This window comes from Eleutherodactylus coqui, chromosome 7 (genome assembly GCF_035609145.1).
Source record: "Eleutherodactylus coqui strain aEleCoq1 chromosome 7, aEleCoq1.hap1, whole genome shotgun sequence".
In the NCBI taxonomy this organism is placed as follows: Eukaryota; Metazoa; Chordata; class Amphibia; order Anura; family Eleutherodactylidae; genus Eleutherodactylus; species Eleutherodactylus coqui.
The window spans coordinates 202,849,129-202,921,217 of NC_089843.1; the positions used below are offsets into that span (position 1 = coordinate 202,849,129).

A 72,089-nucleotide genomic window follows, 5' to 3' on the forward strand; every position below is an offset into this window, starting at 1 on the left:
CCCCAGTCTGACTGGGGCATGCAGTGTGGGCCGAAGCCCACCTGCATTAAACATGACATTACTACCTCAGCTGTGTTGGGCAATGCAATGGGATATATTTATGTACCGACGGTGGGTTCCAGGGAGCCACCCATGCTGTGGGTCCACAGGGAGTTGTAAATGCATCTGTTTCCACTTCTAAAGAACCCCAGTCTGACTGGGGCATGCAGTGTGGGCCGAAGCCCACCTGCATTAAGCTCGACATTACATCAGCTGTGATGGGCACTGCAATGGGATATTTTTATGTACTGCCGGTGGGTTCCAGGGAGCCACCCATGCTGTGGGTGCACACAGAATTCCCATTGCGGAGTTGTACCTGCCTGTGACTATATATAAAAAAACGCGGTCTGACTGGGGCGTGCAGACACCTTGACAGAATGAATAGTGTGTGGCACATAGGTTCCCCATTGCTATGCCCACGTGTGCAGCTCCAGATGGAGGTGGCACAGGATTGGATTTCTCATTACTTCTGTACAGCATTGTGGGCTATCGCCCCGCCCCTTTTAAAGAGGGTCGCTGCCTAGCCGTGCCAACCCTCTGCAGTGTGTGCCTGCTTTTCCTGTGGCAGACGCACTTTTAAATAGACATGAGGGTGGCGTGGCATGAGGGCAGCTGAAGGCTGGGCAGGGCAGTTTGGTGTGCGCTGTGGACACTGGGTCGTGGGGGGGGGGGATTTGGCAGCATGTAACCCAGGAGAAGTGGCAGCGGAGTGTCATGCAGGCAGTGATTGTGCTTTGCTGGAGGTAGTGTGATGCTTAGCTAAGGTATCCATTGCTAATGAGGGCTTTTCAGATGTTAAAGTTGTTGGGGGGGGGGCACTCTTGCTGCTATTGTGGCTTAATAGTGGGACCTGGGAACTTGAGATGCAGCCCAACATGTAGCCCCTCGCCTGCCCTATCCGTTTCTGTGTCGTTCCCATCACTTTCTTGAATTGCCCCGATTTTCAAAAATGAAAACCTTAGCGAGCATCGGCGATATACAAAAATGCTCGAGTCGCCCATTGACTTCAATGGGGTTCGTTACTCGAAACGAACCCTCGAGCATCGCGAAAACTTCGTCTCGAGTAACGAGCACCCGAGCATTTTGGTGCTCGCTCATCTCTAGTCCCAACTCGATTATTTAATTCTATGGGCAAAAGAATTAGCGTCCAAATTTTACGTACGGAATCTGATTTTCTCACTTTCCTGTGTCATAGAAATTGGAAATTTGGCACGAGCATTAATTATGTCATAAATAGGAAAAGCTAATGGGTCCCAACTTCATTATTCAATTCTATGCGCAAAACAATTAGCGTTCAAATTTTACATGTGGAAAGTAATTTTCTCACTTTCCGGTGTCATAGAAACAGGAAATTTGGCACGAGCATTGATTATGTCATAAATAGGAAAAGCTAATGGGTCCCAACTCGATTATTCAATTCTATGCGCAAAAGAATTAGCGTCCAAATTTTACGTACATAATCTAAATCTCTCACTTCCCAATGTCATAGAAACATGAAATTTGGCACAAGCATTGATTGTGTCATAAATATGAAAAGTTAATGGGATTATTCAATTCTAAGCGCAAAAGAATTAGCGTCCAAATTTTATGCATGTAATCTAATTCTCTCACTTCCTGATGTCATTTTATATAAAGGAAACGTCGCATGGTTGCCTCCACGTGGTGTTTCCTGGGTAACGCAAAGAACTATGCAAAATGGTGAACATATGTTTTTCCTCAGTATCTCTAAAGTAACCACGACTTCATAAGATTTTCCGTGTGAATACCAGATAAACACCAGTACCAAATTAACTCGGGCGAAGCCGGGTATATCAGCTAGTGCATATATAAAGACAAAATCCCTCACTGACTCACTCACTGACTCGCCAAAAGTTCTCCAACTTCCCGGTGTCGTAGAAACATGAATTTTGGCACAAGCATAGATTACCTTTAAAATAGGAAAGGTAATTGAGTCCCAACTCGATTATTCAATTCTATGCGTAAAAGAATTAGCGTCTAAATATTACGTACGGAATCTAATTCCCTCACTTCCCAGTGTCATAGAAACTCGAAATTTGGCAGGAGCATTGGTTATAAATAGGAAAAGATAATGGGTCCCAACTCGATTATTCAATTCTAGCGCAAAAGAATTGGCGTTGAAATTTTACGTGCGGAATGTAATTTTTTCACTTTCCGGTGTCATAGAAAAACGGGAAATTTGGCACGAGCATTGATTATGTCATAATTAGGAAAAGCTAATGGGTCCCAAATCCATTATTCAATTCTATGTGCAAAAGAATTAGCGTCCAAATTTTACGTACATAATCTTAATCTCTCACTTCCCAATGTGACAGAAACATGAAATTTGGCACGAGCATTGATTAGGTCATAAATAGAAAAAGGTCATTGGTCCCAACTCGATTATTCAATTCTAGCGCAAAAGAATTGGCGTCAAAATTTTATGTGCGGAATGTAATTTTTTCACTTTCCGGTGTCATAGAAACGTGAAATTTGGCATGAGCCTTGATTATGTCATAAATAGGAAAAGTTCATAGGTCCCAACTCGATTATTCAATTCTAGCGCAAAAGAATTGGCGTTGAAAATTTACGTGCGGAATGTAATTTATTCACTTTCCTGTGTCATAGAAACGGGAAATTTGGCACGAGCATTGATTATTTCATAAATAGGAAAAGTTAAAGGGTCCCAACTCGATTATTCAATTCTATGCGCAAAAGAATTAGCGTCAAATTTTACGTACGGAATCTAATTTTCTCACTTTCCGGTGTCATAGAAACGGGAAGTTTGGCACGAGCATTGATTTATGTCATAGATGGGAAAAGCTAATGGGTCCCAACTCAATTCAATTCTATGCACAAAAGAATTAGCGTCCAAACTTTACGTATGGAATCTAATTTTCTCACTTTCCGGTGTCATAGAAACGTGAAATTTGGCACGAGCATTGATTAGGTCATAAAAAGAAAAAGATCATAGGTCCCAACTCGATTATTTAATTCTAGCGCAAAAGAATTGGCGTCGAAATTTTACGTGCGGAATGTAATTTTTTCACTTTCCGGTGTCATAGAAACGGGAAATTTGGCACGAGCATTGATTATGTCATAAATAGGAAAAGCTAACTGGTCCCAACTCCATTATTCCATTCTATGCGCAAAAGAATTAGCGTCCAAATTTTACGTACATAATCTAATTTTTTCACTATCCGGTGTCATGAAAACGGGAAATTTGGCACGAGCATTGATTATGTCATAAATAGGAAAAGTTCATAGGCACCAACTCGATTATTCGCAAAAGAATTGGCGTTGACCATTTACGTGCAAAATCTAATTTTTTCACTTTCTGGTGTCATAGAAGCGAGAAATTTGGCACGAGCATTAATTATGTCATAAATATGAAAAGTTAATGGGTCCATACTCGATTATTCAATTCTATGTGAAAAAGAATTAGCGTCCAAATTTTACGTATGGAATCTAATTTTCTCACTTTCCGGTGTCATAGTAACGTGAAATTTGGCACGAGCTTTGATTATGTCATAAATATGAAAAGCTAATGGGTCCCAACTCCATTATTCAATTCTATGCGCAAAAGAATTAGCGTCCAAATTTTATGCGCGGAATGTAATTTTCTCACTTTCTGGTGTCATAGAAATGTGAAATTTGGCACAAGCATTGCTTATGTCATAAATAGGAAAAGCTAATGGGTCCCAACTCCATTATTCAATTCTATGCGCTAAAGAATTAGCGTCCAAATTTTACGTACATAATCTAAATCTCTCACTTCCCAATGTGATAGAAACATGAAATTTGGCACGAGCATTGATTGTGTCATAAATAGGAAAAGCTAATGGGTCCCAACTCCATTATTCAATTCTATGCGCAAAAGAATTAGTGTCAAATTTTACGTACGGAATCTAATTTTCTCACTTTCCGGTGTCATACAAACGGGAAATTTGGCACGAGCATTGATTATGTCATAAATAGGAAAAGCTAATGGGTCCCAACTCCATTATTCAATTCTATGCGCAAAAGAATTAGTGTCCAAATTTTACATGCAGAATCTAATTTTCTCCCTACCTGTGTCATAGAAACGTGAAATTTGGCACGGGCATTGATTGTGTCATAAATTGGAAAAGTTCATGGGTCCCAACTCGATTATTTAATTCTAAGCGCAAAACAATTAGCGTCCACATTTTACGTACGAAATCTAATTCTCTCACTCCTTGGTGTAATAGAAACTTGAAATTTGGCACGGGCATTGATTGTGTCATAAATATGAAAAGCTAATGGGTCACAATTCGATTATTCAATTCTAGCGCAAAAGAATTAGCTTCGAAATTTTAAGCACATAATCTAAATCTCTCACTTCCCAATATCATAGAAACATGAAATTTGCCATAAGCATTGAATATGTCATAAATAGGGAAAGTTAATGGGTCCCAACTCAATTATTCAATTCTAAGTGCAAAAGAATTAGCGTCCAAATTTTACATATGGAATCTAATTCTCTCACTTCCTGATGTAATTTTATATAAAGGAAACGTTGCATGGTTACCTCTCTGCGGTGTTTCCTGGGTAACGCAGAGAACTATGCAAAATGGTGAACATATGTTTTCCGTGTGAACACCAGATAAGCACCAGTACTAAACTAACTCGGGCGAAGCCGGGTATATCAGCTAGTATATATATATATATATATATATATATATATATATATATATATATATATATATATATATATATATATAATATGATATTTGCCTATAAATTCTAGCTGCTGTATTACTCAAAAGAAAATATCTTATTGTGGGAAGTTTCACACACTTTTATGAGCCTGTTGTATACTTGTGATTGCTCAATTAAACTTTGTAACAGTGTGCTGTGTGAATTTTTATATGGTGGCTACGATAATAACAATTGAAGATGGTACAGAGAATAGGAAGGGCTTCAGTGATTTAGGAGAATGATGGTAATTCATAGGCTGGGACCTTCACTACTCCAGGGATAGAGTGGGTTGATGAATTGTACCTAAGGGTATTGTTACAATCGTGTGGGCAAACTAAGCATGGGGCCCACATGATCGTGCCCAAAAAGGGAATGGATGCACACACACAGGTAGCACTAGGCTCACACGGGTTTCAAGCAACTGACCCTGTGCTACATGCGAGGATGGCATGACCCTACCTAAGCGGGGGATTCACCCCAATAAAGGGCGGCCCAGCTGTCTTCGGATCTAGCTGATCCTAGGAGCCACGCACCAGTACAGGCCATATTCACATGCCACATGACAAAGACTGAACAACAGGACACAGAGCCAGAATACACAGCATGCAGCAGCTACTATGCAAACACTAGTAACAGAAGATAAGCTGATTATAAATACCAGGTATAAGTTGACATTTTGTAAAAAACATGGAAGCTAGCAGGCCAACTTCACGGCTCCTGGTTATACCGCTAGTTCCTCACTAACCAGGAGTCTAGAAGAACCGGACACAGTTCATACAGCGCGCTGCAACAGGAACAAGACAAAGCACAGATCACACAGCCAGCTGCAACAGGAACAAGACAGAGCACAGATCACACAGCCAGCTGCAACAGGAACACTACAGAGCACAGATCACACAGCCGCAACAGGAACAGGACAGAGCACATATCACACAGCCAGCCGCAACAGGAACAGGACAGAGCACAGATCACACAGCCAGCTGCAACAGGAACAGGACAGAGTACAGAATACCTGCTTACAGGCACAGGCTAATAGCAGACTACAACATATAGTAGAAACCACACAGACTCCACCCAGAACTCACATGCACACAGATGAAACTCACAGCAAGTCCATGTGTCCTCATACAGGGGAGATAGACAGTCAGCCACACAAGCTGACATAGGGAACGGTGTCAGGAATCCACCGTCTGACACAGAGTAAGACATAAGATGTTTGGAGGCTGCACCTGTAAAGGGGGAAGGAAAAGGGAGCTGCATGTGCTGCAGACCAGGACTATAGGTGCCAAACCGTCTAGGGGAAGCTCAGAGACACAACCAGACCTACTTGTAAACACAGTTCAGAGTGGGAACAAATTATATATACCTGATAACAAGTTACAGAACACAGAAATAACATGACTGCTCACCCTGGAACCCAGCCAGAGACTAGCCAGATGCTGGGTTTATATGTGAGCACAGGCCCAGGGGATTGGCTAGCAGGAAGTACCACACCAGCCAGGTCAATCAATTAACCCTGTAAGGGCTGTGCTGCTAGGAAGCTTATAACTACAGATCCCAGCAGCACACGTAACAGGTATGGCTACTTACATTTCTACAAGAAGGAGGTGGGTTGAGGAGATATGATAAGTTGGTGGGTTACCTGTCACTTTACCAGAAGTAGGCACTTTGACAAGATATGTTCAAGCTGTACTAATCTTTATTATCAGGGGGTCATATTTTTTCAAGATTACTTCCTTTTTACCAGCAAATCAGTTTTTCTATTCATTTCATATTTAAACATGATAATAAAACATTTTGGGAAAAACACACAACCTAAAAGTCCAATGCTGGACATCATCACTGCAAATATCTCCACCACTACCATGTACTTCCCTCTGGTGCTAAGATAAGCTGGGATCATGGAGATCCAGACACTGCAGAACAGCAGCATGCTGAAGGTGATGTACTTGGCTTCATTAAAACTGTCCGGTAATGTCCTCACCATGAAAGCCAGAACAAAGCTCACCGCTGCCAGGAGCCCCATATAACCCAACATGGAGTAGAAGCAAACATCTGAGCCTTCATGACACTGAATGATGATCTTTCCAGGATAAGACTGAGTGTCAAAGTCCTGGAATGGAGGAGAAATAGACAACCAGATAACACAGATGACAACTTGTATAGATGAACACAACAGCACTATGGTATAGGGCAGCTTCACATTCAGCCATTTTCTCCAGGGGCTTCCAGGCTTTGTAGACTTAAAAGCTACACAGACCATAACAGTCTTGGCGAGAAGTGAAGAGACAGCTACTGAGAAAAAAATCCCAAAACTGGTTTCCCGGAATCTACAAGTTATGTCAGTGGGACAACCAAGAAACAAGAAGATGGAGAGGAAGCTGAGAATGATGGAGACCAGGAGGAGATAACTCAGGTTCCGGTTATTAGCTTTAACAATAGGAGTGTCCCGGTGGGAAATAAATATTCTCAATATGAAGCCGGTCACAAGACATCCAAAGACTGAGACACCGGAAAATATAGAAGCCATTGTATCATTCTGGTAGGAGATGAATTCCAGGACTTTGGGTAGGCATTCGTCTCTCTTCTCATTTGGCCATTCATCACTTTGGCATTCAATACAGCTCTCAGCATCTGTAGGAATATTTCATAATATATAAAATGTTATTTATGTTTATTAGAGATGAGCGAACGTACTCGTCCGAGCTTGATATTCGTGCGAATATTAGGGTGTTCGGGATGCTCGTTACTCTCGTAACTCGTTCCGGTTACTTTCAGTTTCCTCTCTGAGACGTTAGCGCACTTTTCTGGCCAATTGAAAGACAGGGAAGGCATTACAACTTCCCCCTGTGACGTTCAAGCCCTATACCACCCCCCTGCTGTGAGTGGCTGGGGCGATCAGATGTCACCCGAGTATAAAAGTCGGCCCCTCCCGCGGCTCGCCTCAGATGTCTTGTGAGTTAGCTGAGGGACAGTGGTATCGTGTTGGAGCTGCTGTAGGGAGAGTGTTAGGAGTTAGTGTAGGTTTCAAGAACCCCAACGGTCCTTCTCAGGGCCACATCTATCCGTGTGCAGTACTGTGGAGGGTGCTGTTAGCAGTGTTGCACAAATTTTTTTTTTTTCAAAATCGGCAGTCTGCAGAGCATTGCGCCTTGCATTAATAGTACAGGGACAGAAGTGGTGGTTAGGCAGGGAGAGTGTTAGGAGTGAGTGTAGGCTTCAAGAACCCCAACGGTCCTTCTTAGGGCCACATCTATCCGTGTGCAGTACTGTGCAGGCTGCTGTCAGCAGTGTTGCATTTTTTTTCTTTTCAAAATCGGCTGTCTGCAGAGCATTGCGCCTTGCAGTAATACTACAGGGAGAGAATTGTGTAGGCAGGGCCAGAAGACATATCTTATCTGATTGAATATAGTCAGTGGGCCCTCCGTTTCCCAAAAAGGGAAACATTCAATTTGTCCTGCAGGCTTGTGCCAATTTATTTGCTGCCTGGGAAAAGTAACCGCTGTGCTGCACTTCATATAACTGCATTTCTGTGCAACACATATCTTATCTGATTGAATATAGTCAGTGGGCCCTCCGTTTTCCAAAAAGGGAAACATTCAATTTGTCCTGCAGGCTTGCGCCAATTTATTTCCTGCCTGGGAAAAGTCTCCGCTGTGCTGCACTTCATATAACTGCATTTCTGTGCAACACATATCTTATCTGATTGAATATAGTCAGTGGGCCCTTCGTTTCCCAAAAAGGGAAACATTCAATTTGTCCTGCAGGCTTGTGCCAATTTATTTCCTGCCTGGGAAAAGTCTCCGCTGTGCTGCACTTCATATAACTGCATTTCTGTGCAACACATATCTTATCTGATTGAATATAGTCAGTGGGCCCTCCGTTTCCCAAAAAGGGAAACATTCAATTTGTCCTGCAGGCTTGCGCCAATTTATTTCCTGCCTGGGAAAAGTCTCCGCTGTGCTGCACTTCATATAACTGCATTTCTGTGCAACACATATCTTATCTGATTGAATATAGTCAGTGGGCCCTCCGTTTCCCAAAAAGGGAAACATTCTATTTGTCCTGCAGGCTTGCGCCAATTTATTTCCTGCCTGGGAAAAGTCTCCGCTGTGCTGCACTTCATATAACTGCATTTCTGTGCAACACATATCTTATCTGATTGAATATAGTCAGTGGGCCTTTTCTTTTTAAAAAAAGGGAAACATTCTATGTGCCCTGCCTCTGTCAGTCCTCAGCGTTCTGTGTACGTGTGTGGTGGGTGGAGATAGTAAACAAATCATACGCAGCCAGCTACGTTTAACAGCAGGCTTGCGCCAATTTATTTCCTGCCTGGGAAATCAAATCACTGGTAATACACCATGCTGAGGGGTAGGGGTAGGCCTATAGGACGTGGACGCGGGCGAGGACGCGGAGGCCCAAGTCAGGGTGTGGGCACAGGCCGAGCCAGTGCGGTGGCCAGGAGTAGAGGCAGGGCCAGACCGAATAATCCACCAACTGTTTCCCAAAGCGCCCCCTCGCGCCATGCCACCCTGCACAGGTCAAGGTGCTCTACGGTGTGGCAGTTTTTCACAGAGATGCCTGACGACCGACGAACAGTGGTGTGCAACCTTTGTCGCGCCAAGATCAGCTGGGGAGGCACCACCAACAGCATGCGCAGGCATATGATGGCCAAGCACCCCACAAGGTGGGACGATGCCCGTTCACCGCCTCCGGTTTCCACCACTGCCTCTCCCCCTGTGCCCCAACCTGCCACTGAGATCCAACCCCCCTCTGAGGACACAGGCACTACCGTCTCCTGGCCTGCACCCACACCCTCACCTCCGCTGTCCTCGGCCCCATCCAGCAATGTCTCTCAGCGTAGCGTCCAGACGTCGCTAGCGCCACAGTTTGAGCGCAAGCGCAAGTACGACCCCACGCACCCGCACGCTCAAGCGTTAAACGTGCACATTGCCAAATTGATCAGCCTAGAGATGCTGCCGTATAGGCTTGTGGAAACGGAGGCTTTCAAAAGCATGATGGCGGCGGCGGCCCCGCGCTACTCGGTTCCCAGTCGCCACTACTTTTCCCGATGTGCCGTCCCAGGCCTGCACGACCACGTCTCCCGCAACATTGTACGCGCCCTCACCAACGCGGTAACTGCCAAGGTCCACTTAACAACAGACACGTGGACAAGCACAGACGGGCAGGGCCACTATATCTCCCTGACGGCACATTGGGTAAATTTAGTGGAGGCTGGGACAGAGTCAGAGCCTGGGACCGCTCACGTCCTACCCACCCCCCGAATTGCGTGCCCCAGCTCGGTGGTGGTATCTGCGGGGGTGTATGCTTCCTCCACTAAACCACCCTCCTCCTCCTACGCAACCTCTGTCTCGCAATCAAGATGTGTCAGCAGCACGTCGCCAGCAGTCGGTGTCACGCGGCGTGGCAGCACAGCGGTGGGCAAGCGTCAGCAGGCCGTGCTGAAACTACTCAGCTTAGGAGGGAAGAGGCACACGGCCCACGAACTGCTGCAGGGTCCGACAGAGCAGACCGACCGCTGGCTTGCGCCGCTGAGCCTCCAACCGGGCATGGTCGTGTGTGACAACGGCCGTAACCTAGTGGCGGCTCTGCAGCTCGGCAGCCTCACGCACGTGCCATGCTTGGCCCATGTGTTTAATTTGGTGGTCCAGCGCTTTCTGAAAAGCTACCCCCACTTGTCATACCTGCTCGGAAAGGTGCGCCGGATCTGCGCACATTTCCGCAAATCACACACGCACGCTGCCACCCTGCGGACCCTGCAACATCGGTTTAATCTGCCAGTGCACCGACTGCTGTGTGACGTGCCCACACAGTGGAACTCTACGCTCCACATGTTGGCCAGACTCTATGAGCAGCGTAGAGCTATAGTGAAATACCAACTCCAACTTGCGCGGCGCAGTGGGAGTCAGCCTCCTCAATTATTTACAGAAGAGTGGGCCTGGTTGGCAGCCATCTGCCAGGTCCTTTGAAAATTTGAGGAGTCTACCCAGGTGGTGAGCGGCGATGCTGCAATCATTAGCGTCACCATTCCTCTGCTATGCATCTTGAGAAGTTCCCTGCAAAGCATAAAGGCAGATGCTTTGCGCTCGGAAACAGAGCCGGGGGAAGACAGTATGTCGCTGGATAGTCAGAGCACCCTCCTGTCTATATCTCAGCGCGTTCAGGAGGAGGAGGAGGAGCATGAGGAGGATGAGGAGGAGGGGGAAGAGACAGCTTGGCCCACTGCTGACGGTGCCCATGCTGCTTGCCTGTCATCCTTTCAGCGTGTATGGCCTGAGGAGGAGGAAGAGGAGGAGGATCCTGAAAGTGATCTTCCTAGTGAAGACAGCCATGTGTTGCGTACAGGTACCCTGGCACACATGGCTGACTTCATGTTAGGATGCCTTTCTCGTGACCCTCGCGTTACACGCATTCTGGCCACTACGGATTACTGGGTGTACACACTGCTCGATCCACGGTATAAGGAGAGCCTTTGCACTCTTATTCCCGAAGAGGAAAGGGGTTCGAGAATGATGCTATACCACAGGGCGCTGGTGGACAAACTGATGGTAAACTTCCCATCCGACAGCGCTAGTGGTAGAAGGCGCAGTTCCGAGGGCCAGGTAGCAGGGGAGGCGCAGAGATCAGGCAGCATGTACAGCGCAGGCAGGGGAACATTCTCCAAGGCCTTTGCCAGCTTTATGGCTCCCCAGCAAGACTGTGTCACCGCTCCCCAGTCAAAGCTGAGTCGGCGGGAGCACTGTAAAAGGATGGTGAGGGAGTACGTAGCCGATCGCACGACCGTCCTCCGTGACGCCTCTGCCACCTACAACTACTGGGTGTCGAAGCTGGACACGTGGCCTGAACTCGCGCTGTATGCCCTGGAGGTGCTTGCTTGTCCTGTGGCTAGCGTCTTGTCAGAGAGTGTGTTTAGTGTGGCTGGGGGAATCATCACGGATAAGCGTACCCACCTGTCAACCGACAGTGCCGACAGGCTTACACTCATCAAGATGAACAAAGCCTGGATTTCCCCAGACTTCTCTTCTCCACCAGCGGACAGCAGCGATACCTAAGCAATACCCGCGGATAGAAGCATCGTTCTCTCTCACCATCCAAAACAGGGACATTTCTGCTTCATCAATCTGTGTATAATATTCCTCCTCCTCCTCCTCCTGAAAACTCACGTAATCACGCCGAACGGGCAATTTTTCTTAGGGCCACAAGGCTCACTCATATAATTTTTCTAAACAATTTTTATACGTTTCAATGCTCTTAAAAGCGTTGAAACTTTAACTTGAACCAATTTTTCGTTAAACTGGGCTGCCTCCAGGCCTACTTACCACTTAAGCCACATTAACCAAAGCGATTAATGGGTTTCACCTGCCCTCTTGGTTGGCCATGGCCAATTTTTTGGATGTACATTAGTACTGTTGATACAGCAATTTTTGTGGGCCCTCGTCTACAGTGTAATCAAATGAATTTTTAGCCCACCTGCATTACAGCTGACGTTACATCCGCTGTGTTGGGCAATGCAATGGGATATATTTATGTACCGCCGGTGGCTTCCTGGCACCCACCCATGCTGTGGGTCCACAGAGAATTATAAATGCATCTGAAACCACATCTAAAGAACCCCAGTCAGACTGGGGCATGCAGTGTGGGCCGAAGCCCACCTGCATTAAGCACGACATTACTACCTCAGCTGTGTTGGGCAATGCAATGGGATATATTTATGTACCGCCGGTTGCTTCCTGGCACCCACCCAGGCAGTGGGTCCACAGGGAATTATAAATGCATCTGTTTCCACTTCTAAAGAACCCCAGTCTGACTGGGGCATGCAGTGTGAGCCGAAGCCCACCTGTATTAAGCACGACATTACTACCTCAGCTGTGTTGGGCAATGCAATGGGATATTTTTATGTACCGCCGGTGGGTTCCAGGGAGCCACCCATGCTGTGGGTCCACAGGGAATTATAAATGCATCTGTTTTCACTTCTAAAGAACCCCAGTCTGACTGGGGCATGCAGTGTGGGCTGAAGCCCACCTGCATTAAGCACGACATTACTACCTCAGCTGTGCTGGGCAATGCAATGGGATATTTTTATGTACCGACGGTGGGTTCCAGGGAGCCACCCATGCTGTGGGTCCACAGGGAATTATAAATGCATCTGTTTCCACTTCTAAAGAACCCCAGTCTGACTGGGGCATGCAGTGTGGGCCGAGGCCCACCTGCATTAAGCACGACATTACTACCTCAGCTGTGTTGGGCAATGAAATGGGATATTTTTATGTACCGCCGGTGGGTTCCATGGAGCCACCCATGCTGTGGGTGCACAGGGAGTTGTAAATGCATCTGTTTCCACTTCTAAAGAACCCCAGTCTGACTGGGGCATGCAGTGTGGGCCGAAGCCCACCTGCATTAAGCACGACATTACTACCTCAGCTGTGTTGGGCAATGCAATGGGATATTTTTATGTACCGCCGGTGGGTTCCAGGGAGCCACTCATGCTGTGGGTGCACAGGGAGTTGTAAATGCATCTGTTTCCACTTCTAAAGAACCCCAGTCTGACTGGGGCATGCAGTGTGGGCCGAAGCCCACCTGCATTAAGCACGACATTACTACCTCAGCTGTGTTGGGCAATGCAATATTTTTATGTAACACCGGTGGCTTCCTGGCACCCACCCATACTGTCGGTCCACAGGGAGTTGTAAATGCATCTGTTTCCACTTCTAAAGAACCCCAGTCTGACTGGGGCATGCAGTGTGGGCCGAAGCCCACCTGCATTAAGCACGACATTACTACCTCAGCTGTGTTGGGCAATGCAATGGGATACATTTATGTACAGCCGGTGGGTTCCAGGGAGCCACCCATGCCGTGGGTGCACACGGAATTCCCATTGCGGAGTTGTACCTGCCTGTGACTATTTATAAAAAAACGCGGTCTGACTGGGGCGTGCAGACACCTTGACAGAATGAATAGTGTGTGGCACATAGGTTCCCCATTGCTATGCCCACGTGTGCAGCTCCAGATGGAGGTGGCACAGGATTGGATTTCTCATTGCTTCTGTACAGCATTGTGGGCTATCGCCCCGCCCCTTTTAAAGAGGGTCGCTGCCTAGCCGTGCCAACCCTCTGCAGTGTGTGCCTGCGGTTCCTTCTCATGGCAGACGCACTTATAAATAGACATGAGTGTGGCGTGGCATGAGGGCAGCTGAAGGCTGCGCAGGGACAATTTGGTGTGCACTGTGGACATTGGGTCGTGCGGGGGGGTTGGGCAGCATGTAACCCAGGAGAAGTGGCAGCGGAGTGTCATGCAGGCAGTGATTGTGCTTTGTTGGAGGTAGTGTGGTGCTTAGCTAAGGTATCCATTGCTAATGAGGGCTTTTCAGAAGTAAAAGTTGTTGGGAGGGGGGGGGGGGCACTCTTGCCGCTATTGTGGCTTAATAGTTTGACCTGTGAACTTGAGATGCAGCCCAATATGTAGCCTCTCGCCTGCCCTATCCATTTCTGTGTCGCTCCCACCACTTTCTTGAATTGCCCAGATTTTCACAAATGAAAACCTTAGCGAGCATCGGTGATATACAAAAATGCTCGGGTCGCCTATTGACTTCAATGGGGTTCGTTATTCGAAACGAACCCTCGAGCATCGCGAAAAGTTCGTCTCGAGTAACGAGCACCCGAGCATTTTGGTGCTCGCTCATCTCTAATCATTATGTATGACTAACCAATTGCAAAACTGCCATAAGCACATAGGGAGATAGATAGATAGATAGATAGATAGATAGATAGATAGATAGATAGATAGATAGATAGATAGATAGATAGATAGATAGACAATTAAAAAAACTACAGTTCTAACATTATAATTATCCATGTACAATGATCCTTGCCCTCCCTTCATACTGCATATTGTTTTATTGTTTAGCACAGAATGTCGGTTGGAAACGAATGTTTGACATTTACAATCTCTTTAACCAGACGATCCATTATTCTTGGGAAGCTGTTGGAACAGCCTCCGGAGGAGGAGGAGGATCAAGAACCAGAGCACGAGCAAGAGCAACAACACTGCAGGCAGGAAATGCTGGATCACAGGATGCTGGACGGGAAGAGCAGAGCCCTGTGTTGGACAAGCCACCTCAGCGGGGTTCCTTGCATTGTGGATCCAGGGTTCCCCCTTAGGCTCCCCCGGCAGGTCCGCCCAATCCTCCTCCATCCAGAATTCAGGTAGAGATGGAAGTGTTGCAGTACCTGGGAATGCAGACGGATGAGGATGGGGCTGACCGTTTCTGCCGGGGGCTACCCCCTCACTGTCGACAGGTCCCCCCAATGCTGCAGGGGACAGTGAGAAGGTCCCTTGAGGCCGTCCTTGAGGCAAACTTGCAGCCGGAACCAGCACATGAAGTGTTCTGGATGCTGGACCTGTGGTGCCTCAATGGCAGGGGAAGGCACCACCAGAGGTGGGTCTATGAACGCTGGCTCCGTGATGCAATGGATCAAAGGACTGATTTTTCTCCTGACCTATATGCAGAGGAGTCAGAGGAGGATGCGTATACACCACCACCCTTTGTTTCCAGTCCCTCAGAATATGCCTCTCCGTGGCCTGTAGGTCAGGGTCCTGGCTCTTTGAGTGAGGAGAGTGATACACACACACTCCTCTCTAAAGAGTCACCCACTGAGGCAGCACCTCCAACAGAGGACTCTGCTCTCCCTGCACCTCCTGTGTCAACCCCCTGGCCCTCCCTGGTTCCGGGCCCTTGAGAGATTGTGCCCCTGCCAGGCTTACCCCAAGAGCCCTGTAAAAGCAGGCAGCCAGGGCAAGGCAGGGACTCTGCCGTGCATAAGGCAGAATCTGCATTTGCTGGCCCCAATATTGTGGGCAATTTAGAAGGCGGCCCAGAACCAAGAGATGCTGTTCAGGCATCTCTGCAGTCTCCACCACCCCGAGTGCCACTCAAGGAATGTATGGTTGAGGCAGAAGGAGATAATAATCCTGAGAAGGCTAGTCCCAGGAGGTGTTGGGGCAGGGCAGCCCTCCTAATAGAAGGCCATGGTCTCGGCCACGGAAAAGTGGTCATTCCCGAGGCCCATCCAAGCCTCTAGCAACAAGCAATGAGCCGTCAGGAAAAGTGATGGACATGGGCTTTTACTTTCATTTTGGTTTTCTGGTAAATTTTGCACTAGAACTAAACAAATTTGGTTTCGTTATTAAATATATGGCCAATAAAGGCATTTTGTGTTGATTACATTTTATGTTGGATTATAAAAAGACTTGGTAACACAAAACATTGTTGTGGAAGACTTATTATTGGGTACAAATACAATTCTGTTTTCAAAAATTGATATTGGGCCATTATCCTATTTCAATTTGCCATGTAATTGTATAAAGGAAGGGCATTTTTGAAATGATGGGTCTTTAATAGAGATGAGCGAGCACACTCGTCCCAGCTTGATGCTCGTTCGAGTATTAGGGTGTTCGAGATGCTCGTTACTCGAAGCGAGCACCACGCGACACTCGACTCCATTACATTTCCTTCCCTGAGAAATTTGCGCGCTTTTCTGGCCAATAGAAAGACAGAGAAGGCATTACAACTTCCTCCTGTGATGTTCCAGCCCTATCCCTCCCCCCTGCAGTGAGTGGCTGGTGAGATCAAGTGACCCCCGAGTATTTAAATCTGCCCCGCCCGTGGCTCGCCACAGACACACACACAAAGATAGATGAGGGACAGTGCTGCTGCTGCTGTTGCTGGTTTAGGGAGAGTGTTAGCGTCTACAAGAACCCCAACGGTCCTTCTTAGGGCCACAGCTCACCTAGTGCACTACTGTTGTGGGTGCTGGGAGCAGTTTAGCCATTTTTTTTTTTTGCTATATCGAGCGTGCAGCCCCATTACAGCTATAGCGTTCTCAGGCTGCAGTCTGTACTAAGTAGTATAGGGGAAGTATTGGTGAGGCAGGGACAGTGGTAGTGTAGAATCCTGTCTAACTGTGCATTTAACTCCGTGGTTGCTGAGAGTTGTAGTACCTCAGGTCTCAGTTCACGCTTCCGTGTCATTTTTTGCTGGGGGCAGTTAGCGTTACGTAAGCGCTCTCTGCATCCATGTGCACGTTTAAAAAGCACTAATATTTTTCTCCGCTCTGTGTTACCAGTCAGCTGCCGGCGCAGTGTACGGTGCCAGACAGCCATAGAGGGAGAGTCCAATACACGCTCCATTGCCTGCATTGCATTGGAAAATAAAAATTTTAAAAAAGGGATCCTTTTGTACGTCTGCTAGTAACCCAGTGCGCATAACTGCGTGGCCTGTGGGACTGGAGGTGAATGTCAACTGCATAGTGCACAGCTAGTACTGCTTGCATCCTTCCTTATAATTTATCTCTGGCTTCATTTAGTGTTATATTACCGCTGGCAGCCAGCAACTGCGTGGCAATAATTCACAAACATTTTTACACCGCTCTGTCTCAGCTCGATTCTTAATCCAGCATGCTGAGGGGTAGGGGTAGGGGCAGAGGACGTGGACGCGGTCGCAGTCGAGGACGCAGAGTCCCAAGTGAGGGTGTGGGCATAGGTCGAGTTTCTGGTCCAGGTGAATCGCAGCCGGCTGCTGCGGGAGTAGGAGAGAGGACAGGTTTTTTTTAGAGACACATCCATCTGCGAGAGGCCGTGGTTACCCACGCACAAGAAACCATCGAGGAGACGTGGGGGGCGCAAGCATCGCCGCAACAGAAGAGAGGAGCAGAAGAATCCCAACAGGCTCGAACTCTCGCATACGGAAATAGGAGGTGAGATTACATCAGACGCTGTTTCTGACAAATCCCTTGTAATCAACATTTCATCTAAGACTCTTACTACTACTGAGATAGAACTGCTATCTAAAGGTTTAACCTTTTGCCCGAATAACAAACCTGACTGGTTTAATATCGAATTAGACTGTAAACGTTTTCTCCGTCTGCTTAACTTGAAATGCTTCTTTTCAGATTCTAGTAATACCCGCGGACGGGAGACTGGCGGCTCCGAGTTGGATGGTTGTTTTTCTTCAAAAGGGTTGAGTTTACGACCTAAGAGCACATTTAACCCACCATCCAAGGATGCAGCCGTCAGTACCTTTGGCAAGTTGGTCCATAACGATATTGTAAAACTGAAGAAAGGCAATAGAAGCAATAGAGTGTATAATCTAACAAGGGAAGAGAATAAAGCACTACAAACATTAAGTTTATGAGTCACTCACCACCAACCCCACCCATCAATATCACATGCAGTTAAAATTGGATGTTGATGAAGCGGTCCTAAATGGAGTCATTGATAGAAAATTAGCTAATTTTCTGTGCCCAAAATATCCAATCCTACCCATCTTATATACCCTGCCAAAAGTGCACAAATGTCTAAATGACCCACCAGGTTGTCCTATCATCTCTGGCCGGGGCTTACTGTTCTCCAACGTATCCATGTTTCTGGACAAGGTTTTGAAACCATTTGTGGAGAACAGCAAGTCATATATCCGTGATACTACGTCATTTTTACATAACATTCAGGATGTCGAAATCAGTGGCGATTGCATTCTGGGCTCGTTCGATGTGGTCTCCCTATACACTATCATAGATCACCAACATGGCTTGGAAGCAGTAAAATGGCATCTTACTAAGTACCAATTAACTAATAACCAATTAAATTTCACGTTAAGCCTGTTGGAAGACGTGCTTTGTAAAAACGTTTTTGCATATGACGGCAGTCTCTATAGGCAGCAACGGGGGACGGCCATGGAGTCTAATATGGCCCCCAATTATACCAACCTGTTTCTCGCCCATGTGGAAGAATTGTTCATCTATAACTCCTCAGCCTGGACCTTTGTCCAGGCTTGGTGGAGGTATATTGATGACATATTCTTTATTTGGAGGGGCTTGGAGGACGATTTGAAATCTTTTCATGCCGAACTAAATGCACTGTTGTCCTCACTTAAATTTACCATGACACATTCACGTGAGGAGATACAATTTCTAGATGTCAAAGTATTGAGGCAGAATAATACACTAATTACTGACATCTACCGAAAACGGACAGACAAAAACAATGTCTTACAATATTCCAGTTTCTATCCTCCAGGCACTATAAGGTCCCTTCCATGGAGCCAAATGCTCCGTGTAAGGAGAATCACAAACGATGAATTTTTTGAAACCAGACTTGAGGAGATGGCGGCCAGATTTCTGAATCGGGGATACCCTTGCGAGCTGGTACAGGAATATAAAGATAGAGTAAGAGATAAATCGAGAGGGGATTTATTATCCATTAAGGAATCTAAGAGGGGTTGTTGCCGTATGCCTTTTGTCACTACCTTCTCCATGGTAAGTCCATCTATCATAAAAACATTCTGAGAAGACACTGGCATCTCCTGAGGATTAGTCATCCTACTATTCAGGAGTTCCAGGCGCCTCCCCTCATGTCATACCGAAGAGGACCTAACATACGAGACAAAGTAGTCTGTACTAACAGAGTTATTTCTCACAATACATCTGATGTTCAGAATGCCCGTAGTCGGGGGTGTTTCCCCTGTATGGGCTGCGCCTCATGTGGGAATATGATTAAAGGAGATGTGTTCACACATCCCAGAACGGGACGAAGATATCGTATTAAGGGTTCTTTTTCGTGTCGTTTAACGCATGTAATCTACATCATTGTGTGCCCGTGTGGGCTGATTTACGTTGGGGAGACAACGATGGAGATACGCCAGCGTATCTCCAAACATAAAAGCACTGTCCGCACAAAAAACAAGGATGCTCCGGTATCGAAACATTTTGAAGAAGCTGGACATAATGTGAGTCAGCTCCGCTATCGGATCATAGACGAAGTTCGTGATTCCCCTAGGTGGGGTGATCGAGAGGGGAAGTTAAAACTCCTCGAACTTAAATGGATCTACGAATTAAACTCCTTGTCGCCTGAGGGCCTGAATTTGGAATTCAATATGACACCGTATATATAAGACCTGATCAATTCCCCACTGATATCTTGTCCAGTCTAGCTCATTTGTTTCCATCCGTTATTTTTTGATAACCATTAGAGATGAGCGAGCACCAAAATGCTCGGGTGCTCGTTATTCGGGACGAACTTTTCGCGATGCTCGAGGGTTCGTTTCGAGTAACGAACCCCATTGAAGTCAATGGGCGACCCGAGCATTTTTGTATTTCGCCGATGCTCGCTAAGGTTTCCTTGTGTGAAAATCTGGGCAATTCAAGAAAGTGATGGGCTACATGTTGGGCTGCATCTCAAGTTCACAGGTCCCACTATTAAGCCACAATAGCGGCAAGAGTGGGGACCCCCCCTCCCAAAAACTTTTACTTCTGAAAAGCCCTCATTAGCATGGCATACCTTAGCTAAGCACCACACTACCTCCAACAAAGCACAATCACTGCCTGCATGACACTCCACTGCCACTTCTCCTGGGTTACATGCTGCCCAACCGCCCCCCCTCCCCCCCACAGCGCACACCAAAGTGTCCCTGCGCAGCCTTCAGCTGCCCTAATGCCTCACCACCCTCATGTCTATTTAGAAGTGCGTCTGCCATGAGGAGGAACCGCAGGCACACACTGCAGAGGTTGGCACGGCTAGGCAGCGACCCTCTTTAAAAGTGGCGGGGCGATAGCCCACAATGCTGTACAGAAGCAATGAGAAATAGAATCCTGTGCCACCGCCATCAGGAGCTGCACACGTGGGCATAGCAATGGGGAACCTATGTGTCACACACTATTCATTCTGTCAAGGTGTCTCTGCATGCCCCAGTCAGACTGGTAATATGTACCTTAACAGTAACCGCGTTGGTGGTAATGTGGTGGTGACTGCGGACCTAGTAGCGCGGTTTTATTTTGTTGGTTTTCGGAATGTGGCCAGGATTAAGTGGGCCGTGGCGGGGGGGGGGGGATGGGGGGGGTCTCTCTTGTAGTGTCGGTAAAGGTGAAATTCTTGGACTGCCACCAGACGAACCAATGCAAAGGCATTTGCCAAGAATGTTTGTTTTCCCTGTTGGAGGAGGAGGGGGATGTTTTTGAGGCACTACGTGTCCTCTACACGTGTCCGTGGTTATATGCAACTTTACAGTAACCGCGTTGGTGGAAAATGGCCTCGCCGCCATCATGTCTTTGGGAAGCCTCTGTTTCCACACCCCAAAGACATACCATTAGCAGCGGTATAGGCAGAGCCCAGAATTTGTAACATTTCAGCCGTAGCATTTAGGACAGGCCCCACTAACATATCACTAGCAGCATTATAGCGGGAGCGCAGTCTTCGTTCCATGTCAGCAATAGTAGCACTCAAGACAGGCCCCACTAACATATCACTAGCAGCATTATAGCGGGAGCGCAGTCTTCGTTCCATGTCAGCAATAGTAGCACTCAAGACAGGCCCCACTAACATATCACTAGCAGCATTATAGCGGGAGCGCAGTCTTCGTTCCATGTCAGCAATAGTAGCACTCAAGACAGGCCCCAGTAACAATTCCGAAGCAGCAGTATAGTGGGAGCGCAGTCTTCGTTCCATTTCAGTAGCTGCAGTATAGCCAAGGCCCAAGTTACATTTATGTAGCTAAAGTGTAGGCCAACCCCACACACACTTCTGTACCATGAGTGCAGGTGAAGAACATACAAATTGCTATGATTACGCTGTAGGTGAGGGCCCCAAAAAATTGGTGTACCAACAGTACTAATGTACCTCAGAAAAATTGGCCATGCCCAACCAAGATGGCAGGTGAAACCCATTAATCGCTTTGGTTAATGTGGCTTAAGTGGTAACTAGGCCTGGAGGCAGCCCAGTTTAACGAAAAATTGGTTCAAGTTAAAGTTTCAACGCTTTTAAGAGCATTGAAACATATAAAAATTGTTTCGAAAAATTAGATGAGTGAGCCTTGTGGCCCTAAGAAAAATTGCCCGTTCAGCGTGATTACCTGAGGTTTCAGGAGGAGGAGCAGGAGGAGGAGGAGGAATATTAGACACAGATTGATGAAGCAGAAATGTCCCCGTTTTGGATGGTGAGAGAGAACGTAGCTTCCATCCGCGGGTGCAGCCTACGTATTGCTTAGGTATCGCTGCTGTCCGCTGGTGGAGAAGAAAAGTCTGGGGAAATCCAGGCTTTGTTCATCTTGATGAGTGTTAGCCTGTCGGCACTGTAGGTTGACAGGCGGGTACGCTTATCTGTGATGATTCCCCCAGCCGCACTAAACACCCTCTCCGACAAGACGCTAGCCGCAGGACAAGCAAGCACCTTCAGGGCATACAGCGCTAGTTCAGGCCACGTGTCCAGCTTCGACACCCAGTAGTTGTAGGGGGCAGAGGCGTCACCGAGGATGGTCGTGCGATCGGCTACGTACTCCCTCACCATCCTTTTACAGTGCTCCCGCCGACTCAGCCTTGACTGGGGAGCGGTGACACAGTCTTGCTGGGGAGCCATAAAGCTGGCCAGGCCATTAAAGACTGTTGCACTGTCTGGGCTGTACATGCTGCTCGATCTCCGCGCCTCCCCTGCTACCTGGCCCTCGGAACTGCGCCTTCTGCCACTAGCGCTGTCGGATGGGAATTTTACCATCAGCTTGTCCGCCAGGGTCCTGTGGTATAGCAACACTCTCGAACCCCTTTCCTCTTCGGGAATGAGACTGGTAAGGTTCTCCTTATACCGTGGGTCGAGCAGTGTGTACACCCAGTAATCCGTAGTGGCCAGAATGCGTTGAATGCGAGGGTCACGAGAAAGGCATCCTAACATGAAGTCAGCCATGTGTGCCAGGGTACCTGTACGCAACACATGGCTGTCCGCACTAGGAAGATCACTTTCAGGATCCTCCTCCTCCTCCTCAGGCCATACACGCTGAAATGATGACAGGCAAGCAGCATGGGTACCGTCAGCAGTGGGCCAAGCTGTCTCTTCCCCCTCCTCCTCATCCTCCTCCTCCTCCTCCTGAACGCGCTGAAATATAGACAGGAGGGTGCTCTGACTATCCAGCGACATACTGTCTTCCCCCGGCTCTGTTTCCGAGCGCAAAGTGGCTGCCTTTATGGTTTGCAGGGAACTTCTCAAGATGCATAGCAGAGGAATGGTGACGCTAATGATTGCAGCATCGCCGCTCACCACCTGGGTAGACTGATCAAAGTTTCGAAGGACCTGGCAGATGTCTGCCAACCAGGCCCACTCTTCTGAAAAGAATTGAGGAGGCTGACTCCCACTGCGCCGCCATGTTGGAGTTGGTATTCCACTATAGCTCTACGCTGCTCATAGAGCCTAGCCAACATGTGGAGCGTAGAGTTCCACCGTGTGGGCACGTCGCACAGCAGTCGGTGCACTGGCAGATTAAACCGATGTTGCAGGGTGCGCAGGGTGGCAGCGTCCGTGTGGGACTTGCAGAAATGTGCGCAGAGCCGGCGCACCTTTACGAGCAGGTCTGACAAGCGTGGGTAGCTTTTCAGAAAGCGCTGAACCACCAAATTAAAGACGTGGGCCAGGCATGGCACGTGCGTGAGGCTGCCGAGCTGCAGAGCCGTCACCAGGTTACGGCCGTTGTCACACACGACCATGCCCGGTTGGAGGCTCAGCGGCGCAAGCCAACGGTCCGTCTGCTCTGTCAGACCCTGCAGCAATTCGTGGGCCGTGTGCCTCCTATCTCCTAAGCTGAGTAGTTTCAGCACGGCCTGCTGACGCTTGCCCACCGCTGTGCAGCCACGCCGCGCGACACCGACTGCTGGCGACGTCCTGCTGCTGCTGACACATCTAGATTGCGAGACAGAGGTTGAGGAGGAGGAGGAGGGTGCTTTAGTGGAAGAAGCATACACCGCCGCAGATACCACCACCGAGCTGGGGCCCGCAATTCTGGGGGTGGGTAGGACGTGAGCGGTCCCAGGCTGTGACTCTGTCCCAGCCTCCACTAAATTCACTCAATGTGCCGTCAGGGAGATGTAGTGGCCCTGCCCGCCTGTGCTTGTCCACGTGTCCGTAGTTAAGTGGACCTTGCCACTAACCGCATTGGTGAGGGCGCGTACAATGTTGCGGGAGACGTGGTCGTGCAGGGCTGGGATGGCACATCGGGAAAAGTAGTGGCGACTGGGAACTGAGTAGCGCGGGGCCGCCGCCGCCATCATAGCTTTGAAGGACTCCGTTTCCACAACCCTATACGGCAGCATCTCAAGGCTGATAAATTTGGCTATGTGGACGGTTAACGCTTGAGCGTGCGGGTGCGTGGCAGCGTACTTGCTCTTGCGCTCAAACACTTGCGCTAGCGACGGCTGGACTGTGCGGTGCGAGACATTGCTGGATGGGGCCGAGGACAGCGGAGGTGAGGGTGTGGGTGCAGGCCATGAGACGGTTGTGCCTGTGTCCTGAGAGGGAGGTTGGATCTCAGTGGCAGGTTGGGGCACAGGGGGAGAGGCAGCGGTGCAAACCGGAGGCGGTGAACGGCCTTCGTCCCACCTTGTGGGGTGCTTGGCGATCATATGTCTGCGCATGCTGGTGGTGGTGAGGCTGTTGGTGGTGGCTCCCCGGCTGATCTTGGCGCGACAAAGGTTGCACACCACTGTTCGTCGGTCGTCAGGCGTCTCTGTGAAAAACTGCCAGACCTTAGAGCACCTCGGCCTCTGCAGGGTGGCATGGCGCGAGGGTGTGCTTTGGGAAACACTTGGTGGATTATTCGGTCTGGCCCTGCCTCTACCCCTGGCCACCGCACTGACTCTTGCAACCTGCCCTGCTGATGCCCTTGCCTCCCCCTCTGAAGACCTGTCCTGAGTAGGCGTTGCACACCAGGTGGGGTCAGTCACCTCATCGTCCTGCTGCTCTTCCTCCGAATCCTCTGTGCGCTGCTCCCTTCGACTTACTGCCCTTACTACTACCTCACTGCAAGACAACTGTGTCTCATCGTCATCGTCCTCCTCACCCACAGAAACTTCTTGAGACAGTTGGCGGAAGTCCCCAGCCTCTTCCCCCGGACCCCGGGAACTTTCGAATGGTTGGGCATCAGTGATGACTCCTGGCAACTCCTCTGGTGGCAGAGGAACCACTGCTGCCCAATCTAAGCAGGGGCCCGAGAACAGTTCCTGGGAGGTGTCATTGTAGTGGAGTGAGGAGGCTGGGAGGAAGGAGGAGCAGCAGACAGAGGATTCGGATTTGCAGCAGTGGACGGCGCAGAACTGTGGCTGGACGATAGGTTGCTCGAAGCACTTTCTGCCATTCAGGACAGGACCTGCTCACACTGCTCATTTTCTAATAAAGGTCTCCCGCGTGGACCCATTAATTGGGCGATGAATGTGGGGACGCCAGAAACGTGCCTCTCTCCTAATCGCGCAGCAGTCGGCTGCGACACACCTGAATCAGGAGCTCGGCCTGTGCCCACACCCTCACTTGGGCCTACGCGTCCTCGGCCACGTCCACGTCCATGTCCTCTAGGCTTACCCCTACCCCTCAGCATGCTGTATTACCAGTGATTTGATTTCCCAGGCAGGAAATAAATTGGCGCAAGCCTGCAGGCCAAATATAATTTCTTTTCCTTTTTTGCAAAGGGAAGTACCCACTGCGTATATTCAATGAACAAGAAGTTTAATATCTGTGGTGTGGCCCTCAAAAAGTGTCACACAACTATAGTGTAGCAGAGTTATTAACTCTAGCAGAGCAGGTATTTGCCAGTCAGGAAAGACAAAGGCGCAAGCCTGCTGTAAACCGTAGCTGGTTGTGTCTGATTTTTGTACGTTGTCCACGCAGCACACACGTACACGGAGACCTTAGGACTGACACAGGCAGGCCAAATATAATTTCTTTTCCTTTTTTGCAAAGGGAAGCACCCACTGCGTATATTCAATGAACAAGAAGTTTAATATCTGTGGTGTGGCCCTCAAAAAGTGTCACACAACTATAGTGTAGCAGAGTTATTAACTCTAGCAGAGCAGGTATTTGCCAGTCAGGAAAGACAATGGCGCAAGGCTGCACTCAACCGTAGCTGGTTGCGTCTGATTTTTGTACGTTGTCCACGCAGCACACACGTACACGGAGACCTTAGGACTGACACAGGCAGGCCAAATATAATTTCTTTTCCTTTTTTGCAAAGGGAAGCACCCACTGCGTATATTCAATGAACAAGAAGTTTAATATCTGTGGTGTGGCCCTCAAAAAGTGTCACACAACTATAGTGTAGCAGAGTTATTAACTCTAGCAGAGCAGGTATTTGCCAGTCAGGAAAGACAAAGGCGCAAGCCTGCAGTAAACCGTAGCTGGTTGCGTCTGATTTTTGTACGTTGTCCACACAGCACACACGTACACGGAGACCTTAGGACTGACACAGGCAGGCCAAATATAATTTATTTTCCTTTATTGCAAAGGGAAGGACCCACTGCGTATATTCAATGAACAATAACTTTTAGAACTGTAGTGTGGCCCTGAAAAAGTGACACACAACTTTAGTGGAGCAGAGTTATTAACTCTAGCAGAGCAGGTATTTGCCAGTCAGGAAAGACAATGGCGCAAGGCTGCACTCAACCGTAGCTGGTTGCGTCTGATTTTTGTACGTTGTCCACACAGCACACACGTACACGGAGACCTTAGGACTGACACAGGCTGGCCAAATATACTTTTTTGTCCTTTTTAGCAAAGGGAAGGACCCACTGCGTATATTCAATGAACAATAACTGTGTTGTGGCCCTGCCTACACAATTCTGTCCCTGTAGTATCAATGGAGGGTGCAATGCTCTGCACAGCCGGTTTTTAGAAAAAAAAAAAATGCAACACTGCTAACAGCAGCCAGCACAGTACTGCACACGCTTAAATTTGGCCCTAGAAAGGACCGTTGAGGTTCTTGAAGGCTACACTCACTCCTAACACTCTCCCTGCCTATACACCACTTCTGTCCCTAATACCGGGTGCAATGCTCTGCACTGCCGATTTTGAGAAAAAAAAAAAAAAAACCACTCCTAGCAGCAGCCTGCACACAGGTAGATGTGGCCCTGAGAAGGACCGTTGGGGTTCTTGAAGCCTACACTGACTCCTAACGCTCTCCCTACAGCAGCACCAGCACAATAGTACTTTCCCTCAGCTAACTCACAAGGCATGTGTGGCGAGCCGCGGGAGGGGCCGACTTTTATACTCGGGTGACATCAGATCTCCCCAGCCACTCACAGCAGGGGGGTGGTATAGGGCTTGAACGTCACAGGGGGAAGTTGTAATGCCTTCCCTGTCTTTCAATTGGCCAGAAACGTCTCAGAGAGGAAACTGAAAGTAACCAGAACACCGCGTGGTGCTCGTTAAGAGTAACGAGCGTCCCGAACACCCTAATATTCGCACGAATATCAAGCTCGGACGAGTACGTTCGCTCATCTCTAATAACCATCTTGAATCTGTGTATGTTGTTATAGCGATTCTAATCATTCCCGTATATATATGCATCTTACTACGTGTATAATATAGTATATAGATTCTAATCATTCCCGTATACATACGCATCTTGCTACGTGTACAATATAGTATATAGAATACTGATAAACAAAAAGGGATGTCTATTTGATCACTATGAAATCTTGTGATTTTATATTTTAACAATTTGTGTCTTTGTTTACTTACAGGTGGTGATAGGGAACCAGTACCATGCAGCGGGCTGATTACCTTTTTTCTATCTTTGGATAATTTCTATACTTATTTTGGATATTCTTTTGAATAAAATAGTTCATGTTTTGAGCAAAATATTGTCAATAAAAAATCTTTTCGAGCAGCATCTATGGTGTAACACTTCTATTTTTGGGCAATCTGAGTTGGGTGCCCCCCCCCCCCTTTTTTTTTACGGGGATTACAATAGGACCAACTTGGTGTGTAATGTAATGGATTATATCCCTTGGGATGACTACACAATATATGTACATGCGTATGTATCTTATGGATGTATACGCATGGGGACATATACAAATACAATCTTGCATGTATTTGTCTTAGTATTGTCTATCATGGGCCTCAATCTCATATTGTACGTGTACACTATAAAACACAATGAGTCACACATGTATACACATGGGGACATATACAAATACAATCATGCATGTATTTGTCCTAGTATTGTCTATCACGGGCCTCAATTTCACATTGGACGTGTATATTATAAAACACAATGAGTCACACATTGTTGTAACCATGCTTCAGCTTGAATGAATTCTGTGTACACGGATAATGCGTGCATAGAAGATGTTATCAGCGATCCAGACATGCTAATCTATTAGCCCATTAGAGTGGATGTAAACTTCCCCACTATATGGCCCTATGACTACCCTGGGATTTTGATTGGTTTTGTGTGTTATATGTGGGGGTATTTAACTAGGGGGGTTGGTATGCTGCTTTATGCTTGACAAAGATCCTGTGTGTGTAGGATCGAAACGTTGCAGCTATGTTTTTACCATTGAGGAATAAAGTGCTGTTTTATTCATAACTAACCCCTAGAGTGCTGATTCAACATATCTTGTAAGGACAGTTTCTGGGGTCCCCAGCTTCATATCGCAATTTTTGGGTCCACAACGTAGACCGTTCTTAAAAAAATGAGCAGTGTGAGCAGGTCCTGTCGTGGATGGCAGAAAGTGCATCCAGCAATCTATCAACCACCCAGTCTTCTATGCCGTCCACTGCTGCAACTCTGAATCCTCTGGCTGCTGCTCCTCCTTCCTCCCAGCCTCCTCACTCCATGAAAATGACACATTCTGAGGAGCAGGCAGACTCCCAGGAACTGTTCTCGGGCCCCTGCCCAGATTGGGCAGCAATGGTTCCTCTCCCACCGAGGAGTTTGTCGTGACCGATGCCCAACCTTTGGAAAGTTCCCAGGGTCCGGGGGATGAGGCTGGGGACTTCCGGCAACTGTCTCAAGAGCTTTCAGTGGGTGAGGAGGACAATGATGATGAAACACAGTTGTCTATCAGTGAGGTAGTAGTGAGGGCAGTAAGTCCGAGGGAGGAGCGCACAGAGGATTCGGAGGAAGGGCCGCTGGACGATGAGGTGACTGACCCTACCTGGTGTGATAAGCCAACTGAGGACAGGTCTTCAGAGGGGGAGGCAATTGCAGCATCAGGACAGGTTGGAAGAGGCAGTGGGGTGGCCAGGGGTAGAGGCAGGGCAAGAGCGAATAATCCACCAGCTGTTTCCCAAAGCACCCCCTCGCGCCAAGCCACTGTGCAGAGGCCAAGGTGCTCTAAGGTGTGGCAGTTTTTCAAGGAGACGCCGGACAACCGACGAACAGTGGTGTGCAACCATTGTCGCGCCAAGATCAGCCGGGGAGCCACCACCAGCCTCACCACCACCAGCATGCGCAGGCATATGATGGCCAAGCACCCCACAGGGTGGGACGAAGGCCGTTCACCGCCTCCAGCTTGCACCACTGCCTCTCCCCCTGGGCCCCAACCTGCCACTGAGATCCAACCCCCCTCTCAGGACACAGGCACTACCGTCTCCTGGCCTGGACCCACACCCTCACCTCCGTTGTCCTCGACCCCATCCAGCAATATCTCTCAACGCAGCGTCCAGCTGTCGCTAAGAGAATCGTTGGACCGAAAGCGCAAATACGCCGCAACACACCCGCACGCTCAAGCTTTAAGTGTCCACATAGCCAAATTGATCAGCCTGGAGATGCTCCCCTACAGGCTGGTGGAAACTGAGGCGTTCAAAAACATGATGGCTGCGGCAGCCCCGCGCTACTCAGTCCTCAGTCGCTATTATTTTTCACGGTGTGCTGTCCCAGCCCTGCACGACCACGTCTCACGCGACATCGTACGCTCCCTCACCAACTCGGTTACTGCCAAGGTCCACTTAACAACGGACACGTAGACAAGCACAGGCGGGCAGGGCCACTATATCTCCCTGACGGCACATTGGGTGAATTTAGTGGAGGCTGGGACCGAGTCAGAGCCTGGGACCGCTCATGTACTACCCACCCCCAGAATTGCGGGCCCCAGATCGGTGGTGGTATCTGCGGCGGTGTATGCCACCTCCACTAAACCTTCCTCCTCCTCCTCCTCCTCCTCCTCCAACGCAACCTCTACCTCGCAATCAAGACTTGTCAGCAGCACGTCGCCAGCAGTCGGTGTCGCATGGTGCGGCAGCACAGCGGTGGGCAAGCGTCAGCAAGCCGTGCTGAAACTACTCAGCTTAGGAGAGAAGAGGCAAACGGCCCACGAACTGTTGCACGGTCTGACAGAGCAGACCGACCGCTGGCTTTCGCCACTGAGCCTCCAACCGGGCATGGTTGTGTGTGACAACGGCCGTAACCTGGTGGCAGCTCGGCAGCTCGGCAGCTTCACGCACGTGCCATGCCTGGCCCACGTCTTTAATTTGGTGGTTCAGCGCTTTCTGAAAGGCTACCCACACTTGTCAGACCTCCTTGGCAAGGTGCGCCGGGTCAGCTCACATTTCCGCAACTCCAACACGGACGCTGCCACCCTGCGCACCCTGCAACATCGGTTTAATCTGCCAGTGCACCATCTGCTTTGCGATGTGCCCACACGGTGGAATTCTACGCTTCACATATTGTCCCGGCTGTATGATCAGCGTAGAGCTATAGTGGAATACCAACTTTAACATAGGCGGTGAAGTGGGAGTCAGCCTCCTTAATTCTTTACAGAGGTGTGGGCCTGGATGGCAGACATCTGCCAGGTCCTTGGAAATTTTGAGGAGTCCACCCTGATGGTGAGCGGCGATGCTGCAATCATTAGCGTCACCATTCCTCTGCTATGCCTCTTGAGAAGTTCCCTGCAAAGCATGAAGGCTGATGCTTTGCGGGCGGAAACGGAGGCGGGGGAAGACAGTATGTCGCTGGATAGTCAGAGCACCCTCATGTCTATATCTCAGCGTGTGCAGGAGGAGGAGGAGGAGGGGGAGGAAGAGACAGCTGGGCTCACTGCAGAGGGTGCCCATGCAGCTTGCCTCTCATTCATTCAGCATGTATGGCCTGTGGAGGAGGAGGATACTCAAAGTCATCTTCCTAGTGAGGACAGCCATATGTTGCGTACAGGTACCCTGGCACACATGGCTGACTTTATGTTAGCATGCCTTTCTCGTGACCCTCGTGTTAGACGCATTCTGGCCACTACGGATTACTGGGTGTACACACTGCTTGACCCTCGGTATAAGGAGTACTTTCCACTCTCATTACCGAAGAGGAAAGGGGCTTGAGAGTGATGCAATACCACAGGGCCCTGGTGGACAAGCTGATGGTAAACTTCCCATCTGACAGCGCTAGTGGCAGAAGGCACAGTTTCGAGGGCCACGTCGAAGGGGAGGCGCGGAGATCATGCAGCATGTTCAGCGCAGGCAGGGGAACACTCTCCAAGGCCTTTGCTAGCTTTCTGGCTCCCCAGCAAGACTGTCTCACACCTCCCCAGTCCAGGCTGAGTCGGAGGGAGCATTGTAAGAAGATGGTGAGGGAGTACGCAGCCGATCGTACCACCGTCCTCCGTGACGCCTCTGCTCCGTACAACTACTGGGTGTCAAAGCTGGACACGTGGCCCGAACTCGCGCTGTATGCCCTGGAGGTGTTGGCGTGCCCTGCAGCTAGCGTTTTGTCAGAGAGGGTGTTTAGTGCAGTTGAGGGAATCATCACGGACAAGCGTACCCGCCTGTCAACTGACAGCGCTGACAGGCTTACACTCATAAAGATGAACAAAGCCTGGATTTTCCCAGACTTCTCTTCTCCACCAGCGGACAGCAGCGCTGCCTAAAGAACTTTGTCAATCTGTGTATGCTATTCGTCCTCCTCCTCCGGCTCCTCCTCCTGAAACCTCTCGTAATCACCGCGAATGGGCAATTTTTCTGTGGGCCAAAAGGCTCATATAACTTTTCTAAATAATATTTATCTGTTTCAATTCTCATTAAAGCATTGAAACTTCCACCTGAACCAATTGTTTTTTAGACTGGACTGCCTCCAGGCCTAGTTAACAATTAAGCCACAGTACGCTAAGCGATTAATGGGTTTCACCTGCCCTCTTGGTTGGGCATGGGCAATTTTTCTGGGGTACATTTGTACTGTCGGTACAACAATTTTTCGGGCCCTCGCCTACAATATAATCCAAGTAATTTTTATGGGCTTCGCCTGCACTCATGGTACACCACTGTGTCTGGGGTTGGCCTACACATTTGCTACAGAAATGTTACTCTGTTCTGCCTACCTATACTTCTGCCACAGCAATGCTACAGGGGTCTGACTATACTTCAGCAACAGAAATGTTACTTCGGTCTGCCGATACTTCTGCTCCTGAAATGTTACCTTGGTTGGTGTATACTGTTACTACTGTAATTTAACTAATACTGGGCTCTGCCCATAATGCTTCAACGGAAATGTTACTGGGGCAGGTCTATACTGCTATAACAGAAATGTAGCTAATAGTGGGCTTTGCCCATATTGCTTCTACGTTACTGTTGCTGGAGCCTGTCTATACTCCTACTACTGAAATTTTAGCAATACTACGCTCTCCCTACACTGCTGCCAGGGAAATGTGAATCTGCTGCTTTGTCTCCACTGCTTCTACGTTGCTGTTGCTGGGGCCTGACTATACTCCTACTACTGAAATCTTACCAATACTATGCTCTCCCTACACTGCTGCCAGGGAAATGCGAATCTGCTGCTTTGCCCTTACTGCTTCTATGTTACTGTTGCTGGGGCCTAACTATACTCCTACTACTGAAATCTTACCAATACTATGCTCTCCCTACACTGCTGCCAGGGAAATGTGAATCTGCTGCTTTGCCCATACTGCTTCTACGTTACTGTTACTGGGGTCTGTCTATACTGATACTACTGAAATGTTACTGGGGTCTGTGTATACTGCTGCAAATGAAATGTTAGTGGGGTCTATCCTCCCTGCTGCCAATGAAAAGGTTACAGGGGTTTGTGCATACTCTTACCGCTGAAATGTTACTAATTTTCGGCTCTACCGATACTGCTGCTACTGCAATGTTACAGGGTTGTGGAAACGGAGGCTTCCCAAAGACATGATGGTGGCGAGGCCACGCTACTAGGTTCCACAGGCGCGACAACTTTTCAGCGACGCTGTCACTGGGAAGGTGCATATAACCACGGACACGGGGACAGGACACGTACTGCCTCAAAAACTTTGCCGTCCTTCTCCTCCAACTATGAAAACATTCTTGGCCGAAGCCCACCTGCATGTAATGTGACGTTAGCTTTGCTGTCCAGGGTACTGCAATGGGATATATTTATGTACCGCCGGTGGCTTCCTGGGACCCACCCATGCTGTCGGTCCACATGGAGTTGCAACTGCATGTGACTACTTATAAAATAACCCCAGTCTGACTGGGGCATGCAGTGTGGGCCGAAGCCCACCTGCATTAAATCTGACGTTACCTCAGTTGTGCTGGGCACTGCGATGGGATATATTTATGTACTGCCGGTGGGTTCCAGGGAGCCACCCATGCTGTGGGTCCACAGGGACTTCACATAGATTTGTACCTGCCTGTGTCTATGAATTAAAAACCCCGGTCAGGTTGAGGCATGCAGTGTGGGCCGAAGCCCACCTGCATTTAATCGGACGTTACCTCAGCTGTGCTAGGCAATGCAATGGGATTTATTTATGTACCGCCGGTGGCTTCCTGGGACCCGCCCATGCTGTCGGTCCACACGGAGTTGTAACTGCATGTGTCTACTTATAAAGAACCCCAGTCTGACTGGGGCATGCAGTGTGGGCCGAAGCCCACCTGCATTAAATCTGACGTTACCTCAGCTGTGCTGGGCACTGCGATGGGATAGATTTATGTACCGCCGGTGGGTTCCAGGGAGCCACCCATGCTGTGGGTCCACAGGGACTTCACATAGGGGATTTGTACCTGCCTGTGTCTATGAATTAAAAGCCCCGGTCAGGTTGGGGCATGCAGTGTGGGCCGAAGCCCACCTGCATTTAATCGGACGTTACCTCAGCTGTGCTGGGCAATGCAATGGGATTTATTTATGTACGGCTGGTGGCTTCCTGGGACCCACCCATGCTGTTGGTCCACACAGAGTTGTAACTGCATGTGTCTACTTATAAAGAACCCTAGTCTGACTAGGGCATGCAGTGTGGGCCGAAGTCCACCTGCATTAAATCTGACGTTACCTCAGCTGTGCTGGGCACTGCAATGGGATATATTTATGAAACGCCGGTGGGTTCCATGGAGACACCCATGCTGTGGGTCCACAGGGACTTCACATAGGGGATTTGTACCTGCCTGTGTCTATGAATTAAAAGCCCCGGTCAGGTTGGGGCATGCAGTGTGGGCCGAAGCCCACCTGCATTTAATCGGACGTTACCTCAGCTGTGCTAGGCAATGCAATGGGATTTATTTATGTACCGCCGGTGGCTTCCTGGGACCCGCCCATGCTGTCGGTCCACACGGAGTTGTAACTGCATGTGTCTACTTATAAAGAACCCCAGTCTGACTGGGGCATGCAGTGTGGGCCGAAGCCCACCTGCATTAAATCTGACGTTACCTCAGCTGTGCTGGGCACTGCGATGGGATAGATTTATGTACCGCCGGTGGGTTCCAGGGAGCCACCCATGCTGTGGGTCCACAGGGACTTCACATAGGGGATTTGTACCTGCCTGTGTCTATGAATTAAAAGCCCCGGTCAGGTTGGGGCATGCAGTGTGGGCCGAAGCCCACCTGCATTTAATCGGACGTTACCTCAGCTGTGCTGGGCAATGCAATGGGATTTATTTATGTACGGCTGGTGGCTTCCTGGGACCCACCCATGCTGTTGGTCCACACAGAGTTGTAACTGCATGTGTCTACTTATAAAGAACCCTAGTCTGACTAGGGCATGCAGTGTGGGCCGAAGTCCACCTGCATTAAATCTGACGTTACCTCAGCTGTGCTGGGCACTGCAATGGGATATATTTATGAAACGCCGGTGGGTTCCATGGAGACACCCATGCTGTCGGTCCACACGGACTTCAGATTAGTGAGTTGTACCTGCCTGTGTCCATGTATTAAAAACCCCGGTCAGGTTGGGGCATGCAGTGTGGGCCGAAGCCCACCTGCATTTAATCGGACGTTACCTCAGCTGTGCTGGGCAATGCAATGGGATTTATTTATGTACAGCGGGTGGCTTCCTGGGACCCACCCATGCTGTTGGTCCACACGGAGTTGTAACTGCATGTGTCTACTTATAAAGAACCCCAGTCTGACTGGGGCATGCAGTGTGGGCCGAAGCCCACCTGCATTAAATCTGACGTTACCTCAGCTGTGCTGGGCACTGCAATGGGATATATTTATGTACCGCCGGTGGGTTCCATGGAGCCACCCATGCTGTCGGTCCACACGGACTACACATTAATGAGTTGTATCTGCCTGTATCTATGTATTAAAAACCCCGGTCTGACTGGGGAATGCAGTGTGGGCTGAAGCCCACCTGCATTTAATCTGACGTTACCTCAGCTGTGCTGGGCATTGCAATGGGATATGTTTATGTACTGCCGGTGGCTTCCTGGGACCCTCCCATGCTGTCGGTCTACACGGATTTTACAATAGGGAGTTGTACCTGCCTGTGTCTACTTATAAAAAACCCCAGTCTGACTGGGGCATGCAGTGTGGGCCGAAGCCCACCTGCATTTAATCTGACATTAGCTCTGCTGTCCAGGGCACTGCAATGAGATATATTTATGTACCGCCGGTGGGTTCCAGGGAGCCACCCATGCTGTGGGTGCACACGGAATTCCCATTGCAGAGTTGTACCTGCCTGTGACTATTTATAAAAAACCGCGGTCTGACTGGGGCATGCAGTGTGGGCCGAAGCCCACCTGTATTTAATCTGACGTTAGCTCTACTATCCGGGGCACTGTATTGGGACAAACTACAGGAGCAATACAGCGCTAATGAGACGTGCACAGCTACGCTAGCATAGGAGTCCGCTGTAGGCCCGCGATTGCTGAGGGTTTGTGCAGAGGCCTATGTCGTGGGCGTGGTGCAAGTCTGCCCTGTTTGGCCGCTCAGATCAATTTTTTGTTCATGTCTTGGGCTTCCTAGGACCCCCCTATGCTGTTGGTGCAAACGTAGTTCCCATCGCGGTGTTTGACCTGTCTGACTGACAGACTTGGGTAAAGGGCAGAGCGCTGACGGCTTTCCCCTTGCAGTGTGGATTGAGCTATGCGACACCTTGACAGAATGAATACTGTGTGGCACATGGATTCCCCATTGCTATGCCCACGTTTGCAGCTCCTGACGGAGGTGGCACAGAATTGGATGTCTCATTGCTTCTGTACAGCATTGTGGGCTATCGCCCCCCCCCCCCCCTTTAAAGAGGGTCCCTGCCTGGCCCTGCCAACCCTCTGCAGTGTGTACCTCCGGTTCCTCCTCATGGCAGACGCACTTATAAATAGACATGAGGGTGGTGTGGCTATGAGGCCAGCGTCTGGCATGAGGGCAGCTGAAGGCTGTGCAGGGACACTTTGGTGTGCGCTGTGGACAATGGGTCGTGCGGGGGTGTTGGGCTGCATGTAACCCAGGAGAAGAGGCAGGGGTGTGTCCCGCAGGCAGTGCTTGTGCTTAGTTGGAGGTAGAGTGGTGCTTAGCTAAGGTGTGGCTTACTAATGAGGGTTTGTCCAAAGTAAAAATTGTTAGGGGGGGGCGGGGGCACTGTTGCCGCTATTGTGGCTGAATAGTGGGACCTGGGAACCTGAAATGCAGCCCAGCATGTTGCCCATCGCCTGCCCTATCCGTTTCTGTGTCGTTTCCAGCACTTTCTTGGGTTTTGCAGATTTTCACCAATGAAAACCTTAGAGAGCATCGGCGATATACAAATAATGCTCAAGTCGCCCATTGACTTCAATGGGGTTCGTTACTCGAAACGAACCCTCGAGCATTGTGGAAAGTTCGACTCGAGCAACGAGCACCCGAGCATTTTGGTGCTCGCTCATCTCTAGTCTTTAATAAAAGAGTGCTTTAACACATTGCTATTCAACGTGTTAACAAACCAAAAAAAAAGGAACATAAATTTAAAAAAATACATTGCACACTGAAACGCAAGTAAAGCAAAGTATATGAATCCTGCAACATACATTCACACAGCCTATTGAGGTGGAGAATAGAATTTAAAAAAATGGCTATTAGCGGTAATGGTTGTGGGTAAAGGAAAAAAGGTAGGAATAAAAGAATCGCTGTGGCGGCAATAAAATCCAGATACTCAGCTATCAAAGCCTAACTATTTGCGCCGTACATACTTCCTGGTATGCTGATAGAGCGCAAGGGATTGAGCACATCTATGTGTGCTCACCTCAGCCAAAATGATACGTTCTTACATGCATATAAATAGCATGGACCTTTGTTCACGTGCATTTTGGCATGTACGTGAACGCGTGCGTTTGTGTGCGCGTATTAACGTTTATGCACACGCTCGTGTGAATCCACCCCAAGGGAGGATTTCTTACAAAAAATTCATGAGCATGCTACTGCTGAAGAAAAAAAAAAGAATGGGCAAAAATGACAAGGTCCAGAGGTGCCAGATTGTGCTTACCTAGAGTACACCCAATGACCTGTACCCTGTCCCATGGACCAATACATCAGTCAAAAGGATATGGGGAGTCTGGTTAAATAACATTGCTTAGCCCTAGGGTTCCATGATGTTTCTGCCAGGTTTGTGCAAGGATGTGTCATTTGTGCCTGTTCTAAAACCGGAAAGACTGAGAGGGCCCCTCTAAAATGCTCGCCTAAGCCCTTGTACCCATTTCAGCAACTGCAAATTGATTTTATTCAGCTTTTAAAGTCTGATGCCCACAAGTATTTCCTCATTTGCATCAATGTGTTCTCAGAGTGGCTGGAGCCCTGAGCTTGTGTGAAAGCCAATGCAAAGACTGTGGGTAAGCAAATTCTATCAGACGTAGTCTGCAGGTATGCAGTGCCAGATGCAATTGAGAGTGACAGGGGCACTCATTTCACATCAGAAATGTGTCAGGAGGTTATGAAGGTAATAGAACTAGAGCAAGCATTTCACAGTCCTTATCACCCAAAAAGTAGTGATAAGATGTAACATCTAAATAGTACATTATGAACAGAGTGTCTGTCTATAAACTTACATTCAATAAGAGTAACACCAAATAACAAAACAGGTCTTAGTCCTTATGAAATACTCTATGGAAGGGGGGCGTGGCTAGCCAGCAACAGGAGCGCACGCACAGGCCGGAGCTCCTGGCAGCAGGAGCACACCGGCGGATTTCTACCACGGCTGGAGGCTCCCATGAGGCCGAAATCACTACCGCGGGCACCCCCGGACCGGGACCTTCAGAAAGAGACCTTCCAAGGGTCTCTAGCTGATGCCGCGATTTTGCGGCCTACAGAACTGGGCGCATCCTCTGCCTAAATTTACAGACGCGGCCGACCGGAAGTGAGGGCCGGCCGCGGAAGACCACAGTAAATCCCCGCCGAGGAGTAACGGAGGTGAAGGGGCAGCTGCTGGGACCTGAAGAGACCCGGGGAGCGGACAGAAGAAGCAGGAGGGAGAACGGCAGACCCACAAGACTGCAGACTGGGTGAGTGACGCCGCAGCTGCGACCACCGGACCCTGCGCCCCCCCTGCTTTCACCCCCCCTACTGGACTGTAACACCACGCCTGGGGTATTGGAAACCCCCCAGAGCAAGCTCCTTGCCGTGCAGTAAGCACTCTAGGCCAGCAGACACACTAAGAGACCCCCTCCCCCCAGTCGGACACCATCTAGGCGAGGGGAGACAAGGGGTGCAGGAGAGAAAAACCGGAGGCAGTGTGGGAGAAAGAAGTAGTGGGGGAAAGCTGCGGAGATAGCACACATAGCGAGGAGCACCGCGTACAGAGCCCCCCCTTCCTCAGGGGAGCACTCTACTTCCGAATAGAGAGGCGCAGAGGCAAGTGGCTGCCCCCCCCTTCCTGCGTATCCCTCCTTTTAACAAACGTGGCACCTCGGGACTGTAACCCACTGCTCCATGCATACCCAGAAACTAAGCCCTGAGCTGCCGCCCGAAAGTGATGCGCTAAAGGTGCACGGATACTATTACACTATGACTGCACCCCAACAGCTATGCATTAACGCTTAAACTGCGCATGAATCCCCCCCTGTGACATCCTATAAGCTCCGGCCTGCGGACATCCCCGACTATTATCCTCTAACAAGATGGCGCCCAGCAAACAAGCTAAAATAACTAGCAAGCTGCAGCAATATTCTCGGCCCAGCACCTCAATGGACCCTTAATCTAACACGCCCTCCAGCTCGCAGAGTGCGCCACAGCACCAACTTCGCCACCCGCATCTGGCCCGACTATCGCCGATGTACTGAAAGCGATTACAGAATCACGCTCTGCCCTCACAGAAAAAAATCAACGCACTACAGTCGAACTTTGGTCTGCTGCGAGCAGACGTCCAAACGCTGAGAGAGCGTACAACAGAAGTTGAGATGCGAGTTTCTAACTTAGAGGACACTGTTACACCACTCTCAGATCAAGTGCGCACCCTCAACTCTAACCTCACGGCGCAGCGGAAAAAACTGGATGATATGGAGAACCGCCTGCGCAGATGAAATCTTAGAATCATAGGATTGCCAGAGGGTGCTGAGGGCAGAGATCCTTGCGACTTCCTAGAAAGCTCCTCAAACAGGAGTACGGCCCCAACTCTCTGTCACCCCTGTTCTGTGTTGAGAGAGCACACCGCATTCTATCAAGAGCTCCGCCGCCCGGAGGCCCTCCACGCACCTTTATTGCAAAATTGCTTAATTATAGGGACAGAGACAAAATTCTGGTACTCAACCATGAGAGAGACCCGATAAGGGTTGACAGACAAACAATCCGTATCTTTCCGGACTTCTCCTTAGAGGTGCAGCAAAGGCGACAAAAATTTGTAGAGGGAAAGAAAATGCTGCACTCAAAACAACTTGTATACGCCATGCTATATCCTGCCAGGCTAAGGGTGCCTACCCACTTGCGATTTTTTTTCCTTTGCGTTTTTTTCTGAAGAGCAATTAGGATAGAATGTTCTTGTCCATTTGCGTTTTTTTTTTTCGGTCCGTTGCAATTTTTAACATAGGAACTGTCAGTTGCATATGTGTCCTTATTTTTCTCTTAATGCACCCATGAATGTCAATGGAAATTAACGGAAAAGGCACGAAAAAGCCGCGAAAATGCCGCGAAAAAGCCACGAAAAACGCGCCAAAAACGCGCGGAAAATGCTGCGTTTTTCACGCACGAAAATCGCAAACGCCAGTGGGTAGGCGCCCTAAAGGTGATCAAGGATAATCGTTCCCATTTCTTTGAAAACCCGGAGGATGTCCTAAACTGGCTTGAGCAAAATTGACCTACGCCATGAGACTCTCATAAATACGTATTTGACACGGCTGGCCGGCCGTTGCTTTCCCAGAATCCTTGCAGCATAATAGTGGAGGGTGATCCCTCCCTTCCTCCCATCCCTCTCCCCCCCCCCTTCCTTTTTTTTCTCCCCTCGCTTTTCCCATTCCCCCCCCCCCTACCCCCCACCTCCATTCTAGGTAAGAAGACCGGCAGCTGAAGATAATGAAACTACAATGCGATGTGGGCTGCGATAAAGTTACTCTGCTCTGCTTAGACTGTGAGAGCCCGGCTGGACTAGAGGCCTATGTACCGCCCGCAGCCCTGCTGGGTATCTATAGTCTACACTGGCGCAGCCCACACCCACATAACCCTGTCTCTGTCTCTTCACAGGGGGACTTCAATTTTTATGTTTGTAACTGCTGCTACTGTTCTACATTTTTCTGTTATAGTCTGTTGGTGATTCTCTTTTGGGGCTAAGTCTCACTCCCCCTACAAAGTTGTGAGTTATGGGATCGAAACTTGTCCAAAGTTCGGGGGGATGGGTAGGGTGGGAGGGGAGGGATTGGTTTGAGGTTGGTAAATGTGAACAGATTTTGGTTTGCTTCGTAATTTTTATTTGTTGTTATTTTTGGCGCGACTCTTTTTCGGATGCTTTACGAGGAACTTGTCAGAACGATGTCCAGCTCCTTGAAGATGGCTAGTACATATTTAAAATTGGTCTCCTGGAATGTCAGGTGCCCAAACTCTAAAATTAAAAGAGCATTGGTTTTTGACTTCCTTAAAACTCACTCCCCTCACATGATACTGCTCCAAGAAACACATCTCAGGGGCTCGAGGACGCTGGTGCTTAAACGAGCAACAATAGGCTCAGCATACCACACTCGAGGAGTCAGCATATTGGTGGCCAAATCGGCCCAGTTTGCTTCCCGCCAAATACACATAGACTCTGGAGGGCGCTACCTGATCCTACAGGAAACCTTCCACGGTTGCCTCCTCACAATAGTAACTGTCTACCTACCACCACCTGCTAACATTGAAACACTTCACAAAGTGATGGCGCGAGTGGTCCTTCTGGAGGCGGCCCCGATAGTAATCATGGGAGATTTCAACCTGATTTTGGACCCCAAGCGGGACCGTCACACTCCAGCTGCCTCAACACAGGTTCAGCTGCCTGGGTGGGCTGACTCCTACTCATTGCAGGAAATATGGCATGCGCGACATCCACATGACAGAGTCTACTCATGTCACACCCCGACCTACAATGCCTTCTCGCGCATAGATCTCTGTTTTGGCTCCCCGGACTGCCTCCCCATGGTTCGTGATATATCCTACCTACCCAGAGGCATTTCAGATCACTCCCCACTCCAATTGGTTATTGACCTTGGAGTTGAGGGCAGTCGCCCTATATGGAGACTTAGCCCGCTGTGGTTGGAACAGAGAGAAGTGCACGAGTACGTAGAACAAGAGGCTGAGATGTACTGGGAGGTCAATGAGGGACGGCCTAGGAGCTAGTGGTATGGGACGCATTTAAAGCCTTCACCAGGGGATCCTTTACCTCGGCCATTACCGAGCATAGAAGATCCCTGGGAGCCAGACGCTTGGACTTGGAACGGCGCCTGGACTCAGCAGAGACTAGACACATAGCAGACCCCTCCCCGGAAACTACTACAACTCTGGGTGCCCTGCGACGGGAATATAAACTACTGCTTATTGAACACACCAAGAAGAAACTCCTGTATTCCCGCCACTGGATTTTTGATCAGGAAGACAAGAATGGCCACTTACTGGCCTACCTGGCTAGAGGGGATCAGACACTGCCGCCAATTACAGCAGTGCGAGATAGCACGGGTACTCTATTAAACGATCCCAAACAAATCAATCAAACGTTCGCCCAATTCTACAGGGACCTGTACACCTCCAAGCTGAGCTACACTGAAGTGCAGCTCCTGGCGTACCTAGACAACATTCTCTTCCCCACACTGAGTGGAGACAGCGTGGCCCGCCTGGATAGAGATCTAAGTATAGAAGAAATAACGGAGGCCATTAAGACCCTTCCCAATAGGAAGTCACCAGGCATTGGCGGGCTCCCCGGGGAATGGTATAAAAAAAAATGTGGAAATCCTGGCTCCACGACTCCTCACACTATATAATTCTATTCTGCGGGAAGGGGCACTACCGGACACAATGCGTAAAGCCCTTATAATAATGATCCCTAAAACCGGAAAAGATCCCACAGACTGCGGCTCTTACCGTCCCATTTCCCTTCTCAATAACGATGTAAAAGTAATTGCAAAAATAATGGCGACGCGTATAAACTCAGTACTGAACGAAATCATACACGCTGACCAGTCTGACATGAACCCGAGGAGGCTCTTTAACCACTTGTCGTACAAGCATACTAATTGCAGGAAGCGCACTCTGGTATTTATAGATCAGGCAAAGGCCTTCGACTCAGCAGAGTGGAAGTACTTATGGGCGGTGATGCTGCGGTTTGGATTCGGGCCAACCTTTATTAAATGGATCGAGATTCTATACGACTCCTCGGTGGCCAACATTAAAACTAATATACATGTTTCTGCCCAGTTCTCCTTGAGTAGAGGCACAAGACAGGGCTGCCCTCTGTCCCCCGCCTTGTTTTCCCTCGCCATAGAGCCTCTTGCGATCCAAATCCGAACGTCACCAACAGTGAAGGGATTTAAACTGAACAACTACGAAGAGCGCATAGCGCTCTATGCAGATGACACCCTTCTCTTCCTTCAAGACCCGGAGGCGTCCCTAGACGCAGCCCTGACTATATTCGGCTCATTTGGCGCACACTCTGGCATCAAGGTCAACTGGGACAAGACTCATTTACCGGCGGCGGACCCCGCGGCCGCCGAGCTCCCTCTGCCCGCCCCGCTGAGTTGGACAACCCAGACCACCTACCTAGGCGTAAAGGTCTCAGCGGAATTATCCACCTTTTACAACTCCAACCTGGTCCCTCTTCTGGGCTGGGCTGGGGAGGCGGCGACACGCTGGGCCTCTCTCCCCCTCACGCTGGTGGGCAGAATAAACCTGCTAAAAATGAAACTACTACCAAAATTCCTGTATATACTGCATAATTCCCCTACGCTAGTCCCAAAAAAATTCTTTACCAAGCTCCGCGGGATCGTGCTACACATACTGTGGAGGGGCACCACACCCAGGATTAAACTGGAGACTCTGTGCCTCCCGTCGAACGGGGAAGGACTGGCCCTACCACACTTCTATTACTACTACCTGGCCAGCCAACTGGTATATGCGGGATGGTGGCTATCCTCGTCAGACTACAACCCCGGCAGTGGGCCTTGAACGTAGAATGGTAGACCCTGCTCAGAACCTACGGGGGCTGCTGCTGAGCGGCCACTCATCCTCTGCCCACCCCCATGTTGGTGACACTGGAGGCCTGGCAACGTGTCACGAGACTGTCCACTGCAGAGGAGACTGCGCCATCTCCACATACTCCCCTCTGGAATAACCCCAAATTGCCACATTTCCAGCGCTTCCCGGAGTCCGCCTTCTGGAGATGTCGGGGCGTCACTGTCCTCTCTGACATAGTCAGCGAGGGCAAGTTTTGCACCTTCCTGCAGCTGTGGATAGCCCACGGCCTGCCCGAAAACTCCTACTTTAGGTACTACCAATTGCGAGATGTGACCAGGGCTCAGTTTGGAGGTCTATCTATCTCCCTATCCATGACACGGATGGAGAGCCTGGCGCAGATGTGCAATCTTGTCAAACCGCTGTCGAGTTTCTATGCCCATATAGCGCAACACCTGGCCCCGCTAGGCGAGAGAGCCGTACAGAGATGGGAGGGGAACATCCCTGACCTGACCTCAGGGGAGGATGAGGATATATTGGGTGGATCTGGTCCCCCCCTGGTTAGCGCTAGAGACAAGCGCATCCAAGTTAAGTTTCTGCACTGCATATATTATACCACTTCCAGGTTGCGCACTATGGGCCTGCTCCCCACTGCAACGTGCCCGCAATGTCTGGCGGCGGATGGGACGATCAGGCACATGTTTTGGGAGTGTGCGGTCCTACAGGACTACTGGAGAGATGTGCTTGTCTTCATGGAGACGCATCTAGGGGCACCAAGGATCATGCATCCTGGAACGTGCTTTTGGGTTTGTGGGAGACCTGCCGGTGGCTGCAGCAACATGTACACTGTACAAGCTGCTGCTTTTTTATGCAAAAAAAGTGATTCTACTCAATTGGAAACACCCCGGGAGGCTGACTAGGAGTGCATGGGTCCAGTTCGTTAATGCCGAAATCCCAATGTACAAACTGACGTACATGGCCAGGGGGTGCCCTGAAAAATTTGACAAGATCTGGGGTGGCTGGGTGAATTGCCCCGCGACAGCGTCAGGAGAGCCAAACTAGGTGGTAGTGGGGGGAGTGAGGGAAAGAGAAGGATAAAAAGAGGGACACGTTAAAACCCTATGCTCAGGAAACTATTCTTTTCTCCTCTATTCCCACAGTTCTCCTTAAAAGAGTCGCGCTGGGGGGTTGGGGGGGGGGGTGTCTAAGTTTAAGTTTTTGCTTTCTCTCCTGATTGACCACAGTTGATCTATTCAGAGGTTAAACTGCTGTTTAGTAACAACCAATAAAGTTAGAGTTAAAAATGGGGAAGGGGGGGGGGGGGGACAAAAAAAAAAAAAAGAGCACTAGCCAGATATTATATGTCAGGAAGAAATATATGTACGTATGCAGGCAAAGACAATTTCTACCCTGCTTTCCATGCAATGTACTGTTTGTTGAACCTGACACCTGCGGTGCCAGTTACCCGTGTTTATATGCTTGTTAATTTCTGGCTAAATACAATTCCTTTAAAAAAAAAGAAGTACTCTATGGAACATCCCCAAAGACAGGCCTATATTTTTCTCAATAGCTACAGATGCTCCAACTTAACCTCTCATGTAGGGGCTTTGTTCTATTCCAAATCCATTATGACTACTAGGTTCACATAATCTGTAGCCAGGAGATTAGGTTAAAATTCGGAAACGCGTACTGAGAACTTTCGAACCAACCTCTGTGAATGTGGAATGAAAGTCAACATGGATAAAGTGATTCTCATTGCAAAAGATTCACAGTTCAAAAGAAGTAGACAATAGAAGGTATCTGTCCAAACTGATTGACAACAAAGGTTTGGTACCGTGTTAGCCAGTAGAGTCAAGTGTAAACGTTCCCAGCAAGAGAAACCACATAATCTTGTAGATATGATACCTTTTAACCACTTCCCGCTCCATTTACGTCCTGGAGCGTTGGGGTATATATGCAGAGAGGTCAATAGCCGCGATCAGCTGCGCGGCCGATCGCGGCTATTAACCCTTTAAATGTCGTTGTCAATTCTGAGAGCAGCATTTAAATCCACCGAACAATGTTCAGGGGTCCCGCTTGCCCCCCCACATTGAGATTGGGGGAGCCGTGCAGGTGTCAGGGCAGCCGGGGGCTTTTTGAAAGGCCCCAGGGCTGCCTTAGCATGCTGCCTATCAAATGGCAGTATGACGTAATGCCATTGCATTACGTCATACTGCAGGAGCGATCAAAGCATCACATGTTGTAGTCCCCCAGGGGGACTTTAAAGTAAAAAGTCGAAATAAAGTTTTATGAAAAAAAAAAAAGTTTATATCACCCCCCTTTTGCCAAATCTATTATTAAAAAATCTAAATAATAAAATAAAAATCCATATTTGGTATCGCCGCGGCCATAAAAGTCCGATCTATCAAAGTAGCACATTATTTTTTCCGCATGATGAACGTCGTCCGAAAAAAAATAAAGAACGCCAGAAATGCACTTTTTTAGTTATCCTGTCTCCCAGACAAAATGCAAAAAAAAGCGAGCAAAAAGTCGTATGTTTTCCGAATTAGTACTATCAAAAACTACAGGACATGCTGCAAAAGAGGAGTCCTTGCTCAACTATGTCAACGGAAAAATAAAAAAGTTATTGCACGCACAAGATGACGGCAGAAAATAGTATATTAAAAAAAAAAAACTATACAAGTTTGGTATCGTAGCAATCGCACTGACCCATAGAATAAAGTTGTTATGTCCTTTTTGCTGCAGTTTGTGCACCGTAGAAACAAGATGAACTGAAAGATGGCGGAATGTCATTTTTTTTTTCATTTTACTCCACCTATAATTTTTTAAAATTTTTTCAGAACATTATATGGCACTTTAAATAGCACCATTAAAAACTACCACTGATGCCGCAGAAAACAAGCCATCATACAGCAACGTCGATGGATAAATAAAGGAGTTATGGTTTTTTAACAGGGGGAGGAAAAAACAAAAATGGGAAAAAAAGAGCCGCGTCATGAAGGGGTTAATGGCTAACAAAAATACATGATGTTTTAGTGGGCTTACGAAACTCTCGGGTTCTTCTTCAGGCTGAAATGGAATAGATCCAAATAAGCATGAATATTTATACACACTTATGACATACATACAGTACTTATGACAAGGCACATACATGGATGTGATTGGTTGCACTTAAAAGAAATACTGCAACAGAGCCAAGCACATTTAACTAGGCACTGATAAAGGAGTGAAAGTTTTATGGTCCCTGAATTTCTGTTGTGTTATCAATCTGTCATCTCACAACCCAACTCTGCGGCAACATGGAGGAATATTTCAGGAGACTAAGACTGAAAGAGTTCTTTCATGACAAAGAGGACACAGGGCTTTCTAGCACACAAACACAGGAGTAATATGGAGTCAAGAGGAAGTCTGATTGGACACCCCCACCTGGACGCAACCCCACTTTGGACAAATATACATAGATTCCTTTAGAAAGGTGGTGCAACCTACTGAACTGGACAAATGTGAAAGGGAAAAATTTAATATCAATATGCAGGAAAGAAGGGCCATCTATGGACTTAGGAGCAACAAGGAGATCATCATTAAGCCTGCAGATACGGGTGGTGCTATAGTCCTCATGAATACATCAGACTACAAGAAAGAAGCAGGTAAACAGCTAACAGACACCAGATACTACAACAAACTGGATGACCCGGAGAACCCCAGGATTGGAACATTTTACATGCTTCAAAAACTACACAAAGCTGGTGACCCAGGGAGGCCAATTATCTCAGGTGTGGAAACCCTAATTGAAGGAATCTCAGGATTGGTGGAAGGCATCCTCAAACTACTGGTGAGAAACACAACCAGCTACCTGCAAGATACCATGAGCCTACTGAATAAACTGTCAACCATAGGTCCCCTCCCCAATATCACCATCCTGGCCACTCTTAATGTGGAATCCTTGTATTTCAACATCTCGCACAAAGATGGACTTACCGCCTGCCATAACTTGAGGCCAATTGGGTTGCCTCTGAATCTGTGTTACAACTCACAAGATTCCTCCTCCCACACAATTATTTCTACTTTGGCAAAGAGATTTTCCTGCAACTTACTAGAACTGCCATGGGCAGTAAAATGGCACTGCAATATGGCAACCTTTTCATAGCAAAACTGGGCAGTGACTTTCTGGGTTTCTGCTCCAGCAAACTATTGGCCTATTTCTGCTATATTGATGACATCATAATCATCTGGACCAACACCAAACAAGAATTAATAAAATTCCACAAGGAATTCAATGCATTCCACCCTACCATAAACCTGACATTAAGCTACTTGTATACCAAAATCAACTTTTTGAACACCACCATAAAAAATTCAAACAACTCAGCGCAGACATCCCTATACCGAAAACCAAATGATTGGCCCACGTACCTCATATGGGACAGTTCCCATCCTAAATGTTTCAAAAAGTTCATTGTCTATAGCCAGGCCATCAGATACAACCGGATCTGCTCCAACACAACAGACAGACAGGGACATTTATACCATCTTTAAAGGACATTTTTAAACCAGGGCTACCATCCCACCTCAATGGATGACCAAATCACCAGAGTCACCAGGATACCCAGGAATCAACTACTCCGAAACACAGAGAAGGAAATAAACAATCATGACCTACAATCTACAACTGGGGATACTAAGGAAAATTGCAAAAAAAACTCCACCATACCCTACACAAGGATGACCGTCTAAAAAGCAATATTCCCAGACCTACCGCTTCTGGGAATATCAAGAGCCCCAATTGGCATCTTAATGATATTTTACTAAAGGATGCTCTCTGTATGTCAGATATTAAAAACACTAATTACACATTTTTGAAATGATCACCAATAGGAACTTACCTTAGCTCCTTTCCAATTCGAAGCACTAAAGTGTGTCCTTAGAGGGATATTTATTTCCCATGGCAGAAGATTGAAAAAAGCTAGATCCATTAGAAACTCTAAACTTATACAAACTCAGAATACTAAAGAAGAAACCAATAAATCACTTTCCTCAGACATCATTATGGCAGAAATATCGGGCCTCAGACATGAAGTCTTATCAATTCTCAAACAGAAAACATTATGCTTTAGGAATAAGATGTGGGCAAAATATTACGAATATCAGAATAGATGTGGAAAATTACTGGCAAAGGCCCTTCACCCTCTTTCATCTCATCCCATTAACTCCTCTGTAGGTGAGAGAGTATTCTCTCCCCAGGGAATCTTACAAGAGTTCAGCGACTTTATTAAAAATTATACAGTATACCCTCGCTGACTAATGCCCCGAGAGTCACCAACAAAATGACACTGTCAAATTTCTAGAACTTAATTTCCCTGGATCTATTCCCATGAATGAGACACCAGCACTTGATTGCGACTTTTACACAGATGAATGGCAAATTTGAGGAACCTTATAATCAGGAGTGCATTGTCCTCTGACATACAAAAAGGAACTTATCCGTGTAATGTAAGGAACAGTTAGACGTGCTGACTAGAGATGAGCGAACGTACTCGTCCGAGCTTGATACTCGTTCGAGTATTAGCGTGTTCGAGATGCTCGTTACTCGTAACGAGTACCACGCGATGTCCGAGTTACTTTCAGTTTCCTCTCTGAGACGTTAGCGCGCTTTTCTGGCCAATTGAAAGACAGGGAAGGCATTACAACTTCCCCCTGCGTCGTTCAAGCCCTATACCACCCCCCTGCTCTGAGTGGCTGGGGAGATCAGGTGTCACCCGAGTATAAAAATTGTCCCCTCCCGCGGCTCGCCTCAGATGCGTTGTGAGATAGCTGAGGGACAGTGCTATAGTGTTGGAGCTGCTGTAGGGAGAGCGTTAGGAGTTAGTGTAGGCTTCAAGAACCCCAACGGTCCGTCTTAGGGCCACATCTAACAGTGTGCAGTAGTGTGGAGGCTGCTTTTAGCAGTGTTGCACTTTTTTTTTTTTTTTGCTATATCGGCCGTGCAGAGCATTGCGCCCTGCAGTAATACTACAGGGACAGAAGTGGTGGTTAGGCAGGGAGAGTGTTAGGAGTTAGTGTAGGCTTCAAGAACCCCAACGGTTCTTCTTAGGGCCATATCTAACCGTGTGCAGTAGTGTGGAGGCTGCTTTTAGCAGTGTTGCACTTTTTTTTTTTGCTATATCGGCCGTGCAGAGTATTGCGCCCTGCAGTAATACTCCAGGGATAGAATTGTGTAGGCAGGGCCAGAAGACATATATTATAGATTGAATATACGCAGTGGTCCTTTTGCAAAAAAATCTTTGAAAAACAAATATATGGCCTGCCTGTCACTCCGCTCAGTGTTCTGTGTCTGTGTCTGATGCGGGTTGTAGTTCTCCAAATAAATACGCAGCCAGCTAAGTGTTACAGCAGGCTTGCGCAAAATTATTTCCTGGCGTTCCGTAAGCGAACTCAGCCTACAACCACAGGCCAATAAGCGGCACATTAAATTACAGTGTTGTGTTTCTGCATTCCTGGTAATACAGCATGCTGAGGGGTAGGGGTAGGCCTAGAGGACGTGGGCGCGGCCGAGGACGCGGAGGCCCTAGTCCGGCTGTGGGCACAGGCCGAGCTCCTGATCCAGGTGTATCGCAGCTGACTGCTGCGGGATTAGGAGAGAGGCAAGTTTCTGGCGTCCCCACATTCATAGCACATTTAATGGGTCCACGCGGTAGACCCTTATTAGAAAATGAGCAGTGTGAGCAGGTCCTGTCATGGATGGCAGAAAGTGCTTCCAGCAACCTATCGTCCACCCAGAGTTCTGCGCCGTCCACTGCTGCAACTCAGAATCCTCTGGCTGCTGCTCCTCCTTCCTCCCAGCCTCCTCACGCCATGAAAATGAGACATTCTGAGGAGCAGGCAGACTCCCAGGAACTTTTCTCGGGCCCCTGCTCAGATTGGGCAGCAGTGGTTCCTCTCCCACCAGAGGAGTTTATCGTGACTGATGCCCAACCATTGCAAAGTTCCCGGGGTCCGGGGGATGAGGCTGGGGACTTCCGGCAACTGTCTCAAGACCTTTCAGTGGGTGAGGAGGCCGATGACGATGAGACACAGTTGTCTATCAGTGAGGTAGTAGTAAGGGCATTAAGTCCGAGCGAGGAGCGCACCGAGGATTCTGAGGAAGAGCAGCAGGACGGTGAGGTGACTGACCCCACCTGGTTTGTTACGCCTACTGAGGACAGGTCTTCAGAGGGGGAGGCAAGGGCAGGTTGCAAGAGGCAGTACGGTGGCCAGGGGTAGAGGCAGGGCCAGACCGAATAATCCACCAACTGTTTCCCAAAGCGCCCCCTCGCGCCATGCCACCCTGCAGAGGCCGAGGTGCTCAAAGGTCTGGCAGTTTTTCACTGAGAGTGCAGACGACCGACAAACAGTGGTGTGCAACCTTTGTTGCGCCAAGATCAGCCGGGAGCCACCACCACCAGCCTCACCACCACCAGCATGCGCAGACATATGATGGCCAAGCACCCCACAAGGTGGGACGAAGGCCGTTCACCGCCTCCGGTTTGCGCCGCTGTCTCTCCCCCTGTGCCCCAACCTGCCACTGAGATCCAACCCCGCTCTGAGGACACAGGCACTACCGTCTCCTGGCCTGCACCCACACCCTCACCTCCGCTGTCCTCGGCCCCATCCACCAATTTCTCTCAGCGCAGCGTCCAGCCGTCGCTAGCGCAAGTGTTTGAGCGCAAGCGCAAGTACGCCGCCACGCACCCGCACGCTCAAGCGTTAAACGTGCAAATAGCAAAATTTTTCAGCCTGGAGATGCTGCCGTATAGGGTTGTGGAAATGGAGTCCTTCAAAAGTATGATGGGGGCGGCGGCCCCGCGCTACTCAGTTCCCAGTCGCCACTACTTTTCCCGATGTGCCGTCCCAGCCCTGCACGACCACGTCTCCCGCAACATTGTACGCGCCCTCACAAACGCGGTTACTGCCAAGGTCCACTTAACAACGGACACGTGGACAAGCACAGGCGGGCAGGGCCACTATATCTCCCTGACGGCACATTGGGTGAATTTAGTGGAGGCTGGGACCGCGTCAGAGCCTGGGACCACTCACATTCTACCCACCCCCAGAATTGCGGGCCCCAGCTCGGTGCTGGTATCTGCGGCGGTGTATGCTTCCTCCACTAAACCACCCTCCTCCTCCTCCTACGCAACCTCTGTCTCGCAATCAAGATGTGTCAGCAGCAGCACGTCGCCAGCAGTCGGTGTCGCGCGGCGTGGCAGCACAGCGGTGGGAAAGCGTCAGCAGGCCGTGCTGAAACTACTCAGCTTAGGAGATAAGAGGCACACGGCCCACGAACTGCTGCAGGGTCTGACAGAGCAGACCGACCGCTGGCTTGCGCCGCTGAGCCTCCAACCGGGCATGGTCATGTGTGACAACGGCCGTAACCTGGTGGCGGCTCTGCAGCTCGGCAGCCTCACGCACGTGCCATGCCTGGCCCACGTCTTTAATTTAGTGGTTCAGCGCTTTCTGAAAAGCTACCCTCGCTTGTCAGACCTGCTCGGAAAGGTGCGCCGGCTCTGCGCACATTTCCGCAAGTCCCACACGGACGCTGCCACCCTGCGCACCCTGCAACATCGGTTTAATCTGCCAGTGCACCGACTGCTGTGCGACGTGCCCACATGGTGGAACTCTACGCTCCACATGTTGGCCAGGCTCTATGAGCAGCGTAGAGCTATAGTGGAATACCAACTCCAACATGGGCGGCGCAGTGGGAGTCAGCCTCCTCAATTATTTTCAGAAGAGTGCGCCTGGTTGGCAGACATCTGCCAGGTCCTTGGAAACTTTGAGGAGTCTACCCAGGTGGTGAGTGGCGATGCTGCAATCATTAGCGTCACCATTCCTCTGCTATGCCTCTTGAGAAGTTCCCTGCAAAGCATAAAGGCAGACGCTTTGCACTCGGAAACAGAGCCGGGGGAAGACAGTATGTCGCTGGATAGTCAGAGCACCCTCCTGTCTATATCTCAGCGCGGTGAGGAGGAGGAGGAGGAGGAGGAGGAGGAGGAAGATGAGGAGGAGGGGGAAGACACAGCTTGGCCCACTGGTGAGGGTAGACATGCTGGTGGCCTGTCATCCTTTCAGCGTGTATGGCCTGAGGAGGAGGAGGAGGAGGAGGAGGAGGAGGAGGAGGAGGAGGAGGATCCTGAAAGTGATCTTCCTAGTGAGGACAGCCATGTGTTGCGTACAGGTACCCTGGCACACATGGCTGACTTCATGTTAGGATGCCTTTCTCGTGACCCTCGCGTTACACGCATTCTGGCCACTACGGATTACTGGGTGTACACACTGCTCGACCCACGGTATAAGGAGAACCTTTCCACTCTCATACCTGAAGAGGAAAGGGGTTCGAGAGTGTTGCTATACCACAGGACCCTGGCGGACAAACTGATGGTAAAATTCCCATACGACAGCGGTAGTGGCCGAAGGCGCAGTTCCGAGGGCCAGGTAGCAGGGGAGGCGCGGAGATCAGGCAGCATGTACAGCACAGGCAGGCCAACACTCTTTAAGGCCCTTGACAGCTTTATGGCTCCCCAGCAAGACTGTGTCACTGCTCCCCAGTCACGGCTGAGTCGGCGGGAGCACTGTAAAAGGATGGTGAGGGAGTACATAGCCGATCGCACGACCGTCCTCCGTGACGCCTCTGCCCCCTACAACTACTGGGTGTCGAAGCTGGACACGTGGCCTGAGCTCGCGCTGTATGCCCTGGAGGTGCTTGCTTGTCCTGCGGCTAGCGTCTTGTCAGAGAGGGTGTTTAGTGCGGCTGGGGGAATCATCACAGATAAGCGTACCCGCCTATCAACCGACAGTGCCGACAGGCTAACACTCATCAAGATGAACAAAGCCTGGATTTCCCCAGACTTCTCTTCTCCACCAGCGGACAGCAGCGATAACTAAGCAATACGTAGGCTGCACCCGCGGATGGAAGAATCGTTCTGTATCCCCATCAAAATCGGGGACCTTTTCGCTTCATCAATCTGTGTATAATATTCCTCCTCCTCCTCCTGCTCCTCCTCCTGAAACCTCACATAATCACGCCGAACGGGCAATTTTTCTTAGGCCCACAAGGCTCAGTCATATAATTTTTCTAAACAATTTTTATACGTTTCAATGCTCATTAAAGCGTTGAAACTTTCACCTCCAACAATTTTTATTTTAACTGGGTGCCTCCTGGCCTAGTTACCAATTAAGCCACATTAACCAAAGCGATTAATGGGTTTCACCTGCCCTCTTGGTTGGCCATGGCCAATTTTTCTGATGTACATTAGTACTGTTGATACAGCAATTTTTGTGGGCCCTCGCCTACAGTGTAATCAAATGAATTTTTAGCCCACCTGCATTACAGCTGACGTTACATCCGCTGTGTTGGGCAATGCAATGGGATATTTTTATGTACCGCCGGTGGCTTCCTGGCACCCACCCATGCTGTGGTTCCACAGGGAGCTGTAAATGCATCTGTTTCCACTTCTAAAGAACCCCAGTCTGACTGGGGCATGCAGTGTGGGCCGAAGCCCACCTGCATTAAGCACGACATTACTACCTCAGCTGTGTTGGGCAATGCAATGGGATATTTTTATGTACCGCCGGTGGGTTCCAGGGAGCCACCCATGCTGTGGGTGCACAGGGAGTTGTAAATGCATCTGTTTCCACTTCTAAAGAACCCCAGTCTGACTGGGGCATGCAGTGTGGGCCGAAGCCCACCTGCATTAAACATGACATTACTACCTCAGCTGTGATGGGCACTGCAATGGGATATATTTATGTACCGCCGGTGGGTTCCAGGGAGCCACCCATGCTGTCGGTCCACAGGGAGTTGTAAATGCATCTGTTTCCACTTCTAAAGAACCCCAGTCTGACTGGGGCATGCAGTGTGGGCCGAAGTCCACCTGCATTAAACATGACATTACTACCTCAGCTGTGATGGGCACTGCAATGGGATATATTTATGTACCGCCGATGGCTTCTTGGCACCCACCCATGCTGTCGGTTCACAGGGAGTTGTAAATGCATCTGTTTCCACTTCTAAAGAACCCCAGTCTGACTGGGGCATGCAGTGTGGGCCGAAGCCCACCTGCATTAAGCACGACATTACTACCTCAGATGTGTTGGGCAATGCAATGGGATATTTTTATGTACCGCCGGTGGCTTCCTGGCACCCACCCATGCTGTGGGTCCACAGGGAGTTGTAAATGCATCTGTTTCTACTTCTAAAGAACCCCAGTCTGACTGGGGCATGCAGTGTGGGCCAAAGCCCACCTGCATTAAGCACGACATTACTACCTCAGCTGTGTTGGGCAATGCAATGGGATATTTTTATGTACCGCCGGTGGGTTCCAGGGAGCCACCCATGCTGTGGGTGCACACGGAATTCCCATTGCGGAGTTTTACCTGCCTGTGACTATTTATAAAAAACCGCGGTCTAACTGGGGCGTGCAGACACCTTGACAGAATGAATAGTGTGTCGCACATAGGTTCCCCATTGCTATGCCCACGTGTGCAGCTCCAGATGGAGGTGGCACAGGATTGGATTTCTCATTGCTTCTGTACAGCATTGTGGGCTATCGTCCCGCCCCTTTTAAAGAGGGTCGCTGCCTAGCCGTGCCAACCCTCTGCAGTGTGTGCCTGCTTTTCCTCTGGCAGACGCCCTTATAAATGGACATGAGGGTGGCGTGGCATGAGGGCAGCTGAAGGCTGGGCAGGGACAGTTTGGTGTGCGCTGTGGACACTGAGTTGTGGGGGGGGGGGGAATTGGCAGCATGTAACCCAGGAGAAGTGGCAGCGGAGTGTCATGCAGGCAGTGATTGTGCTTTGTTGGAGGTAGTGTGGTGCTTAGCTAAGGTATGCATTGCTAATGAGGGCTTTTCAGATGTTAAAGTTGTTGGGGGGGGCCCACTCTTGCCGCTATTGTGGCTTAATAGTGGGACCTGAGAACTTGAGATGCAGCCCAACATGTAGCCCCTCGCCTGCCCTATCCGTTTCTGTGTCGTTCCCATCACTTTCTTAAATTGCCCAGATTTTCACAAATGAAAACCTTAGCGAGCATCGGTGATATACAAAAATGCTCGGGTCGCCCATTGACTTCAATGGGGTTCGTTACTCGAAACGAACCCTCGAGCATCGCGAAAAGTTCGTCTCGAGTAACGAGCACCCGAGCATTTTGGTGCTCGCTCATCTCTAGTGCTGACATATACTGACTGTGGACAGGACACGGATCCCCAACACACAGCAGGACTGTAGGATCCTGGGGACATTCACATGTTCCAAGCCTGATGATGTGTACCTGATTATGTGTAGTAAATGTCCTGTTGGGGGACTTTATGTTGTAGAAACAGGACCAAAACTGAAAGCGAGGATGAGATCTTATCGCCATACAACAGAGAAAATCACCAGTGGCTGAGCACTTTTCTAATCATGGACTTGACATAGGAGATATGAGATTTCTGATATTGAAAGGTGGTTCCAAATCACAAAGCCATAAAAGAATTTGGGAATATAAATTTATAACAACTTTTGACACATTTATTGAAGGATTAAATTATTGCCTAGGTTTTATGGGTGAATTGCTGAAATAAGACATTTATAACACAGATAAGACTGCTGGACTGATGAACCCCCTCCAACAATAATACAGGGACCATAAAACTTTCACTCCCTCATCAGAGTCGGGTTAACCCCTTAGTGACCGGGCTTTTTTGCTTTTTTCCATTTTTATTTTTTCCTACTCCCTTTTAAAAAATCGTAGCCCCTTTATTTATCCATCAACGTCGCTGTATGAGGGCTTGTTTTTTGCGGGACGAGTTGTATTTTTCAATGGCACCATTTATTGTACCATATAATGTACTGAAAAACTTTTAAAAAATTAGAAATGGGAAAAAAAACGACATTCCACCATCTTTCGGTGCGTCCTGTTTCTACGGCGCACAAACTGCAACAAAAACAACCTGATATTTTTATTCTATGGGTCAGTATGATTACTACAATACCAAACTTATATAGTTTTTTTTTTTTTGCTGTAGTACTTGTATTTTTTTTTAAGATATTTAATTTTTTTCAATTATTTTCTGCGGTCATTTTTTGCACGCAATAACTTTGTTATTTTTCTGTCAACGTAGTTGTTCAAGGGCTCAAATTTTGCGGGATGTCCTGTAGTTTCCGATAGTATCAATTTTGAATACATACACCTTTTTGATCGCTTTTTATTGCATTTTTTCTGGGAGACAGGGTAACTAAAAAAGTGTATTTCTGGCATTCTTTATTTTTTTTTTCGGATGACGTTCACCGTGCAGGAAAAATAATGCACTACTTTGATAGATTGGACTTTTACGGACGCGGCAATACCAAATACAGATTTTTATTTTATGATTTAGATTTTTTAGTAATTGGTATGGCAAAAGGGGGGTGATTTAAACTTTTATAACTTTTTTTTTTTTTTACAATTTAAAAAACTTTATTGATCTTTTTTTTAACTTTACTTTGAAGTCCCCCTGGGGGACTTTAACATGCTATGCTTTGATTGCTCCTGCAGTATGACGTAATGCTATAGCATTACGTCATACTGCTTTTTTACAGGCAGTCTATCAAGCCACCCTGTGTGGATAGCTTGATAGGCAGTCTGCTAAGGCAGCCCTGGGGCCATTCATTAGGACATAACACCTGCACGGATCTCCTGATCTCATCGCGTGGGGGATGGGGGGGGGGGGCGTGCGGGACCCCCAAACAGTGTTCGGGGGATTTAAATGCCACTGTCAGAATTGACAGCAGCATTTAAAGGGTTAATAGCCGCGATCGGCTGAACGGCCGAGCGCGGCTATTGCCCGCGGGTGTCAGCTGTAATAAACAGCTGAGGCCCGCGCTGTATGGAGGGAGATAGCGGTGCTACCTCCCTCCATACACGTCCTGCAGCTGCAGGACGTAAAAACACTATAGGGCGGTCACTAAGGGGTTAAAAAGGTTTGTCTCTGTTGCAGTATTTGTTTTAAGTGCAAACCAATCACATCCATGTCTGTGCCTTGTCATAGGTATGTGTGTCATAAGTGTGTATAGATATCCATGCCTCTTCAGATCTATTCTATTTAGCCTGAAGAAGAACCCTGCGTTGGTTTGCAAGCTTGTTACTACATCATGTATTTTTGTTAGCCATTAAAAGGTATCATTTACAGGTGGTGATGATTATGTCATTGTGGTTGATCAGGGATGAAGTAATAAGTCTATTAACCCTTTCCAATCCAATGTCGGGGCTGTCCCGACATCATTTTCCTCTATAGCTCCGATGTTGGAACAGACCCGACATGTTGCTTCTGCACTGCTTCCTCTCCCCGCTCTGCTGCCGGAGGTCACCCGACACACTTATGTGAATAAGTGAGCTGGTTAACAGCACTGAACAGCGCTTGATTCTTCATTTACTGAAAGCCAGATGTTTCTTCTCCTCTGCCCTGCTGCCTTGTATTCTCTGACAATACAGGAGGGGAGAAAGAACATGAGTGCAGTCAGTAAATGAAGAGCCCAGCGCTTATCAGTGCTGATAGTGAATGCCCGAATGTGCTTCCTCCCCCGCTCTGCTGCCGGAGGTTACCAGACACACTTATGTGTGTTAGTGAGCTGGAAACAGCACTGGACAGTGCTGGATTCTTCATTTACTGACTGCACTCATGTTCTTTCTCCCCTCCTGTATTAACGAAAAATACAGGCAGCAGAGCAGAGAAGGAACATGCGTTTTTCAGTAAATGAAGAATCCAGCACTGTCCAGTGCTGTTTCCAGTGAGGTGAAGAGGCTTTTTGGTAATGACTTGAAAAACTGGAGCTTTATTGAACAGGACAAAGTAGTGCAATGCGTTTCAGAGCTCTCACGCTCCTTTCTCAAGCTCCTGCTCACCGCAGGGTCACTATATGGGCCTTTACTTTGCAACTCCATTGACGGAACAAGAATTATTTACACATATATCCTATCCTTAGATGAAGGACAAAGGAAGATTTTTCTTCCTGCAGTGAGAGGATGACCCAGGAGGTCCCTTCCAGCTCTACCATTCTATGAGTTTTTCATATGTAAAGCATTTAGTACACCATTGTCCTCATCACCACTGATAACTCAGTCCTACTATTCATACTACCATATACCTGTTATATTGGATATCTCCCCTTCTGAACACGGACTGCAGTCATAGCAGCAAGAATGGATTGTTTCTCTTGTCTTCTTCCTGCTTCCAGGTGAACATTGGTCCGAGCAGCGAGATACTGGGATCTGAAGCGAAAGACAAGAACATCTACTGGGATGTCAAAGAGAAAACACACATGTATGATGAGAGAATGTAAACTATATAATGATGTTAAAGGGTGGACAAAATTTACTTAATCACCTACATAATATAACTCTTCTCACCTTCTTTGTGTGTTTCCATGTTATAGACTGCGGATTTATGTAAAGCTTTTCACCACTGACGGCCCAGGGAGTAAAATTTCCTACTTCAACCGCATGTAAGGCCTCTTCTATATGTAACCAGTTTATTATCTTATATTGGTGTACGGTTTCCCCCTTCTCATTAAAGTAATATGAAGGTCTCATTGGATCCGGTGAGGACTTCATCATTTGTATGTAGCGCTGTAACTTCCGTCTGTAGTGTATAAATCCAGTTATTGAGTTTTCTTCATATTCATCCTTTATAAATAAGAACATTTCATGTAGGCCTTTTGCCAGAACTTCTACTGCAGAATACAGTCTTGGGGCGACCCCAAATAAGAGGAGATGTTTCAGATTTTTTGCATGATAGCTTTGAGTGCATTTGAGCTCTTCACTGGTGTCATCGTGTATGAAGTCATCTATATCACTAATATTGCCTGTAGATGCTAACAAACTCCAGTATTTCTCATTGTAGCGCTTTTCATCAAGTTTCCTGTATATTTTTATAATATCCTCCAGACCTGGAAAAGGTGATGAAAATTGCACTGCTAGAGTACCATTAAATACTGACTGATCGTTCTCTGCATAAGTCTCAGGGATCCAGAATGGTGAAAGAATGAGGGTTTTATCTAAGAACATAAATGTATAATATATTATTAAAGTCACTATAGCATTATAGTAGGTCCCGCACATTATAATGATGGTGATTTGTGGATTGTTTAGAGCATGTAAAATCCTAATATAATTTTCCCATGTAAATGTTATGGTGAACGCGGCACAGATCCCGCGCTCTCTCATGTACTTTGTTAGTATTTGCAGCTCAATCTCTCCAGTTTCATCATCAGATACTATAATCCCAACCCAGGTCCAGCCAAAATTCTCCAACAGTTCGCTGATCGCCATATTGTGGATGTGGTTATTTGGGACCATTTGGAAAACATGAGGATAGAGAAGTCTATCAGATAATGAAGGGTCGGACGCTCCATAACTGATCTGAAAAACACAGAAGAAACTAAAATCATTTTGTGCCGACTGTTCTCAGTCAGTTAGTTAACAGGTCGTCCTCAATAATCCAAAACACCACATACAAAATGCATTCTGTAAGGCTTCCAACACATGGGCAAGCGTGATATTGGGCTGAGAAATCCAGCCGATATTGCGCTCTTCAGCATACTTTGTACACGGGGCATGTAAGGTGTTTATACATGGGGGATGCAACCCCGTGGGGCGTGGCTTGGCTGCTGGCATAGTAGGACACATGTACACTACGCTCCTGCTAACCCCGGCAATCTAAAGCCTTAATAGGCAACATTGTGGCAAAAACCTGGCAAGATGGGATGTCGGAAGCAACAAGTAACACAGAGGGCAACAGAGGAGGAGGACTCTGGATCCATCCCTCACTTCTTTGGAGTTAGTTTCCAGACAAAGCAGTCAGATGCCTGCACCTAGGATGACAGCACTCCACATGCAGAACAGCAGGATATCAATTCAACATAGTCTCCAGAACAGAGAAAAAGGAGAGAAGACTCACCACCAGTAGGCACCTCTGAACATCCCCCATGAGAGGAGTCACCAGGATCCCCACAGGAGTCACTAGGATCTCCACAATTGAGGAGCTTATCACACTTAGCCCAGCAGGAGATCACTGCCACAGAGTCTCCAGATCAGAGAGGAGTAAGTGAAGACTCACCACCAGGGTATTATAGTATCTTCATGCCATCGAAAGCTAGGGGCTAAGCTGGGTTAGCAGGAGTTAATGCCAACAGACAAGCCCCTTGCTTTTGATTGGCAGTCAATTTCAAGCTGCAGAGACTCTAACAAGTCTCTGCTGCTGTGCTTTCTGCACTGTCACCCTCAGTCCAGGAGTCTGTGTCCCCATCCCCCCGGCACTGACCAGCACTGCCGTGGTATGTGAAATGCCAGGGAGAAAACAGAGTAGCGACTGTATTTTTGCAGCAAAGCAGCCCAGAGGAGTGAAAGGAGTTACAGCATTGGCTGAGCGCAGCAGCATCAGCGCCCACAGTCAGATGAGCGAAACAGCGCTGGCTGCCACAAGATGAACACAGCAGCAGTGACGGTAACATTACCAGGGGATCAGTGCAGCAGCGGCGGCAGTTAGTGTCCGATGAATGGAGCAGCGGCAGCTGACAGAATGGCATGAGCGGAGCAGCGGCAGGGGCCAGAGTTGCTTCAGTGGAGGGATACACTGCATCGTGGCCCACACTCTTTGCAGCAGCGGCTGGGTGCTGAGTAGCGAGCCGAGCAGCAGCCACAGTTGGATGATGGGAACAGCAGCAGCAGCAGCCAGATTGGCATGAGTGGAGTACCGGCGGCGGCCTGAATCGCTTCAGCAGAGGGACCCAGTTCATCACAGCCCACAGTATTTACAGCTGCGGTGGGAAGGTGAGTAAGCCAACTGGGGGGTACTGCACACTGACAATGAGCCATTCAGTAGTTAGGGGTGTGACAGGGCTGTCCCTCTATCTAAGCCCTGTCACACCCCTAGTTTCCGGTGGCATCAAGATACAATAATAACCGCCACCAGCAGGCATTTCTGACCATCCCCTGCAGGAGGAGGCAGGCAGGGCCTACCAGGATCTCCACTGAGGGGCTTATCACACTCAGCACAGCAGGGGGAAGCAGAGATACTAATTTAGCTAAATCAGCCTGCATTGCAGAACCCTTCCCCCTGTAGCTCAAAGCACCAGCAGTCAGCTTAGCCCAGAGCCACTCCAGAGCACTTCCACCCCCATAGATCCAGCAATGGTCTCCCTCCTCCACTAACTCCTCTGCACTACACAGCTCAGCAGAGGGGCACACAATTAACCCCGCATTCTATGGAGTGGAAGATAAGTGGGATTGGAAAACACACCTTAAAGCCATTCCTACTAAGGTGGAACTGAAGGGTGTCTTTACACACGTAGCACCTTCACAGAAACAAGCTATGGCGTCCATTCAGAGAGAGAGAGATACAACATATAGGCTATCGTCTAGCAGAGGCTGAGGAGATGCAAGATAAGAGATATATATCTTATCTCAACAATAACCATACTATATTGAACAAACACACTTACCAAATCTCTGATATCCTAACAGACTTGGATGACATTGAAAATTGCAACAGGCGTAATAACATCTGTATCAGAGGTCTACCTGAGGAGGTGGAGCCTGCAAAGTTGGAGGACTTGGCACATAAAGGTTTTGGAGATCTCTTGCAACATTCACCAGAAAATCTGTAGAGATTGATAGAATCCATAGATCCTTGTGCCTTAAATAGAGATGAGCGAGCACCAAAATGCTCGGGTGCTCGTTACTCGGGACGAAATTATCGCGATGCTCGAGGGTTCGTTTCGAGTAACGAACCCCATTGAAGTCAATGGGCGACCCGAGCATTTTTGTATTTCGCCGATGCTCCTAAGGTTTTCATGTGTGAAAATCTAGGCAATTCAAGAAAGTGATGGGAACGACACAGAAACGGATAGGGCAGGCGAGGGGCTACATGTTGGGCTGCATCTCAAGTTCCCAGGTCCCACTATTAAGCCACAATAGCGGCAAGAGTGCCCCCCCCTCCCAACAACTTTTACTTCTGAAAAGCCCTCATTAGCATGGCATACCTTAGCTAAGCACCACACTAGCTACAACAAAGCACAATCACTGCATGACACTCTGCTGCCATTTCTCCTGGGTTACATGCTGCCCAACCCCCCTCCCCCCTGCACGACACAGTGTCCACAGCGCACACCAAACTGTCCCTGCGCAGCCTTCAGCTGCCCTCATGCCACACCACCCTCATGTCTATTTATAAGTGCGTCTGCCATGAGGAGGAACTGCAGGCACACACTGCAGAGGGTTGGCACGGCTAGGCAGCGACCCTCTTTAAAAGTGGTGGGGCGATAGCCCACAATGCTGTACAGAAGCAATGAGAAATCCAATCCTGTGCCACCTCCATCAGGAGCTGCACATGTGGGCATAGCAATGGGGAACCTATGTGCCACACACTATTCATTCTGTCAAGGTGTCTGTATGCCCCAGTCAGACTGGTAATATGTACCTTAACAGTAACCGCGTTGGTGGTAATGTGGTGGTGACTGCGGACCTAGTAGCACGGTTGTATTTTGTTGGTTTTCGGAATGCGGCCAGGATTAAGTGGACCGTGGCGGGGGGATGGTGGGGGGGCTCTCTTGTTGTGTCGGCAAAGGTGAAATTCTTGGACTGCCACCAGACGAACCAATGCAAAGGCATTTGCCAAGAATGTTTTCATTGTTGGAGGAGGAGGGGGATGTTTTTGAGGCACTACGTGTCCTCTCCACGTGTCCGTGGTTATATGCACCTTAACAGTAACCGCGTTGGTGGTAATGTGGTGGTGACTGCGGACCTAGTAGCACGGTTGTATTTTGTTGGTTTTCGGAATGCGGCCAGGATTAAGTGGGCCGTGGCGGGGGGATGGTGGGGGGGCTCTCTTGTTGTGTGGGTAAAGGTGAAATTCTTGGACTGCCACCAGACGAACCAATGCAAAGGCATTTGCCAAGAATGTTTTCATTGTTGGAGGAGGAGGGGGATGTTTTTGAGGCACTACGTGTCCTCTCCACGTGTCCGTGGTTATATGCACCTTAACAGTAACCGCGTTGGTGGTAATGTGGTGGTGACTGCGGACCTAGTAGCACGGTTGTATTTTGTTGGTTTTCGGAATGCGGCCAGGATTAAGTGGGCCGTGGCAGGGGGATGGTGGGGGGGCTCTCTTGTTGTGTCGGTAAAGGTGACATTCTTGGACTGCCACCAGACGAACCAATGCAAAGGCATTTGCCAAGAATGTTTTCATTGTTGGAGGAGGAGGGGGATGTTTTTGAGGCACTACGTGTCCTCTCCACGTGTCCGTGGTTATATGCACCTTAACAGTAACCGCGTTGGTGGGAAATGGCCTCGCCGCCATCATGTCTTTGGGAAGCCTCTGTTTCCACACCCCAGAGACATACCATTAGCAGCGGTATAGGCAGAGCCCAGAATTCGTAACATTTCAGCCATAGCATTAGGATAGGTCCCACTAACATATCACTAGCAGCATTATAGGGGGAGCACAGTATTAGTTCCATTTCAGTAATAGTAGCACTCAAGACAGGCCCCAGTAACAATTCCGAAGCAGCAGTATAGGAGGAGCATAGTCTAAGTTCCATTTAAGTAATAGTAGCAGCCTACACAGGCCCCAGGAACAATTCCGAAGCAGCAGTATAGTGGGAGCGCAGTCTTAGTTCCATTTCAGTAGCTGCAGTATAGCCAAGGCCCAAGTTACATTTATGTAGCTAAAGTGTAGGCCAACCCCACACACCTTTCTGTACCATGAGTGCAGGCGAAGAACATAGAAATTGCTATGATTACACTGTAGGTGAGGGCCCAAAAAAATTGGTGTACCAACAGTACTAATGTACCTCAGTAAAAATTGGCCATGCCCAACCAAGATGGCAGGTGAAACCCATTAATCGCTTTGGTTAATGTGGCTTAAGTGGTAACTAGGCCAGGAGGCAGCCCAGTTTAATGAAAAATTGGTTCAAGTTAAAGTTCCAACGCTTTTAAGAGCATTGAAACGTATAAAAATTTTTTAGAAAAATTATATGAGTGAGCCTTGTGGCCCTAAGAAAAATTGCCCGTTCAGCGTAATTACGTGAGGTTTCAGGAGGAGGAGCAAGAGGAGGAGGAGGAATATTATACACAGATTGATGAAGCAGAAATGTCCCCGTTTTGGATGGTGAGAGAGAACTATGCTTCCATCCGCGGGTGCAGCCTACGTATTGCTTAGGTATCGCTGCTGTCCGCTGGTGGAGAACAGAAGTCTGGGGAAATCCAGGCTTTGTTCATCTTGATGAGTGTTAGCCTGTCGGCACTGTCGGTTGACAGGCGGGTACGCTTATCTGTGATGATTCCCCCAGCCGCACTAAACACCCTCTCCGACAAGACGCTAGCCGCAGGACAAGCAAGCACCTCCAGGGCATACAGCGCTAGTTCAGGCCACGTGTCCAGCTTCGAAACCCAGTAGTTGTAGGTGGCAGAGGCGTCACGGAGGACGGTCGTGCGATCGGCTACGTACTCCCTCACCATCCTTTTACAGTGCTCCCGCCGACTCAGCCTTGACTGGGGAGAGGTGACACAGTCTTGCTGGGGAGCCATAAAGCTGTCCAGGCCCTTAAAGACTGTTGCACTGCCTGGGCTGTACATGCTGCTCGATCTCCGCACCTCCCCTGCTACCTGGCCCTCGGAACTGCGCCTTCTGCCACTAGCGCTGTCGGATGGGAATTTTACCATCAGCTTGTCCGCCAGGGTCCTGTGGTATAGCAACACTCTCGAACCCCTTTCCTCTTCGGGAATGAGAGTGGGAAGGTTCTCCTTATAGCGTGGGTCGAGCAGTGTGTACACCCAGTAATCCTAACATGAAGTCAGCCATGTGTGCCAGGGTACCTGTACGCAACACATGGCTGTCCGCACTAGGAAGATCACTTTCAGGATCCTCCTCCTCCTCCTCAGGCCATACACGCTGAAATGATGACAGGCAAGCAGCATGGGTACCGTCAGCAGTGGGCCAAGCTGTCTCTTCCCCCTCCTCCTCATCCTCCTCATGCTCCTCCTCCTCCTCCTCCTGAACGCGCTGAGATATAGACAGGAGGGTGCTCTGACTATCCAGCGACATACTGTCTTCCCCCGGCTCTGTTTCCGAGCGCAAAGCGGCTGCCTTTATGGTTTGCAGGGAACTTCTCAAGATGCATAGCAGAGGAATGGTGATGCTAATGATTGCAGCATCGCCGCTCACCACCTGGGTAGACTCCTCAAAGTTTTGAAGGACCTGGCAGATGTCTGCCAACCAGGCCCACTCTTCTGAAAAGAATTGAGGAGGCTGACTCCCACTGCTCCGCCCATGTTGGAGTTGGTATTCCACTATAGCTCTACGCTGCTCATAGAGCCTAGCCAACATGTGGAGCGTAGAGTTCCACCGTGTGGGCACGTCGCACAGCAGTCGGTGCACTGGCAGATTAAACCGATGTTGCAGGGTGCGCAGGGTGGCAGCGTCCATGTGGGACTTGCGGAAATGTGCGCAGAGCCGGCGCACCTTTACGAGCAGGTCTGACAAGTGTGGGTAGCTTTTCAGAAAGCGCTGAACCACCAAATTAAAGACGTGGGCCAGGCATGGCACGTGCGTGAGGCTGCCGAGCTGCAGAGCCGCCACCAGGTTACGGCCGTTGTCACACACGACCATGCCCGGTTGGAGGCTCAGCGGCGCAAGCCAACGGTCGGTCTGCTCTGTCAGACCCTGCAGCAGTTCGTGGGCCGTGTGCCTCCTATCTCCTAAGCTGAGTAGTTTCAGCACGGCCTGCTGACGCTTGCCCACCGCTGTGCTGCCACGCCGCGCGACACCGACTGCTGGCGACGTCCTGCTGCTGCTGACACATCTAGATTGCGAGACAGAGGTTGAGGAGGAGGAGGAGGGTGCTTTAGTGGAGGAAGCATACACCGCCGAACATACCACCACCGAGCTGGGGCCCGCAATTCTGGGGGTGGGTAGGACGTGAGCGGTCCCAGGCTCTGACTCGGTCCCAGCCTCCACTAAATTCACCCAATGTGCCGTCAGGGAGATGTAGTGGCCCTGCCCGCCTGTGCTTGTCCACGTGTCCGTAGTTAAGTGGACCTTGCCACTAACCGCATTGGTGAGGGCGCATACAATGTTGCGGGAGACGTGGTCGTGCAGGGCTGGGACGGCACATCGGGAAAAGTAGTGGCGACTGGGAACTGAGTAGCGCGGGGCCGCCGCCGCCATCATAGCTTTGAAAGCCTCCGTTTCCACAACCCTATACGGCAGCATCTCAAGGCTGATAAATTTGGCTATGTGGACGGTTAACGATTGAGCGTGCGGGTGCGTGGCGGCGTACTTGCGCTCCAACACTTGCGCTAGTGACGGCTGGACTGTGCGGTGCGAGACATTGGTGGATGGGGCCGAGGACAGCGGAGGTGAGGGTGTGGGTGCAGGCCAGGAGACGGAAGTGCCTGTGTCCTGAGAGGGGGGTTGGTTGGTTGGGGCACAGGGGGGAGAGGCAGCGGTGCAAACCGCAGGCGGTGAACGGCCTTCGTCCCACCTTGTGGGGTGCTTGGCCATCATATGTCTGTGCATGCTGGTGGTGGTGAGGCTGTTGGTGGTGGCTCCCCGGCTGATCTTGGCGCGACAAAGGTTGCACACCACCGTTTGTCGGTCGTCAGGCGTCTCTGTGAAAAACTGCCAGACCTTAGAGCACCTCGGCCTCTGCAGGGTGGCATGGCGCGAGGGTGCGCTTTGGGAAACAGTTGGTGGATTATTCGGTCTGGCCCTGCCTCCACCCCAGGCCACCGCACTACCTCTTGCAACCTGCCCTGCTGCTGCCCTTGCCTGCCCCTCTGAAGACCTGTCCTGAGTAGGCGTTGCACACCAGGTGGGGTCAGTCACCTCATCGTCCTGCTGCTCTTCCTCCGAATCCTCTATGCGCTCCTCCCTCGGACTTACTGCCCTTACTACTACCTCACTGCAAGACAACTGTGTCTCATCGTCATCGTCCTCCTCACCCACTGAAAGGTCTTGAGACAGTTGCCGGAAGTCCCCAGCCTCATCCCCCGGACCCCGGGAACTTTCCAATGGTTGTGCATCAGTGACGATAAACTCCTCTGGTGGGAGAGGAACCACTGCTGCCCAATCTGAGCAGGGGCCCGAGAACAGTTCCTGGGAGTGTTCCCGCTCCTGAGCATGTGTCATTGTAGTGGAGTGAGGAGGCTGGGAGGAAGGAGGAGCAGCAGACAGAGGATTCGGATTTGCAGCACTGGACGACGCAGAACTCTGGGTGGATGATAGCTTGCTCGAAGCACTTTCTGCCATCCACGACAGGACCTGCTCACACTGCTCATTTTCTAATAAAGGTCTCCCGTGTGGACCCATTAATTGGGCGATGAATGTGGGGACGCCAGAAACGTGCCTCTCTCCTAATCCCGCAGCAGTCGGCTGCGATACACCAGGTTCAGGAGCTCGGCCTGTGCACACACCCGTCCTCGGCCGCGCCCACGTCCTCTAGGCCTACCCCTACCCCTCAGCATGCTGTATTACCAGGAATGCAGAAACACAACACTGTAATTAAATGTGCCGCTTATTGGCCTGTGGTTTGAGGCTGAGTTCGCTTATGGAACGCCAGGAAATAATTTGGCGCAAGCCTGCTGTAACACTTAGCTGGCTGCGTATTTATTTGGAGAAATTTTACCCCCAGCACACAGGGACCCACAACACTGAGCAGAGTGACAGGCAGTCCAAATAGATTTTTTTCAAATCTTTTTTTGTAAAAGGACCACTGCGTATATTCAATCTATAAGATGTCTTCTGGCCCTGCCTACGCAATTCTGTCCCTGATGTGTGTGACGGAACTGCAGTGTTGCACTGTTATTAAGTGCAACAGAGCGGTGATTTCAGAGGCAGGAAATAATTTGGCGCAAGCCTGCTGTAACACTTAGCTGGCTGCGTATTTATTTGGAGAAATTTTACCCCCAGCACACACGGACCCACAACACTGAGCAGAGTGACAGGCAGGCCAAATAGATTTTTTTCTAATCTTTTTTTGCAAAAGGACCACTGCGTATATTCAATCTATAAGATGTCTTCTGGCCCTGCCTACACAATTCTGTCCCTGTAGTATTACTGCAGGGCGCAATGTTCTGCACGGCCGATATACCAAAAAAAAAAAAACGTGCAACACTGCTAACAGCAGCCTCCACAGTACTGCACACTGTTAGATGTGGCCCTAAGAAGGACCGTTGGGGTTCTTGAAGCCTACACTAACTCCTAACACTCTCCCTATAGCAGCTCCAACACGATACCACTGTCCCTCAGCTATCTCACAACGCATCTGAGGCGAGCCGCGGGAGGGGCCGATTTTTATACTCGGGTGACACCTGATCTCCCCAGCCACTCACTGCAGGGTAGTGGTATAGGGCTTAAACGTCGCAGGGGGAAGTTGTAATGCCTTCCCTGTCTTTCAATTGGCCAGAAAAGCGCGCTAACGTCTCAGAGAGGAAAGTGAAAGTAACTCGAACATTGCGTGGTACTCGTTACGAGTAACAAGCATCTCGAACACGCTAATACTCGAACGAGTATCAAGCTCGGACGAGTACGTTCGCTCATCTCTAATAAAGACCTTGACGAACATGATGTTCATAGTCGACCCTACCTTTTGCGGACACCTTGACAGTAGCGACTGGCTACTCTGACCAGAATCTCTGGTTGGAGTTGATGAGGTACAATGCTAACAGGAGCAACAAGTCTAAATGTTGCGTGTGCGGTAGTGCCCGACTACACTCGGGGATGGTCCCCCTAAATCTCCCGGTAGATGCTGAAGAGTGGTTTATTAGTCTCTTCACGAACATTTCCGCTAATTACACTGCTTGTGAGAAGTGGAAAAAGGAATACTCTATGACTACTTAAGTGTTTTGCACCGGAGAGAGTATTACTGACTACCTTGGAAACTACACCTGCCAGGCAAATGGGCAGGGTGGAGGGAGATTCTTGGGGAACTCACTAACGGGTATTGCTCCTCCTACGGTATGATAGGAGGGGAATGGATGCAGAATCAGGTCCAGTCCTCAGGACACGTTTACTGGCTTTGTGGAGACATGAGGTAGAGGAAGGGTAATTGGACAGGGGAGTGTGCCTTAGTAAAGCCCTTATGCTCCTCCACATCCTGTCAGACAGCATTGAGGATAATGAGGTTACCCTCAATAGTTAATTTATCTCGATCCAACTCTGTCTGTGTTTTGTGGTTATCCTGTTATGTTGGTCTATCCTTGTTTTTCGCATAGGTACGGCGGTTCCTTCCAGTCTTGTCACTAGGTAGTGTAGGGTCAGTGTAGGCGGCCTGGACGTGTCCACCATCCGGGCTATCTCCAGGAGGGACATTGGTGTGGGTGAAGATTAGGGAGTCCCATGCCGTGCGTACCTGTGCACACTACTAGTATTGTAACATTATACTAGAGCGAGAAGAGAGACTCCTAGTGGTAGTTTTGATCTACACGGGTACATTGGCGTCATAGGATAGCCAAGGGGGGTACCTGACGAGTTTTAAAAATTAGAGACCAAGTTAAAACAAGATTTGAGTCCATTTTCCTGATCATTATGGTAAATAAACGTTGACTGGATTAATTATGTTTATTATAATTAACAGCAGTTTATAAATTATACTAGAGACACCTTATAGGGACTAGTCGACCAATAGGATCTACCTCGACTATGACTTTTCAAAATAGAATGGCCTTAGATATGATTTTAGCTAAAAAGGGGAGTGTCTGTAAGATGATAGGGGAGACTTGTTGTACCTACATCCCAGACGACACGTGACCCGCAGGTAAAGATGCAGTTGCCATTAAAGAAGCTGACCGCACTAACTAAAAAGAGCTAACTTTTGGGACCAGCACTCGCCATGGATGAGCGGGTGGTAAAGGATCCTGGCACAGACGGGCGTCGCTGTTGTATGTGAACTGATGATTACCTTTTCTGTTCTAGTCTGCTGTGTTATCCCCTGTGTCAGAGAGACCTGTGAAACTGATGCTGGAAAAGCCGCTCCCACAATGAGTTTGCTGGATGCATCCCCAGAAGGAGTGGACAAGTCCTACACCCCCTTGAAGACCCTAAATCAAACCTTCAACGCGCTCCGATTATAGGCTCATGCACAGAGAACAGTGAAAATTAGATGGAGAGTTAGAGGATAGACATTTTAAGGGGGGATTGTGATAGACATGATGATTAGTCAGTGTAAAATGTCTATTGATTTGTATAAACCAAATGTATTATGCTATTGTAATGACTTTTAACTTTGTGGAGGTTAATGGCCACACAAAGATGTGTGGTGTAATGTTAGCTGAGTACATAAAGTTGCACAAGCAGCCTTTAAGAGTTAAAGGTCATAGTGTTATACATATATCTGTATTCAATACTGAGTGTTTTCCTAGCCCTCTTCCCCCCCCCCCCCCCCCACAGAATCTACTTAAACAATGAGTTGACAGGCACACAGAAATTCCTTCAGCTAGGACGAAGTCCAAGCTACATTGGACTTGAGAGAGATGTGGGGAAGGGGGAGGCGGGGATTCTATATGATCCGACAAATGAGAATCCTATATGTTACTGATGTAATCTGTTGCATGCCTATAAAAGGGCGGTTGCCATGTGTTACAATAAAAGCCTGAGACTCTACACATTTGGGTAGAGACTCTCCCGGTTTAGACCAGCATTTGTGTCTGATCTGGTCGATGATGTGTGCACACTATACAATTTGGAAGCTACATAATCCTCCGAAGCCTGCTGGAGGAAAATATGATCCAGCACAGCAAAGGCCCCTTACCCTCTCTCATCTCATCCCATATCTTCTCTATTAACTCCTCTGTAGGTGGTAGAGTATCCTCTCCTCAGGGAATCTTAGAAGAGTTCCACCCCTATGATTAAAAATTATACAGTATACCCTCGCCGACTAATGCCCCCGAGAGTCACCAACAAAATGGCACTGTCAAATTTCTAGAACTTAATTTCCCTGGATCTATTCCCATGAATGAGACACCAGCAGTTGATTGCGACATTTACACAGATGAACGTAACCCCTTAACGACCGGGCCTTAGCCTTTTTACATCCTCCCGAAGTGGGCTTTATTCTCTGAGGACGTAAAAACATGTGTCCTGCAGAGAATAAAGCCCCTCGGGCTCTGGACGTGACAGCTCCATGCTGTCGGTGCCCGCAGGTAGCCGACAGCATGGAGCTGTCATCTCGGGCCGTATGGACCCCCCCCCCCTGGCAATGCGATCGGCGCTATCCAATCGATAACACTGATCGCATAAAAGTTGAAAAAAGTTGAAAAAAAGTTAAAGATTCAGCTGCCCTGATGGATCGGATCCATCAGGGCAGCTGAAATTACTCACCCGGGTCCGATGCACTACTCCCCGCTCTCCTCGTCCTCCGGGCCCCGAAGCCGGCCTTCTGCGCATGCGCGCCAGGCGGCATTACGTCAGCCGCATGCGCAGAAGGCCCGGAGCCGCGGGAGATTTCGAATCTCCCGGCTCCTGTAGGTAGCCAGGAGGCAGGAGATTCAGCGGGGACCACGGTGAGTGGTCCCCGGTACCGCGATCGCCGTTATCTAATGGATAACGGCGATCGCGAAAAAGTGAAAAAAAGGTGAAAAAAAAGTGAAAAAAAGGGGCTTGAGCCCTGGGAAATTCAAAATCCTTCTGCTCCTGGCTGCCATGTGTAGCCAGGAGCAGAGGGATGTCACCCAGCATGTGATCACTGTTATCCAATGGATAACA

At 49.0% G+C, this 72,089-nt stretch overlaps 1 protein-coding gene across 1 annotated transcript; it reads right to left on the reverse strand.

The window, feature by feature from the left end:
- Positions 1-6,484: 6,484 nt before the first annotated feature.
- LOC136573582 (vomeronasal type-2 receptor 26-like) lies at positions 6,485-59,659 on the reverse strand. The gene is made up of 4 exons (XM_066574853.1): positions 59,536-59,659; positions 58,739-59,385; positions 58,477-58,600; positions 6,485-7,389 (listed from the first exon to the last, which is right to left on the reverse strand). The coding sequence occupies exons 1-4, from the start codon at positions 59,657-59,659 to the stop codon at positions 6,485-6,487; spliced, it is 1,800 nt and encodes a 599-aa protein (XP_066430950.1).
- Positions 59,660-72,089: the final 12,430 nt, after the last annotated feature.

Coding starts and splice junctions, on each gene's coding strand:
- LOC136573582 (XM_066574853.1), bottom strand. CDS start 59,659: ATGGCGATCAGCGAACTGTTGGAGAATTTTGGCTGGACCTGGGTTGGG. Junction 58,601..58,738: donor CATGGAAACACACAAAGAAG/GTGAGAAGAGTT, acceptor CTTTCGCTTCAG/ATCCCAGTATCTCGCTGCTC. Junction 7,390..58,476: donor GGAGATATCCAATATAACAG/GTATATGGTAGT, acceptor ATATTCCTACAG/ATGCTGAGAGCTGTATTGAA.